At 41.5% G+C, this 63,527-nt stretch overlaps 1 protein-coding gene across 3 annotated transcripts; it reads left to right on the plus strand.

The window, feature by feature from the left end:
• Positions 1–12,827: 12,827 nt before the first annotated feature.
• Positions 12,828–39,099, plus strand: LHX8 (LIM homeobox 8). 3 transcript variants are annotated; one of them, XM_040987212.1, is made up of 9 exons: positions 12,828–12,908; positions 14,849–14,935; positions 15,305–15,466; positions 18,676–18,797; positions 20,733–20,953; positions 21,464–21,567; positions 26,653–26,748; positions 34,846–35,029; positions 38,386–38,417. In XM_040987212.1, exons 1-9 carry the CDS (start codon positions 12,828–12,830, stop codon positions 38,415–38,417), a joined length of 1,089 nt encoding a protein of 362 aa, XP_040843146.1. The 3 variants fall into 3 exon arrangements, with proteins under 3 accessions (XP_040843146.1, XP_040843147.1, XP_040843148.1); XM_040987213.1 differs by having other exon boundaries at positions 12,851–12,908; positions 38,382–39,099; XM_040987214.1 differs by lacking the exon at positions 12,828–12,908 and adding an exon at positions 13,078–13,144 and having other exon boundaries at positions 38,382–39,099.
• The last annotated feature ends 24,428 nt before the right edge of the window (positions 39,100–63,527 follow it).

Below are 63,527 nucleotides of genomic sequence, written 5' to 3' on the forward strand. Positions count from 1 at the left end.
AATGCTTAAAAGAAAATTATACTTTGATCCAAAACTATTAAACATAGTAAGTAATTTAACTTCTCTATAATTATTATAAGTACTAAAAAAAAATCTTACCATCCAGATTTTTGTTCTGAAACACTCAAAACTTCCCATAAATGTAAATTTATGATGCAAATTTGTATTACTCTGCTAAAAACTATATCTGCAATTTTTATATAAAAGATAAACTCATCTTTACGGTTCTGTTATACTTTCCAAATCTAACAAATAAATGCTAGAAAAAATAGCAAGTACTGACTTCAGTCATTAACATCCTTGACTGATTAAATGATCATTTCTGTAGAATTCTTCTCTTCTCTCCTAATTGTCTATAAAAACTTTCAGTGATACAAGTATAAAATAATTTTCCAAAAGAATGGTCAAGAGAAGGTGACAGGAAACAAGCCACTGCAGATTTTCACATTTAACCAAACAAAAATAGGCAAGCCCAGCATCACCCAACCCTTGCTGTTCAAATAGATTATTCAAAGGAAAAGAAGTGATACAATACAAAAAATAAATGAGATATTTCAAATAAAAGAAACTAATCTTATCCCCTACCCACAACTGCAAACATACAGAAAATACAAATTAGATTGAAAGACATACATTAATGTCTGAAAATCTTTCAGGAGCAGCTTGCCTTTGTCTATACAAATAAGAGCCTTCAAACATTAAACACACGCATACACACACACACACACACACACACACATATGAACTGTTATGCCAAAATCATCGGCTACCTTATCAATTCAAAACCCAGAAAAAAGTTAGAGGCCACAAGTTACAATTGGCAAGGATACAACATTGTATATTTGTCAGTCTCCTTAAAGGATAGGGAATTTTCTGAAAGCAAGGATCTCCCATGTCTTACTCTTGTTTCTATCGCTAGCACCTCATACACTTGCTTGAAGAATTGAACTCACAGGCATGTATTGTCATTTCCTCTCAATAATCATTGACACCAATCCTGAAACTCCATTTGTGCTGATATAATTGTAAAAGAGTTTTTAAGAAAGATATAACTAATTAATTATTTTCTCAATTGTAGATTTTGTAACAATGACTAAATATGTTAAGGAAAAGGCATTAAACCTTAAAGGGGAGCATAGAAAATTGGTGTAAAACTCCAGATTGACTAAATCAGGTTTGTTATTTTATCCATTAAATAGTCTAAGCAGATTAATTGGAACCAGACATGTGAAGAACAGCAAGGTTTGTTCTTTAGTAACATTAGTTATTAAAAAAACATATAGCTGACATGTTAACACAACCAAATTAACAATTTAAGGAAATACAGATATGGGTAAATAACTTTTTGAAGTGTTTGTAGGCAGAAATGTTGAGATTCATACCCTTTCCATAACCAGATTTATCTCACAGCACCAGAGTAGTCAATTCCAACTGTCTTGCCTAAATAATGTCAATTACCCGCATTACCATGGGTATATTTTATTTACAAGTTAAATGCACTAAAACAAATATGTGTTTTCCTAAACAAAGAATGACTAAACATTGCTAAGTAGTTCATTGGACACAACTTTAATCACTGCATCTGAGTAAAGATCAGCCAAAGCAGATAACCACTGAAAAAGTACAACAGCCTGATTTTAAGACATTTCATAGAAACCCCTCTCTCAGTTGAAACACATCAATTTCCAGGAATCAGTGCCAGAAATTCACTAAAAGCATGGGTCAAGACACATAGTGCTGGATTTATAGCTAAATATTCCAGGAAATTAGCAACTTTGAATCTGTGGACTGGTGAGCATGTTGGATATAAGCAAAATCCATCAGTGTATCAGAGTGCTGCATTTTACAAAAAAAAATTGATAAAACATAGCAAATATTCACTTTTTTAAGTCAATTCAGCTTTATATTCACTCTACTAGATGATTAGACATCACGTAATAGCCTAGTATTTATTGAATTGTTAAAATTAACTCTACTTTTAAAAGGCAAGCAACGTGACCTCCTAACTTTCATGATCCAGGAGGAAGTTTTTATGAGTTGGAACAAAATAATACTTAAACCAATTATTATTTCTTTGGAATAACGTGCAATTTATGACTTCCTAAGTTTAACATGTATTATTAATACATAAATCATAACTGTATATTAATTCCCAATAGCCACAACCAAATTGTTCCCCTGAGCATATTACTTTTTGTATGGGCGATGATTTAAGTTTGCTTCCAAATATTTCTCTTCTACAACATCTCTACTATTTTAGATTGTTTCCCCCATCCAACACTTTCAGCTCAACTGCTCTTGACCCGATCAAATAAGTTATTTATATCTGTCATCAAACACAAAATTTAAAATTCATTAAAGTGGATTATATATGCTCAGCACCAACAGAACATTATAATATTAAGAAGTTTGGCTAAAGTTCAACTGGGCATCAAATACCACTGGCAAGAATTTTCTTAAACAGATGGTGTAAAATCTTACTAACAAAATGGTGTGTGCTTAACACAGGAAGAATATCAGAAACAGATGTGTTCCAAATGACCAAAGTACCAAACAGAAATAATAAACATGGCATATACATTAAAAATGATGCCACTGCCAACTAGGGGAAAAAAACAACTGAGAAAAAAATGCATGCTGTCAAATAAGAAATGCTACTGATATTTTTCAAGAATAAAATTGACATTCAAGTACTTTCTGTTTGGCTTTCTTTTGTACATTGGTGTTAATTCTTTCATTAGGATGACCGGAATTAAAAATATAATTTTGTAATGTTCTTTGATTTAACCTAAGAAATTCAAGGGATTTCAGTCGGAAAGGAGAACATTCTGCTTAGAACATAAGATTCTCTGTCTCTTCCTCCTTCTCTCTCTCTCTCTATCTCACACACACACACACACACACACAGAGCTGGACTCACGTGTTTCATCGGCTACAACTACTTGCCCAAGCACTACACGTTACTAAACACTAAACATGCCAGCGGGCCGAGGACCGAGGACCGAGGGCCGAGTGAGGGAAGCAGGCCCTCCCTGAGGCCCCGGCCGCCCCTCGGGGTCACGTCCCTCGCGCCTCGCCCGCACCCCGCACCCAGCCGGCGGGCGGCACAGCAGGCGCCCGGAGCCCGCACCCAGCCGGGCGGGCGGCACAGCAGGCGCCCGGAGCCCGCACCCAGCCGGGCGGCCGGCGCAGCAGGCGCCCGCAGCCCGCCGAGGGCCCTCTCCGTTCCGGCCTCCTCCTCGCCTCTGCTTTCCCCTGCCCGTGCACTGCACGAAGCAGCTCGGACACGACGTTGTTCCGATCCAGTCAGACCCTGCTCCGCGGCCCTGAGCTGTCTTGGGCTTTTGGGTTTTCCCTAGTCTCACAGCCCTCGAAATGGGGGACTAGGAAGCGCCCTCCGGGGCTTTGGAACTGTTGGGCAACACGTACCTACCTATTCCGGGCAGACACGGCTGGGGGGGGAAAGGGCGTGGGCCCTGGGTCTCCTCCACGCTCTTTCTCCACAAAGCAAAGCATTAACATCCTCTAGAAGCCAGATCTGATTGCAGGACACGAATGTTTCACATTTGAAATCCAAGCCTCCGCCCTGGGGTCGCCCACGGAAAAGGGCGCGAGGAGGGCGGCGGTCAAGCCCACCAGGGCTACGCGACAAGCCTGACTCAGAGCCTGGCCTGAGGTAGGCGTGCGAGCGCTCACAGCCGCAGCCGCCCTCCTCGGAGAGGAGCTCCCTCCGCCAATTTGGGGGTCACGGAATGCTCTGGGGTGCTCGCACCAGTGGCCCTGCGCACCAGAGGCGCTGCCGCTCTACCTCAGGGCGAGGCCCCGCTGGGGCGAAGGCCCGGGCTCTCTGTACGCGGGCCTGTCAGGCCCAGCACAGTTCTCGCGAGGGTAACCCCAAGGGCGGTGCCGCGGCCTGACGGGCTCCCGGAGCCAGGAAGGGCCTGCACTCCCGCGGGAGGTGGCCTGCAGGCCTCAGGGGTGGGGGTTACCAAGGCAATACAACTGTTTATGACCAAGTGGGAGATGAAAAAGTGTTCTGGTTGCATGCAATCTACCTCTTCCCTGGCAGAGCGCCCTCCATGGAGCCGGCCTTCCCAGGGCTCCAGGAGGACTTCCAAGCTTCCAGGAAGGTGGCCTCGCCCTCCCCCTGAGTCCCAAGGCCCCCAGAATCTCCTAAAAGAATTCCCACTTCTGTGATTCTGGGAGATAGGGAGGAGCCAAAACGCCAACCAGCCGGGGGGGGGGGGGGTTCTCCTTCAAACCTGGAAGGGGTCACCAAAGACTCTGTATATTTAGCTCTAGATTTGAGTCTTAGAGCTTGAGTCATTGAGAGAATTTGGACCTTCAGCTTCAGGTCCACCCTCTCTCTGAATAATGTCTACTTAAGATGTTGTGAAGAATAAATGGGATAGCAAGTGTGAAAATAGAATAACGATAAACATGAGATGGAATTTCTTATGGAAATGTACACCTTTATCTCTAAAAATAGAAAAGTCTTTTAGGAAAAAAAAATAGCCTGAGAACAGAGGCTTTTAAAAGAACTAGAATGATGACTTAGTTTACTAACTGCCAACTTTTCCCATCCTGACCTTTAAAAGAAATTTAAGTGAATTGGTCCAGCTTCTTTTATGTGAAAGATTGTCTTCCCCCTACACTATCCCCAAAATTATTAAAGTATAACAGAAATATTTTGAAATGGGAGAAGAAACTTTAAAGTCATTATATGATAAATTTCAGGAGCAATTTCCACCTATTGTTACCCATAAGTTTGAGACTCAAAAGGAACTAAGAAGGTCAAGTGTAGAGCAGGGCCCAGGTGTCATGCCAAAAGCTGGTATGATGCGAAGACATCCTTTTAAAACACAAAGTCTGACCTAGCCCGTTATGAAGGAGGGACCACTATTTGAAAGGAAGCAGTAGCAGTAGTCATTTCTATAATAAATTTTCCATGTTTGTCGGTCTGTGATTCTGGATGAATTGGTAAATCTTGGTGAGTCAGCCAAGTCTCCAAGAGAGAGCCTTTTACTTCCCTGCTTAGTTGTTGTTGGAATAAATTAAATAAAATGCAGGGGCTGGTGCAACCCTTCAGCTCTCATGACCTCTTCAATCACTTTTCCACACTAGTTGTCAGATCATGTGGTGAGTCTGGAACAAGGAAGGATCTGTTCCCACGCAGGATGAACTGGGTTTGGTAAAGAGACAGAGCTGCACATCTAAGACACCAAAGATACTCAGCTGTGCCCCACCAAGTCAGGGAACCTGTCAGGTTCAATAGCAAAGATTGCATCATCTGCTTCTACCTCTTCTGCACATTTTTCCTTGTTTTTTTTTTTTTAAAGATTTATTTTTATTGGAAAAGCAGATCACATCCATAGAAGAGACAGGGGAAAGTTCTTCCATCTGCTGGTTCACTCCCCAAATAGGTACAACAGCTGGAGCTGAACTGATCTAAAATCAGCAGCGCCCTTGGGGTCTCCCATGCAGGTGCAGGGTCCCAAGGCTTTGGACCATCCTCTGTTGGTGTCACAGATCATAAAAAGGGAGCTGGATGGGAAATAGAGCAACTGGGACACATATGTGATTCTGGTGCTTGCAAAGTGAGGACTTAGCAATTGAGCCATCGCACTGAGCTCTCTTTGTCATTTATGTGTACTGTAAAGGATGGCGTATCTCCTTTCCAAGCCAGGGAGCATTGTATGCTACAGCCTGATTTAGAATGACCTGTGCTCCCATTCTGGCTGTCTGCCTTGAGCGTCCTTCTTAGGATGGAACAAGCTAAAACCTACAGCAAAGTCTGGTCAATACTCAAAGCATTTCCATATGTACAGTCAGAGTGGGTCCCTGGAGACGTATTCAGGCATCTCCCAATCCAGCTCATTTCTACAGATAACTTCTGTGACCTTTACATACAGATGTTTAGAAGAGGACTGTCTCTTAGGCATCCAGAGTAGGTTTCCAATTTAACTGCAAACAGTGAAGTCTTTCAGTTCCTCTTATACGAGGAACTCAAAGGAATCATGACATTAGAGGATTCATTGAAGGTTACAAAACCCTCATCTTACGTGAAAAGTAGTCTGAGAATTCTCTTAAATTGTCAGAATTCCTGCACTCTTCTTTGAAAGGGCTCTTCAAAGGATTAAAAGATGCAGGTCTTGGGGCAAGAAGGTGTTTGCCAAGATGTAGGAAGTCTGAGAACTAAGCAAGCAGAGAAGGGCCCAGAGCCCTCTGTGCCTGCAGCACATATTTTCTTTCTCTCATGAAAATCAAACAAACACAGATACAAACACCTTTATTATCCAGTGTCAAGCATGAATTAGGCTTTAGAGTCAAAACAGCCCTTGGTTCTTGCCTCAAGGAATTTGCAGCTTGGAGCTGCAGGAAGACTGTTGGGGCTAGCAAAACTCCAAAGACTTCTGAGCAGGAACAGAATGTGTGATACAGACAGCTTGTGCAACACAGCCAGAGCCAGACACCACAGTTTCCTTGGACTCCAAAGGTGAACAGAATTTTGGGCAAGGTCAAAAAAGAAAGTTCTATAAGTGAGCTCAGGCCTTCTAGAATCCGAGGTATAGGGATCAAGATGTTGGTAGTTTCAATCTGAATTTTGATCCACTTGATAATTACACAATGAGTTTTGTAATCTGCAAAGAAAAGAAGAAAGACTTTACTGATGATTTAAACATTTCACTTCTTTTTCCTGCTTTGTAGCTGCTTTGTTGGATGGTGTTATCCAAACTTTCCTATTTAGCCTTGGACCTGCTACAGCAGAGGTGGGAAGGCGTGTTTTCCCTCAGATTCTAGACACCCAGCAGCGGCTTGTGGAGTGCAGCTGGGCCAGAAGCTGGTTGGGGCAAGAGGCTGGAACCTGGACCACCTTTGCTAAAGATACAACCTAAGATGACTAGACTGCATGCAGAACCATCTTATAAATACCAGTTATCTGAAAGTATAAATTCCAGAACTCACCGAAAAGCGGATATCACACTGAATGATCAGAGCTCCTGAGTCTGGCATTTCGGTTCAAATCATGACCTGGTATGTTTAAAAGTGGGCTTGTACAAGTTAAAGAAGTAGAGTTTGTGCACCATGGGGTCAATGGAGTATCTGACAGGTGATAAGCAACAGCTCCAATTATCGCCACTATCACAATATTCACAAGGTTGCATGGACTGACATAAGTCAGGCGCTAAGCATTTAAAAGCACCATAGTAATTGTCAAGTAATACAGAAAAGGGAAAGAGTTGTTCATATTGTGTTCTTGGGCAGAGATGCAGCAGAAGCACCTGGCTTGTGTCTGATGCTCTGGAACCACTGCACTTCAACAAGGCGAGTCTGGCCCTAGCAAGTGTGTCTAGGTAACTCCCAGAAATGGTCAACTGGAGTGCAAGTTGGCACTGAAAAGTGTCAGCCAGCCAGAGGTAAGAATTGGTGACACCTTCATGTACTCTCACCTCTTTGAGGAGGCAAAGAAAGATGCAGTAGTGGAAAAGGGTTGTAGTCAGAGGTAGGTTAGTCAGAAAGGTTTTTTTGTTTTGTTTTGGAGGGGGATGGAGCATTTATTTCAACACTGTGACAGGGTCCAAGTGGTGCCACTGTCATTTAGCAGGTGAGAAAAGCAAGATATCAACAAGTTAAATTAGTCCAAATTTCACTAGAGGCTTGCTAGTCAAACCCTGTGCTCTGGAATAATAAATACCTTATTGCCTAGCTCTTAAATCCTGAACAACATGAAGGAAAGGAAAGAAGGAAGGCAAGGAGGGAAGCAGAGAAAGGGGCAAGGATAAAAGGAAGGAAAGAAAGGAAGAAGATTCCTTTGCAGCAACAAAAATCGTGTAGCAGAAATTGATACAAAAAGTTATTTAACTTTTTAAAATGTAGGCTTAAGACTTTTCCGCCAGAGGTTTGTTTTTGTTTTGTTTTGTTTACTTTAAAATCAAAGCATCCTTTTTACAGGTTTTGTGGGATTAGCAACGGCTCACCACGGACACCAAAGTTGCAGGCTTTTAGGTGCCCGTCTGAGCAGCAGGGCTGCCTTATCAAAACCTTCCTGAAGACTACGATTGAGAGGTGCAGGCATGCATTCCCCTGCCTCCACCTCAGCCCAGAAACACCGACTGGCACTCTCCTGTTTTGCATCTCTGGGGGACTGAGGTGGAAGAGCGGGATTGGGGCAGGGTAGGAGAGGAGAAGCCTAGGAGACTTGGGCTCCAGGCAAGAGCCTGCAGGTGCGCTGAGGACAAGCAGAGAAACACGATGCTTGGGGGGGGGGGGGGGGGGGGGGACCGCTAAGAGTTTTGTTTTCTCTCTTCCTTACTCTAGGGCTTAGCCAGTTGTTTGCCGGCAGTTCTGTAGAATCAGGTTAGAGTCAAGTTTTCCCTGGTCCTGCTTTGTCGCTCCTTCTAAACTGTAATGCGCCTATGAAAACGTCGCAGCTCCAAACCGCAGGCGTGCCTAAACCGAGACTGTCGGCTTGGAAATGTCACCAAAGTGTAAAATGGACTTTAGCGTTTCAGGCAGTAACGTTTAGCCCGGGAGGTCCTGCACTGCCCCTAATTTCAGGCTTCACCTGGCTTGTGATTTTCTTTCTCCCCCTCATCTCTGCCGTCGGGCAGAAAACGCTCTCTTTCCTTCACTTCCTCTAAGGTGGACCAGGAGGGTTTCCTTGTTCCCGGAGGGGCTGACAAGAAGCCCCGAGTCCACAAGACCACGCTCTCCGGAGCAGAGCCGGGGTTCAGTGTTTGGATTCCCTAGAACCACGCCAGGCAACTGGCCTTGGCTGGCGCACCAGACTGCAATTAGCGATCCAGACGCCCAGCGTGGCCGCGAGGAGCAGGACTGGTCTGCGCCAGCGAGTTCTGGGTGCTCTTGCCGGAGTGCATTCTCCAGTGGAATAGCCCACCAAACCAGTGGGGCAGAAGCCAGTAGGTCCTGCACGGAGGCCCTGCCGCCTCTAGGTGTCCTCCACTGCTGAGAGGTAAACACGCCCCTCCCTCTATCAGAAAAGAGAAGGCGCCTGGGACTGGTAAGTCCCATGCAAGAGACAGTTAAGTCTCTGAGGGGTGACACGTTTTCTGAGCAGCCGCTTGTCCAAAGAGCTTCTGGAAGCTTCCTCCTTCAGCCGTCTTCAGGAGTCTGAAAAGAGGTTAGAATAGGGTGAGACGCCCTCTCGGAACCCTGAACCTGCATGGTATCGCCCGTCTGAACACCCTGTTGGCTGATTTGGGCTCTAAGAGTCACCATCAAAATCCTCACCTTGCTGGAGCTAATGTCTCCCCACTTTGCTGCCTCTAAGCATTCTAGGAGGGCTGTGCTGGTGGGGCTTATAGTCGGAACCTGGACTAGGGCCCTTCCAGGGGAGCGAGCCTGAGGCCACCAGCCAGCGTTGCTTCTGTGCTGCAGGACAGGGGCTCCTTGGACCAAGTTTTCTCCTGTCCCCCAGCTGTGCTTGGCCCAGGTTTCCGCAAGTCTAACCCGCAGGAGTCCTTGCAGACTGGCAGCCTGAGTAGGCGGCAATTCAGAGAGAGACCGAGTACCTTGCAACTTCCAGGTCAAGTTCCCTGAAATGTGTGGTTACTCTCTGCTAGGAGCTTGTCGGCGAGGGTTCAATAGTCAAGTTGGTGAGGACTTTACTTAAAGTAATAATTTGCTAATTCGGATCTATTGCTTTTAAATATCGAGTTCCAGAGACCTCTGTCAATACAGGCTTAATTTCATCCTACTGATGAAGGATGTTTATAACTGGTGCCTGCAGTGCAAGCCGAGTGTGAAAATATCAGTTGCCTTTTGATAAGAATTACCGAGGTGGAAGTCTTATTAGACGATTACAAATTTCGCAGCTGCTCACAGCCCAATTAGGCAGCTCTTGGAGGTGAGTGGAAGCTGTGGGAGTCGGGGCGGGTTGGTGTTCCCTCTTTGCAGCCCTGGACCTCCAATCAAGGCCCGGTTCAAGGGGAGCCAGACCTCTTTCACTGCGTGCCCGGAGGGATTCAGGGCGGCATTTTTCAGCAAGTTCTAACTGCCATGGGAGCCTTAAGCACAGCCCTGGGAAAGGACATCGGGATATTTTCCTTGCTCTTTTCCAGCAGCTCTCTCCGCAGCGAGCCTTGTGAGCTGAGCATGTCCTTCCCTCCGTGGGCCAATGGCCTCTGATTTTCATTTCAGAAAGGCGGACATGTAGAAATATCAGTTTAGTCCGTAGAAAGCCAACGAAGCTGCAGATGTCTTTCCCAACTGCGGAAAGGACACTAAGATGGTTTTTGGTAGGTCCTGGTCCTTTCAAAATTGGTCTTAATCGAAAAGTTGGAAGAGTTAGGAAGTTAGGAAGATTTAAAAGAAGAAAAAAAAAAAACTGCACTGAGTTTTAATCCCATGCCTAAACCGGGCAGACGTACTACAAAACAGCAAACTTTGCTTTTCTAGAGTGGAGGAGGAGCTGGCTGAGGTGAGAGGTGGGCTGGAGAAAGTGGGACTGGTGCACCAAGCTACACCCCATATGCTCGCTGGGGTCTCTCAAGAGGTCCGGACGGGACTTAGGAGGGCCTGAGACAGGCGGGGCTCCCAGAAAGACCTGTACACCCCCTTCTCCTCCCAACTTCACACCGGATCCCCAGTCCCACCCTCCGGGAAGACGGAATTGACTCACCGCAACAAGGCCTAAGCAGGAAGGTTAGCTGGGTACAGGCAAATACGCAAATACACGGCGGGAAAGGTACTGACTCTACTGTGCTTGGAGTAGATCGGACGCCAGATTCCTCTTTTAGGTCTTCTGCCAAGTGCCGGACCATTCGTTCCCGCGCCCAGCAGCCTAGAAAAATGAATCATTTCCTCCACTTAACGCAGAGATAGGAGCTCTTAGATCAAGATTAGTGTTTTGAAAACCTGATTGAGAGCCGGCTGATTAGGCGAGGGTGGGTGGAAAGAACGCGTCAACGCCAGCGCCCCCCCCCCTCGTTCCCCCAAAACAGCTCTCAAGCTGTAGGGTTTTCTAAATGACCCCGCGATTAATTCTCCTCCTTAGTAGCCAAACTGTGTTCCAGATTCACTTTGCAAACTTCAACACAAAGAAATTACGTCTCCAAACCGGACCTGTACTTTAAATTTCGCTATTAATGGAATACTGACTACTACACGCACTCTGATGGCGCCAGCATTCTGCTTGATTCTTTCCCTTCGGAGGAGTCATCTACTTCGGAGGACTACGCTACTTCAGAGGAACGCATTATGTGGGCCCCCCTCCCCAATAATGATTTTTTGCACTTCATGAAAAGCACAAAGTCATTTTGCACCCCCATGCACAAATTAGCTTTTCAGAAAGTCGATCCATCCGAACTCTCAACTCTTTCCTAGGAATACAGATTAATCTTAGTCCCTTGCCTTCCCCCGCGTGCATTTGGCAGAGATCTCCCAGAGAAGACTCACCCTCGGATGGCTGATATTAATATGTGTGCAGCCAAAGGGGGAAAAAAATCCAATGGCGATAGAAAATGTTTAAGCAGGGTGCTTCTGAGGATACTTCAATGAAAAGAACACTAAATTTACGGTCATTATTCGGCCCTTAACTGTCATACACAGGGTCATTTCCTCCCTGGAAAGTCTGTCCCTTCCACTAGCCTGCTGCTAATCTGACTGACAAGATCATCTAAGCTTCATTTTCTAGATACGAAAGGCAGAGAGATAGGATTATATGTGTGCGAGTGCATATATTTATACATTTATATACATATCTAATTGAACTGACAGTGCAACCTTTTGTTGACTGTCTTAAAACAACTCTCATATATTTTTGCCTTAAACTTGAGAAGTTTTGTTTTGCTTCTTAAAAAGAGAAGCTTGAGAATTATATATGTATGTCTTACCAAATGGCTCATCTTGTACCAAATAACAAGGTTAAATTGATACCATAAAGAAGTTATTTAAGCAAACACTCCCCAGCTTGTGGAGCACCCTGCTGTCTCACACACCCACTTGAGGCACCTCTAGGGCTTCAATTTTGTCCGCTGGGTGATAAAGCAACAATATACTTTCGTCTTTCTTGAAGCCTTGTTTTCAAATCTAGTCGCAATTCCTAAGCTTTTGCGGTGCTGCGAAGTTCCTTCTTAAAGAGCAAACTTTTCACCAAGGACACAAGTGGCTCTGTAAGTCAGCTCTCAGGCTGCCAGGGAGCGCCGCCGCCGGGAGAATGCCACATGAGCGGTAGCTTGCGCCTTTCCAGGGGACGACTGCAACCTTCTAGTCACTCAAAGACCTTCACTTCCCCAGCTGCCTGCTGCAGCTAGAGATGTAACCTGAATCTTTGTTTAGGTTTTGGTGGAGAGTGAGACTCTAAATGCCACTGCACATGCAGACGGCAGATTTTTAAAAAGTCAATTTAATAGGCCATCCCCAATGGTGGTCTTCTTTTCCCCCCCTCTTTAATACTAAACCTGGAATAAGTTGGCGAGTCCAGATAAAGATCTTACCCCGTAGAGAAGGCGGGTTTTCCTCAAGGAGGTGAGGCTATTCCTCCAGGAAGACTTTTCCCCACGACCCCTCCCTTTATGCAAGGTTCCACCCTCTGGAAAACAAAACTTTTTTTTTTTTTTCTTTTCCTGGAGGGACAGACCTCAGTGAAGTTGGGAAGGGCATCTTAAGCACAGCGCTTCAGAGAGCCGCCACGGCTGCAGCGGCCTCTTTGGACGGAAAATCGCGGGCGGACGAACTCCCCCCACCCCTCCGGGCGTCAGCTTTAGGGAGTGCAGTTGGGGCGGGGGCGGGCGAAGCGGCAGACGCGGACAGCCCAGCCCGTGGCCCTGCAGAGCTGGTATGTGACAAACAGCCCTAGCGGTGCCATGTATTGGAAGAGCGATCAGATGTTTGTGTGTCAACTAGAAGAAAAGGACGTGCCGGAGCTGGGCGTTCTCCCCGAGAAGGTGAGCGAGCCGCAGTTTCCCTGAAACGCGGGCGTTGGGGCTCCCAAACGAGGTGCAACGACTACCTGGAACGGCGGCATCTGCAGACCTGGCCATTTTGTTGTTGTTGCCGTTACGTAGTAGCGTTAGTCCGTAATCACTGCCCCCCTCCCCACCCCCCAAGCTCACTTAACCTGGGGCATGGAGACTGTAATTTGGGAGACGAAGCCTCGAGCCTAAGGCGCACTCGGGTCCATGTGAGTCGTGCTTTTGCTCTATTTGCCTCGGTGACCGTGGCGGGTCGGGCAAGTCCGAGTGGGGATGAGGACCGGGCGGCTATCGGGTGGGACCAGAGAAGCGGCTCCGCGCGCTCGCCCACGGGCACCCGCCGGCCTAAGGGCGAGGCGCGCGGCCTCGCGGGCCCCGGAATGAGACGGAGGACGGCGTGACTCTGACAAGGCCTTTGGCATTCCAAGGCGGGTCAGAAGAGTCCTTTCGCTGGAAATGCCGAAAAACAAAAACAAAAATCAAAACAAAACAAAACAAAAAAACGGCACAAGCCCCGGGGCACAAAAGGAGTTCAAGGGTTCGCCGGAGTCAGTGACGGAACGTGACTAGCTTCCACTTCCTTCTGGAGGCACAGCCCGTCGGTCTTGGCTTTTAAAGTCCTCCGCGGCGAGTTTGAGGGCCTCGGCAGAACCCTCCCGGGGCGCCACTGAGGTTGAATTTGCTCCGACGCCGACATGGCGCTGCTGGCTTAAACTCTGTGCTTGAGACGACGCCGCGTCCGGCAGCCGCGTCAGGGTCCCTTCTGCGGAGCGCACGCGAGCGTGTCCCCGAGCGCGACCTCCAGGTCCGGAGGACCCTGGCCTGGTGCGTCCGGAGGGCCGGGGAAAGAAGCGGGGAGACCTAGACTGGGGCAGCTCCAAATGCGGCGGACTGACCCGCCCTCAAGCTAGAGTTCTCCTAAACGAAGCAGACGGACGCCCCAAAAGGATGGGGTTTTCATTTACTCACAAAACTCCGGCAAAGGCTTGGAAACACTTGGGAAATGAGTGTTGTTGCTTTAAAACATTTTGACTGAGGTTGGGTGAGGATTTCTTTTTTTTTTTTTTTTTTTCTTTTTGGTAATGGCACAAATTAAATTCAGCTGGATATTTTCCATTATTCGACCCGCTTTTTGCGCTGGTTAAAAATAATCCTTTAGTGGCTCAAATGTTGACTTACTGAGCAATAAGTGGCAATTTACACCTTAAAGAAACAAGTGTAAATCACTGACGGCTCTAATTGCTGCAAGTTTACGAAAGAGCTGCTGGCTCGGTTTAATCTGTAGCATTTTCATTCAAATTGTCATCGGAACAAACACCAGGCTTCTTAAATCCCGCTGTAATTAGCTTTCAAGTATCCTATTAAACCTCTTCACCTTTCGGGCTATCCTATTCAAACAGCCCCCTTTTAAAAATATATATGTGTCTTACTCTTTTAATTGAGGTTATTAAAGAAATCAAGTTTCTCCCCCCACCCCCTCCTCAGTCTTCTTTTCTTCTCTCCCACTCGACCTCCCCCGTCGCCCCGCACCCCCTTTCGCCCGGTGTTCCCCGCTCCGAGGTGATTGACGTCTAGAAAGAAAATGCTTTGTGCGGGGATGATTGTTATTAACTTGTTATCCCCGGCGGGGCGGGCGGGGAGCCGACCCGCTCCGGCGAGCGCTGGGGACCCGGAATCCCGGGAGGACCGCAGCGCGCCGCCTGGCAAGCCCTTGGTGCTCGGGTGGCGGTCGCCGGCGGCGGCGAGGGAGGCTGCGCGCCCTGCCCGCCCGTGGCCCGCGGGCTCCGAGCGGGGTCGGCTGCACGAGCACCGCGCGCCGGGTCCTTCATAAGCTCGTCCCGCGTGCCAGCTCCGAACTTCTCACCTCTCTCTCTCTCTCTCGCCCCTTCCCGCCCCCCGCTCCCACCGCGCAGTGCCGAGGGCTCATGTCGGACGACTGCGGGCGGACCTCAGCCCTCGCGGCTGGAAGGGCTCGGAAAGGCGCCCGGGAAGAAGGATTGGTGAGTGAGGAGGGCTCGGTCCCCGAGCTACAAGGATTTGCCGTGGGGGAGGTGGTGCTGCGTGGCCGGCTCGTGTCCCGTGCTCCTTCCGAGGTCCGACTGGCCCCTCTGGGAGCCGGTAGAGAGATGGAGTGAACAGCTTTGCTAGTCCGCGCCGATGGCAGGGTCGCCAGACCAGGGGTCCTCGAGGATAGGAGTGGGGCAGCCCTGGAGGGTGCGTGGCCAGATCTTAAAGCTGTGGGAAAGGGCAAGAAATGGGGGTGGGGGTGGTCTGGGGAGTAGAGGAGGTGGAGGGGGTGCCCGGTGGGTAGGTGGGGGTACGAAGAGGAGGAGGGGTCTAGAACCTTCTGCACGCACGACTTCTTGCAGGTGAGCCCTGAGGGAGCAGGGGACGAGGACTCGTGCTCCTCCTCGGCCCCGCTGTCCCCGTCTTCCTCGCCCCGGTCCATGGCCTCAGGCTCCGGCTGCCCTCCAGGCAAGTGTGTGTGCAACAGCTGCGGCCTGGAGATCGTGGACAAATACCTGCTCAAGGTAGGATTGGGCCGTGGCGAGCCAGCCCGAAGCTCTGAGACGAAAGAAAAGTTCGCTGCTTAAATTTTGCTGGTTTGATCAGTCCTGTCCAGCGGGACTTGGACAGTCGGGGAAAGGGTTGAAAGAAATCTTAAAATCTTCCATGTTGTTGCAAAACACATTACATGTGACATATCGTGGTCTAGAGATGTTTCTATCTCCGAGCTGGATGTGCTGGAGGCAGCCGCTTGTGGGAGGAAAACCTTTACCTATCCTGGGACAGGAACCTGTCCTGGATCCTGTCTTAAAGACCGTTGTTACCTTCTCAATTACTGTAGTCTTTGCACTGTGGTGAAAGGCGCTCAGAGGAGTTTCCAGGTGGGAAACATGTGAACTGATTTAGTAGAGGAGATCCACTCTAAACTACTTAATAAGTCTTTCCTGGGTTATCTCTTTAAACGTGTAAGTTTGTGATGCAGTCACCTGAGGCTCTTCCAACCTAAAAGTTCACAGGAGCATTGAGGTAAAACGCATTTCCACGTCTTCCAGCTCTTAGTAAAGTTTAGTACTTCAAGGCCACTCGATGTTGCTCTTAGTGTCCTCTGCAGTGCTGGGGAATAAAATGGAAATAGATGTAAAGATAGATACACACATGCCTGAGTTGAAGTGCTTTAAGTGGTAGTTGGAGAGGTGACTGTCTGCCTTAATTTGTTTTACTTTTCTCTTAACATGTTGTGGAGGAATTTTGGAGTAGAAATTTTGGCAGGTCACAGTTACCCATGCCTTTGTAAGCAGGAACACAATCCATGTGCAGTAATCCAATTCCATGCTGTTTTCCTGGGGTTTTTTGTTTGTTTGTTTTTAGTCCCAATGGCTTTTTAAACCTCTACATGAAATGATCGTTTCTTCTCCACCTATTTTTGTAGCAAACTGTTTCTCTTTCTCTTCCTTCCCCATCTTGGTTTCCAAAAGTTTCCAAAAGTCTACTTAAGGAGAGAGTACGAACTTAAAGGAAGGAGTTAATAGGTTTCTTTAAATTTTGACTTCTGTACAAAACTGCTTCATCTGTAGAATGGGAATGATGTGCTATGGAAAAAACCCGCATGAGACAGCAAAAGATGGTTTAGCAAATCTTACTTAGTGGTTAATTCTTTAAAGCTGGCAAATTAACATGGCTTTCTCTTTAAGATTCCATTTCTGTTAAGATTATGTTTTTTTCAATGTTGATAATTCTAAGCCATGGGGATATTTCAAGATCTTTTCAGTCAAAACCAGCTTATTTTTTTAATAAGTCCTCTCAATAATTACCATAATATGTGGGAATATTTTGGAAATTAGTCAATGAAAGCTTTAACACTTTGATACAGAAAGATATAAAGAAAGGCTATGGTGAAGTTATACTTAGACAATAATTAGAAATAGTTTCTGCAGTCCACTTTATGTAGTGTATCGTGTAAAATACCTGTTTTTTAATTGACTTGTATAAAACTCCTTTTGGATAACAACAAGAATTTTTCCAAGTGAAATCGTGTAGACAGTCTTGTTCTACCACCTCATGTACATATTTATATATTTCAAGCAAAGTTGGGAACTAGCTGATAGCATAAAAATCCTAGGTTCTTGTGTCTCTATTTTGAATATGTGTTTCTTCAGGTAGCTTTTTTCAACTTGTCACATGTAAACAAGAGAAAAAGAGACTTCGTATTTGCTAGTGTAATAAAGCACCATCGTATGAGATAACTAAAATGGAATCTGAACAGATAAGTACAAGACAGATGTATAAGTGTGCATTGATTGGATCTTTGTGATAGGGAAGGCTGAGGTCTGCAGAATTTTCTGTCTTCACCTTTCTTTCTAGCAAAGAAATGGAAGACTAAGGAACTATATTTTCTTATTTTAGAATGCAAATTTTAGGAGGAAAGGTGACAAAGATGGCATTTTAGATTTGGCTTAGGTAGAGTTAGGCCACAACACTTTCTTTAAGCACTTTGTTTTAAAAACAAAGCAAAAACATGAATATGATGGAAATCAGAAGGCCCTTAAACAGAGAACTCATCAAGGAAGTCTGCACTTCTGAACTACCTGACAATTCGGACTATTTTAATGAATAATAATAGAAAGGAAATATACATCTTAATTTCCAGGATAGTATTCACAGCTGTTAATTCTGTTTTTACCCTGGCTTTCACTGATGTACTTTGTTATTTTAGAGGTTTTCCATGGTGAACATGCAGTTCTTTTAGATCAAAACCTAAAGTTTGAAAAAAAAAAGAGGCTCAAATATTTTGGGAACATAATTCTTGTCTTTATTTAACAAGAACAAACTTTAGGAGCCTACAATACATGCCAGATTATTCCATTTACATATTCATTCTTGAAGGCTAAAGTAGTGATGCTTATTGCGTGATGGCAACAGTTTTAAAAGAGAATAGTTAGGCTTGTTCCTTAAATTGACACTTTGTCATGTTCTGTTCAGGAAGCATAAGATCCTGTGTTAAATAGCATGCTATGTCTTACAAACTACAAGTGGGAAACACCACATTGGGTGCCTTTTGAGAACCACTTCTAATCAGATTTGTTTTTTTCTTCGGTAGCCAGATCATTAAGTGTGTTTACCAATACTTTACTCCTTGATTCTGTTTTCTGTACAGCTGTTTAATGTTAGAAGGAAGCCAGGACTTGTACCGTATCAACGTTTAAATTTATCTTTAGCAGTTTCTGTTTTGTAAGGGGCATTCATTGCCTAGCTTCTTTCTAAGGGTAAGGTTCCTACAAAGCTGCTTTCTTTTACTTTCTTTTTTGCTTTCTTTAATACGTGCACAGTTTATAATTGTTTGGCCACAAAATAGAATGTCAAGGGTCGTGTCTGACTTCCTTAACAATTGAGTTTCATAGTAGGAAGATTTTGGTAAAAGAGGAAAAAAAAATTACAACGTAAAGTGACCAACATTTTCCTGGTATTCAGAAAGGTTTGATTTAACAAAGAAATAACTTCCACTACCTGAATTCTTCAAAGAAAAAAAAATGTAATTGCAAAATGTGGCATATGCTAAAGTGACTTTCTGGTTGGAATAAAAAAGATGCACGTTTGTATAATTGATCAGGTGAAAACAGAAAATGTATTGAACTATTAACGGGGCAGTTTCTATTGCCTCACACACAACCCAATTAATGTCATCCTTAGGTGTGGTGGTAGGATAGCTTCTCACCTTGCCTTCTGCTCTTCACAGGTGAATGATCTGTGCTGGCATGTCCGCTGTCTTTCCTGCAGCGTCTGCAGAACCTCCTTGGGAAGGCACACCAGCTGTTATATCAAAGACAAAGACATTTTCTGCAAACTTGATTATTTCAGGTAGATTGTGAAATTTTGTCTTAGTAGATAATTCCACAAATTATTATGTAAAATATGTTGCGATGTGCTTTAGCTATCCATTTTTATTTGATGCCTCATTTGTTTTATGCAAAAGATTTCAAAGAATGCTTTTATATTTTTGAGGTTATTTTATACTAAATAAATCTATCTGCTTTCCTTAGAAATTCAGTATACAAAATTAATTTTAAGTAATAGTCCTATTTGGGGAATAAAAGTTTGAGGTATTGAAAGAAGAATTGTCTTTTCTGTGCATAGCTGTAAAAGTATGAAATATGAGACCACTTACTACAACAAAGCTCCTTGTTTGGGGAGAATAATAGGATGAAGTCATTTAGAAGAAAAACAATGTTCTATTAAATTTTTACCAGTTCACTGTAGAATGACCTCCAAGTTTTACACCTGAAAGATTCAGGAGTTTGGAGACTATGATAAGAAGAACTGGTTAATCCAATATAATAATATGCCAAATCTACTTCTGCCTAGAATTCTGGGAATTTTTTTTTGTCCTTTGAATTTCAGCTTGTTAGACGATATTTGTGTATTATATTGGTCACTGTGACTCTTCATAATCCTGTAAAGTGTTCTCCAGACTCTAGGTCAGTTGTTTTTGACAGCTGTCTAGAGATTGAAATCATTCTTAATCCTGGCTTTCGCACATTTTTATTGTGTGGTTTCTTTATTTGCATTTTCAAATGAAGAATAAAATTCATTCAGAAGCTAATGCTACATAATAAAGTTTGTAATATAAATTTTATTGTTTATGTTGTATTTCAAAAATTGATTTCAGAAAATTTAAAATTACATTCTAATCACAAGTAATTGAAACCCAGAATCTTTTATTTTATGAAGTCTTACATTTTCTAATTACCTAAAACAGTTCTCATTGGCTTTCTTGTCCATTTATTTAATAACAATTTAAAGAATGGTTTATAACGAATTTGTAACTATTATTTTCCTCTCACACAGGATGTGCTAATCTTAGTTTTTATTTAAAACCCTTTGGAAGATATGATGTTAAAGTCTTATTGAAAGTCTACTTAGGTTTTTTTTTTCAATACTTTGTTGTTTTCTGAAATTTATTTGTGGAGTTTAACGTTTCCAGATAACTTTTAAAAATGAAGTGGTAATAACTTTGAAGATGCATTAGTTAACTGACAGAGACACATTCTAGTGGAGTGTGACTTGGCGTGCCTGGCCATGACTATCCCTTTGATAGCCAGTGAACAGTTTGTCATCTTTCCTCAGATTTGGAGACAAAAATATTTACCCCTAGCTTTGGCATTTTGTTAACAATGACCTACGATATCCTATGTGTCTCTCAGAATTTTAGGTAAATATTTCTTCCCTCCTGTGAATAACAACGCCATAGCTTTTCCATTAAAGGAAACATTGTGAAACTTTCCTTTCTCCAACTCCAGAGTGAAGAATTTCTGTTTTTTGTGGCTCTGTGATAATTTGTACTTTAAATGTGTGAAACTTTTAAAAGATATTCAGATTGTTTCCTGATTATCTCAACTGGGCTTTAAGAAGCCACTATTTGTGCAATTGATATGCTTTTATACTTTATTGTTTTCGATCTACAGAGTGTATATGTGTGTCTTGAGTGTCTAGTAAATTTATAAATGCACTGATATTTAAAATAGAGGGATGTTGAAAGTCATGTTTCATTTATTTAACAATCAAGTTTTAAAGCAATAATAAGATTTAAAAAAATTTTTATAAGCAAGTTCAAATTGTGAACTTACCTCAAATTTTCATTGCCTTATTATGTAAAATTTTTGAAAAGTAATACCCATTTTTCAAAATATTTAATTGCTTAAGTTATGCCAATGGTGTCACAAAATATGTTAGCGTTAGACTGATCGATGTCCTGCCAAGCAGTGAAGTCTGATATCTGCCTTTTCCTCCCTGTAGAAGGTACGGCACTCGCTGCTCTCGCTGTGGAAGGCACATCCACTCTACTGACTGGGTGCGGAGGGCCAAGGGGAATGTCTATCACTTGGCGTGCTTTGCCTGTTTCTCCTGCAAAAGACAACTTTCCACTGGAGAGGAATTTGCTTTGGTAGAGGAGAAAGTACTGTGCAGAGTGCATTATGACTGCATGCTGGATAATTTAAAAAGAGAAGTAGAAAATGGTAAATATGCACTTCAATGTTTTTGAGTCTTTGAGGGTAGTGAATACAGGGATCAAAATATGATTTTTTTCCTAGGGTCGTCTTAATGCATTATTTTGTGCAAAGTGTAATTGTGGTAGAACTCATCAAGCACTCTAGAGTTAGCAATGGTCTCCATCTGCTTATTTTCAGGCAGAGACATGGTGTATGTGTTAGTTGTGTGCCGTACTCTCATGCAGCAGCCCTAAGTTAAAATTCAGCTTTCTTTTTGTAAGCAGTTATTTCCCTGCCTAATGAATGGGCCATAAATATGCTCTTCTAACTTACTACACTTCTGACTAAATATACAAGTCTATCAATGGGATAATATGTGTACAGTATATTTGAGTCAAGTTTTGAAAGTTAATTTACAGCTTTGCAATCTAGATTATTTATACTCTTTTGCAACAAGTCAAGGAATGCAAGAAATCTTTTATGTCATGATGTATAGAACTGCTTGCATTATCAACATGTGTATGTTTTAAAATGCAGGTAATGGGATTAGTGTGGAAGGTGCCCTCCTCACAGAGCAAGATGTTAATCATCCAAAGCCAGCAAAAAGAGCTCGGACCAGCTTTACAGCAGATCAGCTCCAGGTAGGTTTGGCAATAAAACTATGATTTTTTTAAGCCCCACCCATCCACCGAAAATAATAATAAAAACCCATCTGTGATGATATGCTTAAAGACATTTTTGTAATTTTTAAAAGATTAACCCATACTTTTGTGAAAATCAATTTAGTGAGTATATGACAGTGAATATATGAAACCCTACAATGTTTATCATATTTCCAGTGTCACAACATCATATGATCTAGTCATCTAAGCTTTGTTCCCATAGGATATATTGGTAGCAATATCAAGGTTCCTGATGGCGTTGATCTAACCTCAGTATTTATATCATAAAAAATAATTCCAATAAAGGACAAAAGATCTTGGGACTCAGCAGAAAGAGATAAAATAGCTTGTGAGTCTGTAGAACACAAATGTGTGGATCTTTTTTTAACAAACTGTAATAGAGCTTTTAAAGCACAGTATTGTATGTAGTAAAATCTATTGACTGACTCTACTCAGTACAAATCCCTTTGTGTTTTGGGGAATAGAGGGAGCAATTTTGTAATTTAAGCGCTAGGTGTCTCCTGAAAAGGGAAATTTATTTTCTGCTTAGTTTCCCTAAATACAGTAGTTCTAAATTTGAGCTAGACAAATTATCAAGAAAAGAATTCAATAATTATTCCTTGCTTTATGTTTAATGCTGTACATAGGAGTATCATGATTCTTTCTGGCATTTTTTCAGATAAGAAAAACACGTTTTCTAAAAGATAAGTGTTTGATGTGTTTGTTTTGTATTAAATCAAAGTAAAAGTCATAGAGTAACTACTATATTTTTCTGGATAAATTACATATAGTATCCATTTTAACTGACTTAGAAGACTCTTATGTAATACTAACAAATGAATGAAAAGTCATGTTTTAAATATTCAGCTGTAGTGTTCCAGGATCTGCTGGTATTTTAGATAGATATAGTAAAAATGTTTTTAGGGAGAATCTTTATTCTGAGAATGATTAGGAAAGAAACCTTAACATGACATGGATATTCCAAGGGAAACTGATGTTGGAAAATACTGTAGTGTTAAAATCTGGATCTACTTGAAAGAGATTTCCAAAATGTTTCGTTGTTTTGAATATATTAACTTAGGTGCAAAGTTCCTCATCAATAAGTTGTAAATGAAAGATAAGATAATGGAAAAAAATTTTGTTTGAGCTTATCTGAATGCTTCACTGGGTTAAAATGAAGATCTCATAACACCCTAATTTAACAGCTGGTAGTATGTGTGGGAACCCCTGGAAAAACTACCCAGATACGGAAAGGAATCTTGGTTAAAACGCAGTCTTTAATGTAAATATTTTCTGTGTTTATAAAAATATTCCATGTTTAAAATGGACTATACCCATGAAGACTGGCTACAATTTTGTTAATTATAAGGTTAAATTTAATTTGATATAAAATTTATATTAAAATTTTGGCTGTGAAAATTTGAAACCATTGTAGATGACTGTGCAATCTATAGGCTAATAAATATATATGCTAATTAAATAGCAAAGGAGTAACACTTGTAGAGGTTTGTCTGTCCCAAGTCCTGTTCCAGGTGTTTGATCTATTTTATCTTTTATAATAATTGCTTGGCTTAGGTAGCTTTATCCAAAAAGTTCAGGAACTCCTCTGAAGGCTGAAAACTAGTGGAATTCCAGAGAAGAAATTCACACTCTGATTCCCTTTTGCTTGGCTCTCAGGAGTTTTTAGGTGGAACTTTGGTTAATGAGAGTCCATTCAGTGACAACAACAGTTGCTAAAGCAAGAGTGAGATTCTAAATCTTGTAGACTAAATATTTCATACCACACATGTGCATAGAGTACTGAAACCAATGCCTTGTTGAATGAAAACGTGATCCAAATCAAAGTTTTACAAATGTGTATTAGAACCATGTATTTACAAAAAAGAATAAGAGAGACGATTTCAAGGCATGTGCTCATTTATTCAGAATTTATTAGTGTGTGTTTTATGTCTCAAATAGGTAAAATGAACTTTGTGACAGTTCCTCAGTTGGGCTGTGTAAGTTCACTGTTAAATTGCCTAGTTTTCAGAAAGCTTAGTATAGTTGAGTATTTCTTGCAGCAAAATAATAAAACACCCATACTGGGAGTGACAATAAGTAAAGCAAAACTATTCATATGGTACCAGCTTGGGACAGAATAACATTAATTTGGGAGTAATAAATAAGGTCATTTTCAGAAATCTTTGTTTAGGCACTTATGGGAAGAAAATATAGTTTTGTTTCAAAGGACATAACAGTGTACATCTCAAATATTGTCTCATTTATAGAAATAATGAATTCCTGACAGTATTATGACTTGGTTACTATATACATGGGAAATCTTACTCAGCGATTATTTATATAGAAAATGCCATGGGTATTGTCAGCTTTAAACTTAGCAAATCGTGTTGATCAGCTGCTGCTTTATAGACTGCTAACGTTAAAATGAGTGTCTCCAAAGGCTCACTCGTTGACCGCTATAAAGGAGCTTACAGTAAGAGTAACTTGGGTTCCAGCAGCATTAGTTGAGTGCAGAGTGATGAAACTATAAATTAGTTGAGTCTTTGTGTATTTGTGAGGATGATAATTGATACCATCAAGAAACTGGAAGATCAGTGAACACTTTTCCTACTGATTCTTTAGGGTCTCTTAATTCTGCACAATGCTGACCTCTATGATTTGATGAGAAATTGCATTAAAAAATGTAATTTGGCTCCAGTATTAAACTTATACACTGGAAACATGTTTGTAAATGTGTTTTTATTTCACAAAACCATTAGTAATAACTTTACAAACAAATTTCAAATATCTGTTCAGGTTTTCAGTATAGAAAACATAATTAACTTGTTCATCGTTTTTGTTGATGTTATATGCTAAACTGTGTAAGAACATAGTTCTGTTTGCACTTGAAGATTAAGGAAATAAGTTTGGAGTAGGAAAGTGAATAATAAAGTGAATAAACCAAGGGAGATTATAAACTTATGGGCCATTGTCTATTTCTAAAAAAGCAAAAACCCACGTATTATTTATAGTAGATTTGAGATAGTTGGATGGGAAGCCAGGAAAGATAAATTATTGAAGTCACTAATCAGAATGATCTTAACTGAAATTAGTGAACCTCCTGAGTTCTCCTGGAACAACACTGGCTGTTCTGCCCCACTGGACATTGTCTTTAGATTTTCTGCACATTGTCACGTTACATTCTGTCATAAATGTGTATGTGCATATTATGTGACAAGAAAAGAGTTAAACTCCTGGGAGCTTGAGAAATAAGACATTCCTCTTATATATTCAAGGCACTTACATCCTGTTACAAGGAGCAGACTTTGATTTCACTGCCCTGTAACAAGTGTGGTGGCCGAAGGGCATAGTCTGTGAGGACTTTGGTGGAGAAGGCAGTTTAGTTTGCCTATATGTAAGCCTGCACGGATCAGTGATGCTTTATGTCTTTGTGTAGCTTGGTGACCACCATCTGTGCTTGTGCACCTGTAGCATCCTGTTGCAGGCCAAAGTCCCCTTCTTCATTCTTCATTACACATTCTTTTGTTTTGTAATTGTCCTAGAATTGATTGAGTTTTAGTAAGAAAAATCCCAAATATCTCATTTGGTTCTTAGAAAGAATCAAAAGCCCTTGGCGTGTGTTTTTATTCTGGTACTTCGTCCTCCTCTTTACTATTTTCGCACTAAGTTTTAGTGTAGTTAGCCATTGATATGTCAGTCAGTATTTTCCTTCCAGGAAATTAAAATCAGGAACAGTTTTGTTTTTCTTGTTGCTGTTGTTTTGGTTATTGTTTTTCTTTTTTCTTCTCATGTTTTGCTATCTCATAGCAACTTGGCATGGTGATTCTGCTCCAGAGCTTCATGTCAGAATCATCTGAGTGTTTTCAATAGACATTTACACTCTAGTAAATTCTTATTCAATGGACTGATGTCTTGCTTTAAATCCCTGTTATTCCCAAACCACATGTGTCTAAAACAATGGTAGGGCCTTTTTAGTTAACTAGTATATAGTTAACTAACTATATACTATGTTGAGAAGTGTGCCACTTTCAAACCAATGAAAATTGTATTGGGCATTAAGCCCATTTTGCTCAGTAAAGGTTGTAGATAAATGATATTTTCCCCATTTTATTCTATGATGCTGGAAATTTTACAAAATGAAAAAGCCAGTCAAACTGCCTATGTGGATTTTAACAATGCAAAAAAGAAAAACACTTTTTTAAAATTTATTTTTATAGGCAAATTTACAGAGAGAAGGAGATAGAAAGATCTGTCCACTGGTATTCTCCCTAAGTAGACACGATGGCCAGAGCTGAGTTGATCAGAAACCGGGAGCCAGGAGCTTCTTCCGGGTCTCTCACTTGGAAGCAGGGTCTCAAGGCTTTGGGCTGTCCTTGACTGCTTTCCTAGGCTACAAGCAGGGAGCTGGATGTGAAATGGAGCATCCAGGATGTGAACCAGGCCCATATGTGATCCCAGTGTGTTCAAGGCCCTTGCCTTTAACCCATTTAGCCATCACACCAGGCCCAAATATATTTATTCTAACAGAACTGAAATGCAATATTTTATGTTGAAATGGGTTGTTTTTCTAAAATCTGGACATATGGGAGGGCATTTGGCTAGGATATCCTTATTCCATGTCAGAGCGCCTGAGGTCCAGTCCTGGCTGTGCTCTAGGTTCCAGTTAACTGCCAGTGCAGACCTGAGGAGACCTCAAGTGATGGTTCAAGTCATTAGATCTGTGTCTTGGGTAGACCCGGTTTGAATTCTTGGCTTCTGACATTTCCTGGGTACTGGAGGCACCTGAGGGTGAACTGGCTGCTCATACTTTGTGGACAGTGAATTATAGAGGACCTGATGGACAGAATGGAGAAAAGTTATTTTTAAGAATTTCGATATAATGATTTACATATAAACTTTTAAAATTTGTGTTCCTTTTCAATTTTACATCCTTGTCCATATTGATTTTCAAGTACTAAAATACAAATATTGCATTTTATGCATGCATGTGTTAACCTCTCATGATTAAAATGCAGACGACTCAATTGTCTATTTTTAGTACTTACTGTCTGTGTCTTTTTTCAGGTTATGCAAGCACAATTTGCTCAGGACAACAACCCAGATGCACAGACTCTCCAGAAACTGGCAGAAAGGACAGGATTGAGCAGACGTGTGATACAGGTGATTATTCAAAAGTTAAAAGAGACTAAACATTGCAGTTCTAGGCCTTTATGGGTGTACGTTGTTTTTGTAGAAAAAAATGTCAAAATATAAGCTTCCCATTTTAGGTTTCCACTTGTCAAATGAGTGTGAACATTTTACTTTATTCAATGCTCTCAGCAATCCTAAGCTCCTCAGACTAAAACAGAAACTGAAGTTCCAAGTTACGTCTGCTTCCATGTAATTTTCTGCTTTTTCTGTGATTATGTCTGTATGTGTAGGGGATGCTAATGGTCTTTGCCAAAGTAGAGTGGAGGTAGTGATGAGGGGACAAAGCTAAGACGCATGAGTTAGAGCAAGTTTATTGTAATGTAGAATTTATATTTGGAAACTGGAAAATAACATTGTTGAAGTCGAAGCTAGAAGGGTCTATCATGCACAGTTCTCTGCTGAGAAGACACGACTCCTGATTTTAGGAAGAAAGGCCCATGACAGTACAGGGGAAGAATTCGACTTTGGAGTGGGTTGAGGTAGATCATTCAGTTGAGATACACAGCAAAGTCATGATTTTTCAAAGACTTAAATAGGTTAGCAACCTGGAATTTATTTCAGGAACATTTTATGTTTTATCTATTGCACACTAATGGCAGATTCTTGATGGTATAGAGAGAAGAAAAGGACTTGCAGTTTATACTGGAGAAACCGAGAAGATGACTCTTAAGTTTGAAGTCAGAGTATCCATAGGACTGGTGCTGTTGGCAGGAATATTGTCAAAAGAAAGCGGGGAGGGAGATGGAGTTCATTTTAGTTGTGCCAGGCATGTAACGATGATAGCAGTTGGGTAAGTAAACAGAAATTTGAAAGCATAAATAGGATTCAGATAAAGAGATCTATGCCATGAGATTGAATGAGATCCTTTAGAAATAGGTAATGGAGTGTAAGAAGTGAAGCATGGAATGCAGAGAGGTAGGAAGTGCTGTGTGAATGAGACTTGAGAGTCTGAGCCAATCGGCGGACCTGATGAAAAGCAGTAATCGGCTCTGGAAAAATAGGATAGATTCAAGCAGGGGGTGGCCAGCTGTGTCAGGTTGTTACAGAGAGATAAAGGAAAATACGAACTAGTTCTAAGTATTTAAGTTTAAAAAAGTCTGAAAAATTAAAGCAAAGGACTATAATCAGCAAGATGAAATTTACTGTTAGGGAAGAAGTAAATAGCTTTGTTTTATGTATGCTTTAGGTTGGCCGGCTGAAACACAGGTGTTTATTGTTCGGTAAACCTGAAGTGTTTTATAATGAACAAATCAGCACATGTACATAGAAGCAGATGAGAAAGACCTGTAAGTTCTCTGGAGACCTGGATTCTTGGTCGGTTGCCATGTAATGAGGCATTGCAGGCAGATCCAGCCACCTTTATGTTGTTCAGATGTCCCGAGTATGGCTTTCTGTTTTGGAGTGCAAAATTCTGAAAAGGCCACCAGGGAACATGTCTAAACTAGTGCTGCCTTTAAAGAACGCCTGCCCAAGCTAAAAAAGATTTAGAAATCATGGCCTTTTATTAAAGGCAACAGGGTTGCTTGTTTGGAGATAAGGAGGTCTGGAGGTGGTAAAGAAAGAAACAGTATGTACAGAGCAGCTGTCTTTGTGGGAGAGGTGAGGGGATATAGGAAGGGTGAATTTCTCAGCGTGAACAGCTATGAAAATGGGGAAACTACCTCTGGAGACTCAAGTTTCCTTTATGACCTGGTTTCAGATTCAATGGGTTAATTATTCCTTCTTATTAAAGACTATACATTCATATCAAAGACAGCTGTGGTCAGATGCATGACTGCTTCGAAGTTGAAAGCAGAGCATCTTTTCTTCTTGCTTCAAGGAGTAAACACCCCAGTTATCAGTTGTGTAGTTTTTATGTGTTTAAGTCACCAGAATTGCAGTCATATTAATTTGGTCCCAAGTGCTAAAACTTGGAAAATATACTTTTTGATGTTTGATTTTTACTATGTAGAGACTGAGTATTGAATAGTTTTAATAAAGTGGAAGCAAAAAGAGTACTAACATCACAAAAATGCATTAAAAGTTATTCAAAATACTCATAGAAGGACTGTGACTGTGGCATAGCTGGTTCAGGCCACTGCCTGTGATACTGGCATCCCATTTGGACATTGCTTTGATTCCCAGCTGCTCCACTTCTCATCCAGATCCCTACTAATGTGCCTGAAAAAGCAGTAGGTCTTGGACCAAGTACTTGAGCCCCTGACGTGTGTAGGAGACCTGGATGATATTTCTGAATTCACCGTGGCCCAAGCTGGGCAGTTGTGATCATTTGGGGAGTGAAGCATCAGACAGCACATTTCTTCTCTGTAATTCTGCCTTTCAAATAAATCAATAGATACTTTTTAAAAAGTGAATAGAAAAATGAAATTGTTTGGTGCAAAACCAAAAACAAAAAAACCTTAAGTCCATGCATTGTTGTTCCATAAAATAATTTCTGTGACATTTTTGAAGAGTCTTGATATATATAATTTCATTTTTTCACACAAAAAGGAACTGCTATTTCTGTTTTATAAAAACATTTAAAGATACGTTGTTGGTGCATGTGTGTAGGTATTTTAAACACACAACATTTTGCTAGTCTTAGCAATTAAATGCTGTGGTCTCAAGCAGTAAACACAATCTCCTGTCCCAGCATCCTTCCTAGCAAGAGGCACAGCACTCAGCTGGAAGGAAAGTTTTGATTGCTCTGATCGAATCAACATGCATAGTAGCATCAACTAAAAATAAGAAATAATGATCTGTGTGAATGTTCCCCCGTTTATTCATAATGCAAAGTCTACGTAGTGAGACATTAATAGGGTGCATTGTCATGCTGCAATAATAGACGCATGCTTTACGGTAACAGTCTGAACTGAGACACAGGTGCTCTGCACGTCATCTTTCAGATAGGGAAATTATGAGTTGTGGATCTTACAGACTCACGGGAAAGCATTTCTACTTCTTCCAGTTAATTCTGGGAATATTCTTCCATATTAGGATCTATATTAAACACAGCACAGCTTATTTTCAAAGATGCTGCTGTGAACAATGTTGTGTATACCTTGCAATCTCAGGATAGATTTTGCTGGAAATGACATTGTTATTTCAAAAAGTAAAGCACTTTAAGGTCTTTTTTTTTTTTAAGATTTATTTTTATTGGAAAGGCAGAAAAAGAGAGGAGAGGCAGAGAGGAAGATCTTACATCCAATGGTTCACTCCCCAAGTGGCCACAATGTCTGGAGCTGAAGCAATCCTAAGCGAGGAGCCAGGAGCTTCTTCTGGGTCTCCCACACGGGTGGAGAGTCCCAAAACTTTGGGCTGTCCTTGACTGCTTTCCCAGGCCACAAGCAGGGGGCCGGATGGGAAGTAGAGTTGCCGGAACTAGAACCACCGCCCAATATGGGATCCCAGTGCGTTCAAGGCTAGGACTTCAACTACTATGCTATGGCACTGGGCCCTAAGGTCTTCATTAAAAAGATAGAATTGACTTTCAGGGGCTGATGGTATGAGTCAGCAGATTAAACCACCATTTTTGATGCTAACTGACCATATTAGAGTGCCAGTACAATTCCAGGAAACTGCTTTTAATCCGTCTTCTTACATTCCTGGGAAGGCAGATGAAGATAGCTCAAAGCTTGGGCCCTTAAGGCAGACTAGGCTGGAGCATCTGCCTTGGGCCTGGCCTGGACTTTGCCATTGTAGCCATTTAGGGAGTGAACCAGCAGAAGGAATTTCATACTATATTTCCATTTTTCTATCACCCTGTGTTTCAAATAAATACATATTTTTAAAAATTTCATGGAAAACAATTTAAAAAGTAGTTTTTATTTTTTAGATTGCTTTCCAGAAAGTTCACATTAATTTATTCTGCCAGGATCGTATGCAAGACTATTTTTTCCTCTCATGGTAACACTGGGTACCAAATTCTTCCAATTTGATGATCAGGGGAAAAAAAAGCTCATTGCTTCTTTTTCTTTTCTTTCTTTTTTTTTAAGTGAATGTGAACACATTTATTTGCTTGTTTTTAATTTAAAATATTTACATTTTTAGACTTCTTTCATATTAATTCACTGCCTTTCTCCATATGTTACTGTTTTACATATTTATATTCTTTGAAAGTCAGAGAGACAGATACAGAAAACCTCCCTTGGCTGCCTTGCTACCCGCAGGCACACAGCATCTAGGGCTGGGCCAGGCTAAGCTAGGATTTGGAATCTCAGCCTGGGTCTCCTGCATGGGTTTGAGGGATCCGGCTGCTTTAACCCTCACCGCTGTCCCCTAAAATGTGCATTATCTGGGGGTTCTGAATTAGGAGCAGACCTCATAATACAATCCCAGGCATTTATCTGGGTTCCGTGCCTGCTCCAGGGATTTTTTTGTTAGTTCTATCATGTTAAACTTTAATGGTTCATCAGTTTCCTTTTAATTTTTTCCACAAAGAACTTTTACGTTTTCATGCATTCAAATCTCTCAACTTGGCAGATTTGGCTCTTGTTATCTCTATCTAGAAAGTGTATCCGTGTTGATTTTTATTTTCTTAACCGTTTATGACTTCAGTTGTTTATACCTGGACTTTAGATTACCTGGATTGGTTGTATGTGAGATTTGGATTTATCCTATGTTTTTTTCTTCCCTAGTGATTAACCAGTTTTCCCCTCAACAGCAAGTCAGACTTTCCTAGTAAGTTAAAATTCCACATTCCTTCATACATTAAATTCCTCTGCCCCCCCTTTTTTTCTTGGGCATTCTAAAGGGGTCAAGTGTTTAGTTTGTTCTCTGCAGTATGTCCATGAGGGCTGTTTTCAGCTTATGTAATCCTATGTTTTAGAGCACATTTACAGTGTGTTGCTCAGGAAAATTTTAACTGTTGGTAGATGTTTGCAGTGCAGAAGGAGGTTGTATGCTGGCTAGGGGATTTGTATTTGGACTTCTGAAACTGGGTAGCATTTATTTCAAAAGTTAATTTTCTGAAGGCTAGAATCCTGGACTATATTTTCACCCTGCAAGTAATGGGACACTTGTGTTTACAAACCCCTCTCTCTGCTTAATTGCCTACAAATAATGTTTATGTCTTCCCTTCTCCCCCAAGATTTATGTGCTTGAAAAAGTGACAGAGGAGGGGACCGAGAAAGAGGTCCACTGGTTTACTCGCTAGGTGGCCCAAGCAGTCAAGGCTGGACCAGGCTGACCCCAGAAAACCTGATTCCCATCTGGGTTTCCCATGTGAGTGGCAGTGAACCAAGTTCTTGAGCAGTCCTACGTCGTTTTCCCAGTTAAATTAGCGGGAAGCTGGATGGGAAACAGAGAAGCCTGGATGTAAACTGCCAGTCTCAGGCAAGCAGCTGTATTTGCTGTGCTACAGGTCCCGCCTCTAGATAATCTTTTAAAAAAGCTATGTTAATCAGTATCAAGGTAGTTGCTCTCCTGTAAAAAACACCTTCAAATTCTGGAATTTTGTTTCAGTCAAAGGGTAGTATCTGATTTTTGATTTTCTTTTGTTTCCCCCCTTTTTCTAAAAAAACCAAATAAATCCTAGCCAATGTATCGAAGACAAGAAGATACCTTGATGAAACTCTGGGAAAAATAAGGTGTAAATGTTTTGTGTGGCTCTGTAGGATGTACCAAGATAACAATCTTGGTACTGTAAAGGGAGAGAGAGTACTAGGAGGTAGCTGTGCTAGGTTACAGGTTGGAGAATGTTGGAGAATCTCTGAGAGGAGTTGGTCATACAAGTGGTGGCTATTTTTTTTACCGAGCTTGTGGAATTGTGATCAAAGGTGTTAATAAGATCTTTATGCAGGCATTTGTCTCGGGCTCTAACAGTGCAGAGGATTAAGGAGGAGGGAGAGGCTGTGCCTCTCAAATGCTATGCTGGTGTGGCAAGTGACAACTGAACCCACTGCACTTCGGCACTAGCGCCATTCCTTTCTTTTTAGTCCCTTAAGTTTCTACTTTCCAGTCCTCTAATTCTGAGTCACAAGGCCTGGATGTGTCTTTGAAATCAGTCCAACATCTTCTTATGAATGTCAAGCTTATTTCTGTTCTGCATCAATCAGTCATGGCTTCCGTGTACCAATAAGTTCGTACCCACCAGCTCTGAATTAATACTTATGCCCCTCACCTTTCCCTGGCCTTTCATTCTGCTTTCACATGTTTATGTCCTAATTTACTTAAACTTTTAATCACCTCTCTCTTACAATGAATTGTTCAGATGGATGGCAAGTAAGTGCTAGAATGTTTAGAGTAACAGTCTATGGTCAAGTGTTGTCTTACAGTGGGGAATCCAAGCACGAACAGCCTGGAAGTATTCTAGGCAGTCAGCTCCTACTTACCTCGATCTAGATGTAAAACTTCAGTTGCTCTGAAATTGCTGTCTTTATTTCTGCAGTGGAGCAGGCAACAGGGTGGTTAACGCTTTGCAGGTTGTGAACTCTTTCACCAGTGCTTATGTTTGTATTTAATTCTACTTAAATATTACCAGTATTTTTTTTATTATACACCTGACCTTAAAGAACAGCCTATGTATTCACTAAGAGAAATTAAACTCAGCAGGTTAAAATGCAACTGGAATAACTGAATCAAGAGGTTGTGGAAAGCTTTAAGTTCTCACTAGGGATTTTAGTCATTTCAACAAGGATTTAAAAGAAGTCCAGCAGGTGTCTAAGAATACATTTAACAGTGTTTTTAAAAGGTTCTGATTATGGCTTTTTTAGAAACTCAAATACCAATAGTAAAAGAACCAAGGAGATGTGTCTGGAATTCACGTCTCCCACCATACCCCTTGCCCACCTTCCCACCACAACTATAAGGTGCTGCTTTAGTGTAGACTTAGAATTATTACTTAATAAAATACTCATTTGAAAGGCAAAGTGACAAAGACAGATCTTCTGCTTGCTGGTTCACTTTCTAAATTGCCAAAGTAGCCTGTTCTGGACCAGGCTGAAGTCAGGAGCCGGGAAAACCATCCGTGTGTTCTGTGTGGGTGGCAGGAGCCCAAGTGGTTGGGACATCATTATCTACTGCTTTCCCAAGCACATTAACAGCTAGAATGAAAGTGGGTGAGCCAAAATACTAACTGGCATTCTAATATGGGAGGCCAGCATCATAAATGTCATATTTACATATTGTGCCACAATGCTGGTCCCTAGAATTGTCTTATCAAGTAAATCACCAGATGGGGTCATTGCAATGCCTCTATTGGTTAATCATCTGCCTGCAAGCCTTGGCATTCCATGTGGGCACTGGTTCATCTCCCATCTGCTCTGCTTTTGATCCAGCTCCCTGCTTATGGCCTAGGAAAGCACTGGAGGATGGCTGAAGTCCTTGGGCCACTGAATGGGAGACCCAGAAGAGGCTCTGGCTCTTGGCAGCCATTTGGGGAGTGAACCAGCAGATGGAAGATCTTTCTGTTTCTCCTCTATAAATCTGTCTTGCCAATAAATATAAATAAATCTTTGAAAAACTCCTTTCTTCTTTAAAAATAAAAACAAAACAAAAAAAGTCACCAATGAATTATCCCCTTGGAAAGAATGATTCTTATTCTTTAGGCTAAAATGTTTCTCTTCTCACTACAGAACTTTTTTTTTTTTTAAGATTTATTTTTTATTATTTTTTCATTGGAAAGGCAGATATACAGAGAGGAGAGACAGAGAGGAAGATCTTCCATCCGATGATTCACTCCCCAAGTGAGCGCAACGGGCCGATACTATGCTGATCTGAGGCCAGGAGCCTCTTCCGGGTCTCCCACGCGGGTGCAGGTTCCCAAAGCTTTGGGCCGTCCTCGACTGTTTTCCCAGGCCACAGGCAGGGAGCTGGAAGGGAAGCGGGGCTGCCGGGATTAGAACCGGCGCCCATATGGGATCCCAGGCGTGCAAGGCGAGGACCTAACCACTTGCGCCACCGCGCTGGGCCCTCACTACAGAACTTTTAACAGCTATATATATGTCTACACACATACCTATATGTATACTGTGTTTACACAATAAAGTATCTATTGAGATTGCATTCAAAATTGACTTGGTGATATACCAAAAACTGATGTATGACCTAGTTTCCTGTCTTTTTCCCCCCATCCGCTTGCCAACCCAGGTCTGGTTTCAGAATTGTAGAGCTCGCCACAAGAAACATGTCAGTCCTAATCACTCATCCTCTGCCCCAGTCACAGCAGTCCCGCCCTCCAGGCTGTCTCCACCCATGCTAGAAGAAATGGCTTATTCTGCCTACGTGCCCCAAGACGGGACAATGCTGACTGCGCTGCATAGTTATATGGATGGTAGGTATCCCAACATTTAACTGCTGTCTCCCAAACAATTACTGTTCAGTAACGTCAATAGTAGATTATTGCCACAATTCACATTTTCAGATATTGCTTTCATAGTAACTGAGAAATATTGTAGGGGGTACAGGAGGCAGCAAAACTAAGTATTTTTATTTCTATGATTACACATCAAGGAACAAGTTAGGCAACCGTGTCACTGCTAAAATGCAAATATTGTTAATGGTAATTCTTAGTGCTAGATTTTTAAAAATTTTCACCTGATTGATATATGTTTAAATAATTTATTTTCCCAAGATTAGATAAAGTATTCATACTTGAATCTTTAGCTTGGAGTTTACTGAGTTTTGTGAAACAAGCAGTTTTTAGTTGAAATATATGTGTATAGTGTAAATAAGTACACAGCTTGATTAATGAATAAGCATAATCTATGAATGTTACCCAGAAGTGGGACACAACACCCCAGGAGCTTCTCTTCTGCCTTCTCCTGGTTATCTTTTTCTTCCATACTAACACAGCTGATTCCTAAAACTCAGCTTTATTTTTGCCTTTCCTAGAGTTATATTTTAATTATACCGTATAGAATGTATTCTTGAGTCTCACTTCATTATTGCATTATTCATGAGATTTCATCTGCATTGTTGCAAGAATTATGAAATTCTGTAGGAGTTTGCCACACGGTGTTTTATTGTTTATAGACATTTACTTTTCATCCAGTTTGGGCTTCTTATGAACATGCTGCTACACTTTATTGTACATGTCTTTTGATGGACATTAGTTCACAATTGTATTTGTTATGTGGAGAGGGGTGTACAAGTCAACACAATGCTCACTTTAGTCAGTTCTGCAAGACTGTTTTCCTTAGTGATTGACCAGTTTGCATTTTCCAAAGCAGCATATGAGTTCCAGGAGCGTGCATCCTCACCAACACTTAATGCAGTGACTTATTTTGCCCAATTTGGTGATTGCTGGGTGCTTCTCATTATAACATGCTTTTCTTTCATGAGTGAGGAGATAGAGAAGCATTTGTATTGGGTGTTTTTTAATATTCTCTTTTATAAAGAGCCTGTGCATATCTCTTACCTGCTTGTTGGTTTCTTTGACCTACTTTGCTTCTTGATATAATCTGAGTATGTAGCTCTTGGCTAATTGTGTCAAATTATCTTCTACTCAGTGGCTTAGCTTTTCCTACTCTTAATGGGATGTTTTGTGGAGCATCGGTTTCTATTAATGCAGTTCATCAGCTTTATGGCAGGGCTTTTTTTGTTGACCTGTTCAAGAAATTGTTCCTATGCAAAGATAGGGAATTTAGACTTATGTTATCTTAACAAAATTAAACGTGATGTCTGTTGGGAACTAAATTTGGTAAGTGGTATGACATGTGAAAGTCATACTTTTTTGCTTTATTGATGAAAATATAGACTTCCCAGCTCCCTTGCAAAACTACCCTTTTTATAAGCGTTTATCTATATATCATATACCAATTTTGTACCATCTATTCTTAGCTTCTTTTTATTAGCCATTTTAATTGTGCTTGCCCTATATCTGATGCCTGATACTACAAGTTTTCCATTTTTATTATTCTAAGTTACATTGTCTATTCCTGACCGTGTGCATTTTCCGTAAGTTTTACCAGCTTATCAATTTCCATTCAAGAAAGGAAGAACAATTTAAGATTGTTCAAGTTGCTTTTTGCATGTTAGAATTCTGTATTTATTAAACTTACACATCTTCTGCTAAGTTGATTATTTGTTTTGATGTAGTCATAATATTTCTACTTTATGTAGAAAGATGCCTTGGAAGGTTTTTTTTTTTGTCCCTGCATTTTGAAGATATGATTAAATTGTTTTCTGATTTGTTTCTTTGATTCACTTATAGTTAGCTAATTGGCCTGACACCATATATTGTTAATATAAGCTGTTGAGTTTCTTGCTTTTTAGAAAATGAATTGTCTTTTTTTTTCTTTTCTGAGATTTTTGTGTGTGTTTTGGACATTTTATTATAATGTGCCTAGTTATGTTTCTGGACTATATAGTTGAATGTGTTTCATTATGGAATATTCTCAGCTTTTTTCACTTCAAATATTGTTTCTTCCCCATGAAGAAATTTCATACTTTCTGGACTTTTGGCTTTCCATGCTGCAGTCTTTGTCTTTGCTTCTGGCCTACCTCTTGGCTCACTAAATCTGAGACTATAGAATTCATTCATTGAGAGCTTGTGTTAGTTATTGTGTTTTTTGAATTTACAAATTTTATTTCTGTGCTAAAAGCATCTATTTTGTTGCTGCATTCCTTAAACTACAGTTCTGTTAATAGTTACACTAACATTGGTGTTAGTCTTGAACTTAGTGGGGAACTGGACAAGAGGGAGATCGGCTCCAGTCCTCAAAGAGCTGGCATTATCTTTTTCACTACTCCTTGGATTTCATCTTTTGGTTATTCCAAAGGAAAACCTGTTATTTGTTTGGTTTTCTTTCTTTTGTATTTATTTATTTATTTTTAGCTAGTTTCTTCTCATTAAGCTTTAATCTCTAATTTTTGTTTCCCGCCACCTAGTTGAAGCCTAGCTTCCGAGTGCTCCAGTGCACTTCTCAGCCTATGAGATGTTCCTTTTGTTTTAAAATTGTCCCTGTTCTTGGTGGGGTATGCTGGAGTGGGGATAGAATTATTTTCATTTCCTCCTTGCTGTGTTGTGGAAGTACCCATCAATACGGTGTTTTTCAGATACCTTCTAACAGATTTCTAAAAATGTTGTCACAACTTTTTGTTTCTCTGAACAGGACACTTAATTTGAAACAGCATAGCCCTTCCTGGAAGCTGGAACTTAATTGTAAAATTTTTGTTAAAAAAAATTAGAGGCTGTACCATCTTTGCCAGTTACTTACACTAGCGTTAAAATATGAATGTTCTCCTGAAAGACTGTGGTTATTGCTTGAATTGAATATTTTGAGGAAGGAGGTATTTAATCATTAAAAAGGCAACTTGAGAGATCATCCTATAGAGAGACACTTTCATGATAAAGCTAATCTCTGCAGACAAAGGTGTGTCTTTATAGCTGCAGAATAAAGTGCAGTGAATGGGGTATGGATGGAGGACGTTAAGGTGACATAAGTGTGTGTCCCCAAAGATTTGGGAAGTAAAACTGTTTCCGACTTCCTGGTTAATATTGTACTTACTATGCTAAGCAAGTGAATGCTCCCACTGAAATCAGTGCAGTGAGTGTAGCTTAGTGCCTTCAGCACTAATGAAAAGAAAGTATATTGCCTTGAATTGTTTGTTTGTTTTTAAAACAATTTTATTCACCCTAGAAAGCAAAACTGATCCACAAATTTTGTTTTTCTATTTTATAGCTCATTCACCAACAACTCTTGGACTCCAGCCCTTGATACCCCATTCAGTGACACAACTGCCAATAAGTCATACCTAATTCCTTTTTTTTCAGGGATAGAAACAAATGATTAAGGATATAAACATGTCATTTATTATGTATAAAGTATCATTAAAAAGATATTAATGTTAATTTTTTATTTAACACCCAAAGCATTTCCAACATCACTTTGCTGCCCAGGTATGTATCTATAGTTGGCCTGCAAGACACTTTTCTCAATTACTCTTCTTTTTTTGTAAAGCTCATGTTTACAAGAAAAAAAATCAAACCCTTTTCTTTTGTATTGTCTGGAAATAGTTCACTCTAGTATGTATCTGTTAATTTATTTGTCATCAAAAGAGCACTTTGCCTAAGAGAAAGGACTGACAAGTGTGCAAAATGTTTACAAACTTTTGTGAAATTGTAGTTTATCATTAGTTTGTATCTGTAAGTTATTGTTATAAATATTACCTGTATTTTTTGTTATATACAACTTTATACTTTGAAGCTTGTATCTGTGAATTTGCAATCGAAATTTATTTTGCCAATGTTTTCTGAATGAATAAAACTTCTGTTGTAGCATGCCATGCAAACACATTATTGTGTTTGTCATTGATGTATTATGGCTGTAAATAACACTATAGTTTAATAAACCCACCATTCTAAGTTTATTAAACATTTCTGTTCTTGTGAAAGTTTCAGCAAACTTGTCTTCTGTGTGTATGTGGGTGTGTGCGTCCCTGTGTGTGTGTTGGTGATAAGTTGCTTCAAGTCTCTTTAAGGTCTAATAACTCTTAGTTTACTTTTATTTATTTGAAAGATAGCATGGTAGAGAAATATCTCCACAGATTCCTACAACAGCCAAGTCTGGCCAGGTACAAGCCAAGAGCCACAAACTCTACCCTAGTCTTCCACACGGGTAGCAGGGGTCTGAGTACTTGGTCATCACCTGTCTTCTCTCATGAGGTGCACTGGCAGAAAGCTGGATCACAGATGGAGGCAGGACTGAATGTGGTAGTGCAACCCACCTGTCACAACACTCACTCCTAATTCTTAATTTTTCTGTTTTAAACTACTTTCCTTTTTTAAAAAAAAATTATTTATTTTTATGGGAAAGTCAGATTTTATAGAGAAGGAGAGGAAGATCTTCTATCCGCTGATTTATTCCCCAAGTGGCCACAATGGCCAAAGCTGAGCCAATCTGAAACCAGGAGCCAGGAGTCCCCTCGGGGTCTCCCACATAGATGCAGGGTCCCAAGACTTTGGGCCATCCTTGACTGCTTTCCCAGGCCACCAGTAGGGAACAGGAATGGGAAGTGGTGGGGCAGCTGGGACATAAACCGATACCAATATGGAATCCCAGTGCATGTTAGGCCAGGTCTTTTGCCACTAGGCTACCATGCCGGATCCGTAATTCTGAATTTTAAAAAGTCATTTTGTTTTGAGCTGTTTGACAAGTACGTATTTTTTTAACAGATGTATTTATTTGAAAGGCAGACTGTTAACGGAAGTAGATAGAGAGCGAGCAAGCTTTTTTCCTGTGTTCCATGCCCCATATGGCCCTCATAGCTTTAACTGGCACAGGCTGAAGCCAGCAGTCAGGGGCCAGAAGTCCCACTGGGTCAAAGACCAAAATGTTTGCTTCATCATTTGCTGCTTTCCTTAAGTGGTATTGGTAGGGGCCTGGATTGCAAGTGGAACAGCAGATACTTGAATTCAAACACCAGCACCTCAACTGGTAGATTATTTAGATATACCACAATGCCGGCGCTCTGAGTTACACTTTAGCAGAAAACTTATTTGTATGTGATTAATGTAACAAACCCTTGAGAACATCTAATTTGGCAAGTGAGCTCTTTTAAGCTTGTTGATGAATTCATATAAGGGAAAATAATACTTTTCAAAAATTACCTTTGGGGGGCCCGGTGCGATAGTGTAGTGGTTAAAGTCCTCGCCTTGCACGTGCCAGGATCCCATACGGTCGCTGGTTCTAATCCGGGTGGCCCCACTTCCCATCCAGCTCCCTGTTTGTGGCCGGGGAAAGCAGTGGAGGACAGCCCAAAGCCTTGGGACCCTGCAGCCTCATGGGAGACCCTAAGGAGCTCCTGGCTCCTGGCTTCAGGTTGGCTCAGCCCCAGCCATTGTGGCCGCTTGGGGAGTGAACCATCAGAGAGGAAGATCTTCCTCTTTGTCTCTCTTTCTCTACGTATATCAACCTTTCCAATAAAATAAATAAATCTTTTTAAAAAATGACCTTTAGGGTATTCCAAACCAGAAATTAAATAGGGACCATAGGGTTTATTTTTTTAAGGGTAAAGAAAAGCTGCAGATACTTGGGATTTCAAAGAGGTTTCTGTAGAAAACCCTTCAAGTTTTTTTTCTGATTCTGAATGCTAAAAAGCTGAGCTTCAGAACTTATCCTTCATGGTAGTGGACACCTCTGTATTACAAAAGGAAGTTGTGCCACCGTTAATACATTTTGAACTTAAACAATTTAAATTTACTTTTCTTATCTTTCAAATCCTAATCAGTGGAAAGAAAAGTGGCGAGAAATTTTGAGAACCTATACAAGTTTAAGGTTTTAAATTTGCATCTGGCTGAAGACTGGAAATAATAGCGAAGTATGTGTGATTCTGTTCTTGTAATCATAAATGCAAACAGAAAGCAAATCATGTGGGCGGAAGTAGCCAACTGCATGCCTCAAGCCAGAGCAACAAACATAAGCTTCACTGTAAGAGGAAGGAAGGAAACATCGTGTTTTTTTTAAACCTGCTACTCTAGTTAGATTCCTTTTGGTCAAAAGTCTATCTGATAGACTAACTTGAAAAGTTGCTCTTAATCTGAGGTTTTGGTCTACCTTTCTGAGGCATGAAGTGATGAGGTCAGCTTTGCCTTTAGCGGATGTCGAAGAAAACTCTCGAGTCTAGCCAAACTCTGCACTGTTAGCAGCTTCTGGCTCCCCCCAGCTGGATAGAATTGGCATCCTTTAGCTGGGGAGGTGCCTGTGGTGCATATTCTTCCTCTCTGCTGCGTTTTTCCTGTGCTCATCATCCTCTGACCCTGCTCAGAAACCACATCACTGCCCCCTCTGATTCCAAAAATGAATGCCAAAGTTGGAGGGGAATTTTCACAACAGAGGTTCAAAGCTATCAAAATTAATGAGATGTCTGTATCCTGCACATAAAACTGTTAATATTAAAAATGGAAAGATGAAAGTATAAATGTGAAGTACTGAAAGTGATAGGGATTTAAGTACATGACCATGTTCTCATCTCTTTTGGAAATCAGAGATCCTAATTTTAGAACTTAAGAATTTGGAAAAAAAAAATGGAAATAGATCCATGCTAGCCATATTTAGTGTGACCATGCATGTACAATACTTGTTTGAAATTGAGGGTGATCACATAGATTTTGGGAGAATTGGGTAAAATTTTATTGCTGGAGTAGAAAGACCTGAAAAAAAGTTAATGTCTCTTAGATTTTAATAGGCTGTGGGCCATCACCAACATATCACAAATACTCTTCAAGGTGGGAATTTACCCTAGCAGGTAGCTCAGGACACTGCGGTTTGCTTCTGAGTTCTTACTCCTGACTCCAGCTTCCTGCCAGTGCAGACTCAGGCAGTGCTGATGGTGCTCGTTACTGAGTTCCTGTTACGCATGTCAGACACCTGACTTGAGCCTGTCCCCATCCTTGCTCTTGCTAGCACTGGGGAGTGAACTAACATGGAGGGGCATGCTCTGTCTGTATCTGAATATCAATTTCTGCCTCTCAAATAATTAATCGTTTTTTTTAATCCCTTTGAAGAATTGAAACTAAATCTGCTGATACTCCTTTAGGTGATTCCTGTTATTGGACAAGGTAGCATTTACCTTTAACAGCAATGTTTTTGTCCTTAGAATTTTGTATTACAATAAGTACATCTGTTTTGAGTATCCAATAATGAATATTCTTAGAATTATAATTCATGCTTTTAAAAATTGTTACAGGCATTTGAAAGTTGATAGCTGTATTTATTCTGGACTTGGCCTATTTTATATATACATATACATATATTTAATTATTTTAGTAGCATTTTGAGACTAGATGGGAGTCTTAAGACTTCTGTTGCAGCATTAAAAAATTTACCAGTTAATGAAAGGAATACTTCTATTTATAATAAATTATTTATGTTGCCATATGCTGAGTGTTAACAGTATGAGGAGTCCTCAGAAAATTCATGAAAAATATGTATTGAGAAAAATTATGCATGAATTTCAAAGTTTTTTGCATGCTAATGCATATCTTTTAATTCTGTTTTCCCACAGACTTTACGAAGTACTTCTATATATTAGAAAAAAAATCAATGACACTCACCCCAGGAAGTAAAGGAAATGAATTTAGCACCATTTAATTTTTGCTGTTTTGAAATATGACTAAATCTTGAGAGAAATAGATCTGCATCCAAAATAAATATACTGGATGGCATCAAATAAACATCTATTTAAATCCAATCATTTAAATACTGTTTTATAGCCTACTTTTTCCTTTCAATCTAATAAACTTCTCTTCAGATCAAATATTCATCTGTAATATAATTTTAATTAAGATACAGTGCTAAAGTCTGAATATGTCCCCTCTAAATTTCATCTGTTAAAATATCTGAAATGCCATGATATTAAGAGTTAGGGCTTTGGGAAAGTGACCAAGTGAGCAGGCAGAAACTCTGAGTGGATTAGTGCCCTCAATAAAAGATGTCTATTTATCCCTTTGCCCCTTTGCCAGAAAAAAACCCACAGCAGGAGTCATCTGTGAGGTGTAGGCTTTCCCTAGACACTGAATGTGCCTGTGCCTTCATTTTGGACTCCCTAGCCTTTATGACTATGATCAATAAATGAATGTAGTTCATAATCTACCCAGCCTAAAATATTTTATTATAGCAGCCCACATAAACTAAGGTATATACTATTATACTGCTTTAGCAAGGTCATATTTTAGATATATGGGTGGCTTCAAATTTTCCATTATGGTGGATATGGTATGTACTTTTTCTTTCCTGAATGCCTTAAATATATTGTTAGATATTCACATTATGAGATAAATTCTGGTATTGTTACTCTTATTTTACAATTGTGGATGTTAAAGAGTTGACATGGCCAGTATCTCACTGAGAGCTGCAAAGCCAAGATTTGAATCTAGTGGCTCAGTAACTCCAGATACAGTGAATGCTCCACCCTACATTTTAAATAACCCTCTGAGGAACATCTTCATAGATACCTTTTAATTAATTTCCTTTTTTCTTCAGTATGCATTTTTAGAAATGGAATGAAAATATATGTAAAGCTGTAAGATTTTTGTTTGAGTTTACAGAGAGGAGAGAAAGGAAGAACAAACTGAGACATTCCCTTAGTTCATTCTCCAAGCAGATCCAATGGGCAGGGCTTGAACTGGCCTGAAGTCACAAGCCTGCCCCTCCATCCAGGTCTCCCAATTCTATACTAGGGGCCTACATCCTTTGCGTGGGGTCTTAGCAGGCAGCTGGGTCAGAGTGGAACAGACAGGAGTTGAAGTGGTATTCTTGAGGGATGCTGGCAGTAAAACCCACAACTTTCCCTCTGCCACACCATAACAGTGGCTCCAGTTTTAAGATTCTTGGGGTACACCAATTGCCCCGAGAATACAATTGTACTAAATTATATCTTAATCAGAAGTGTTTGAGACTGTTTCTAGGACTCTGGTCTCTCTTGCCTGCCCATGAGATTACTTTTTTGTCATTTTAAAGCTGAGATGTTAAAATTTCACTTATTGATAATGCAATTTTAATTTGTATTTCAGGTAACTAGTTGTTTTGTGAAGTATAAATTTAAGGACAAGTTTCTGTTTCTGTTGCTTTCTTCCTTTCAGTTATTCTTTTTAGATGCTTAAAATGAAAATTCTTTAGGAATTATTCAGCAGAACTTCATTCACTTGATTCCAAATATTTTACTTTAGCACTCAGCACTCTTTTAAAATTGGGATTTGTGTATTTGAGATGCCAAGGTACAGAGACAGAAGGAGAGACAGACAGAGATAAAGGAATCTGTGGTTCACATCTTCTATGGCCACAACAGCCAGTGCTGAACCAGGCCGAGGCCAGGAGCCTGGAGCCCTACCCAAGAGCTCCAAACGCTTGCGGTCCATTGTATGCTGCTTTCCTAGGCACACTAGCAATGTACTGGATCAGAAGTAGAGAAGCTAGCACTCAGAACCCAACGAGGGACTTATGTGGGATGTTACCATTGTGTGCATCAGCTTAACACTCTGTGCCACAACATAAGCCTTGCCCCGCACTCTTTATACTATCATTTGGTTGGTTTTCTTGATGATTATGGATGTAGTTTCATCATATAATTTTTTGAAGCCAGACTGGAACAGATATTTTATAGACTATTTTTATTTGAGAGGCAGATGTTTACAGAAACAAGGAGACAGAGAAGTTCTTCCATCTGCTGGTTCAGTTCTCAAATGGCTGCAATGGCCAGAACTAAGCTGATCGAAAGCTGGAAGCTAGGTCTGTCACAGAGGCACAGGGTCCCATGCAGTTAGGCCATTCTTCATTGCTTTCTCAGACTACAAGCAGACAGCAGGAGTGGAAGTGGAGCAACCAGGCCCAGAACTGATGCCCATATAAAATGTTGGTACCACACAGCAGAGTACTAGGCGGCTGTGCCACTGTGCCAGCCCATTTTATTTTCATTTTAAAAATTGATTTGTTTTTATTTGAAGGATAGATTTTTACAGAAAGAGAAGGAGGTTAGAAAAAGAAGACAGATTTTCCTTCTACTAGTTGACTCCCAACATGTCTACAACAGCAAGGGCTGGTCCAGGGTGAAACTAGGGGCCTAGAACTCAATCTGGTCTCCCATGTGGGTTGCAGAAACCCAAATACTTAAGCTATCATCTGCTGCCTCCCAGGATGTGTAAGCAGAGCTGGGTCTCAAACCCAAGCACTAAGTGATATGTTCATTCTAAGCTCAACTGTTAACACCAAATGCCTGACTCTTCCTTCATGTGTTTCGAATCCTTTTACATTATGATGCCCCTATTCAACATATGAAGGAATTAGAATTTAGTGAACTTTAACAAAATTATGCTTTTATTTTTAGTAGGCAAGAGTTCTCTAGCACACCAGATTATTTTTATTAATGTATAAAATCTTAAGCTCAGAGCTTCTGAAAACCCTTCTCCTTGGCCTGGTGCAATAGTTCAGTGGTTAAATCTTTGCATCCGCCAGGATCCTATACAGGTGCTGGTTCATGTCCTGGCCACTCCATGTCCCATCCAGCTCCATGTTTGTGGCGTGGGAAAGCAGTAGAGGATAGTCCAAAGCCTTTATACCCTGTGCTAGCATGGAAGATGAAGAAGAAGCTCCTGGCTTCAGATCAGCTCAGCTCCCACCATATGGCTACTTGGGCAGCAAACCAGTAGATGAAAGATTTTTTTCTCTGTATCTCCTTTTCCCTGTAAAAACTGCCTTTCCTATAAAAATAAAATCTTAAAAAAAAGAAAACCCTTCTCCCATCCTAAATTGTATCAAAAAGAACAGTATTTGCAAGGACCTGAATTCAGTGATGAAATTAGTGGAATTTAGGGATTGATTGTGTGTGTGGGGGGGTGGCTATCAGAAGAAAGTAAACAAAGAAGAAATCAGCTGTGGAAAGGTAGAAGAAATGTCTTGCTTTCCATTGGCTAACTCAGAATAGACACAAGGTATGTGGTCAGTTGAATGAAGGTGGTAGCAAAACCATCAAAATCAGACTATACATAGGCATCTTGAAATTCTGGAAGAATTCTTAAAATTATCAAAATCTTAAAACATTCTCCATCAGTTCCTTCAAGCAAACATACCTGCAACAATTTGTATTCGTTTATACCATTTAACAATTTATACCGCTATACAATTATACCATTTAACATGGGATGTGAGATGACTCAATTTTAGTGCATTTCTCTGACACCAAGTAACTATACTAAGGACACACCCTCCTTCCATGGAAGTTTCCTCAACAGTTAATGAAGTATTTTTGTAGCCATTGTGAGATGATGAATGGGAAAGACATGGTAAAAGAGTGATATATTAATTCTGAAGGGTGGAGTAAAAGTCAAGTGGTCAGGCAAACCGAGGCAGAGCTGTGAGAAGATGCAAAGCTTGGCAGGCACTGTCCCCCCCACAGACTCAGGCAGCACAGCGCTTCATCCCTTTCTTTAAAAAGTCAGAGGTGGAGCATCAATGCCAGTAATGAGTTCCATGTTCTCAAATGAAATTCCTTTATTCCAGTCTCAGTACAAATGGAAAACATTGATTCATTCTATATGTAAACTGCCTTCTGAATCCTAAAGTGCTATCCAGTCAAGTGAAGGAGTCACCTTGTGTGATTTGGGTGTAAAAAGTATATAATTTAGCCAGCAGAGATGATTTGAATGTTTGCAGAACTTTCTTTTTTAAACCCAAAGGAATTATGATGCCATATTTGAAGATGGAAACCATTGTTACAAATTCAATTTCAAAATATTTACTTCCCGGAACCAGGGTGAAGTCTCCAGAGAACCACTACTAGTTATTAGCTCATTTCTTTCAGATGTACTGGAATGAGTCCGCTACTTTGCCAGCATAGTTCTGAACCACAAATTTCATCTTTGGTTGAAACTCCTCCAAGCGAGACCATGTGCATTTCTCCTAGTTCATCATTTATCTTCCAGAACACAGTCTGTTGCATTTATGACAGTGGTAAAAACATGTCTCCGGAGTTTTGAAGGCAAAATTAGTTTCCCAGGCTCCTCAGCATAGCCTGAGACTAGCAGGTCAGTGACAGAAGCAAGTAGAATAGGTAAGAGGGAAGTTTCAACAAGGACATGGATCAAAACCTGTGGTGGGTTTCCACTCCTCTTGCAATGGAAGCAGAAACTGATGAATCTAAGCTGAGGTAGTTGGGACCTGTATGGGGTACCCATGCTCTGAAGAGCATATGCAGCTCAGTAGGTGCAGGGGACAAGATGGTGTTGAACTGGTGCAGGAACCAGCCCTTCACAGGCAGAGCTGTGGCTCCTGCATGTCTTTTGCCTGCTGGGGTTCAACTCTGACAATAGGCTTGTGGTCTCTGTGAAACATGAATTTATTCTCATCTGTCATAAACATCAACAGAAACCACACAGCAGCACTCAGGCTTGAAGCTGCACTACAGATGAAGACCACGATGGGAAGAAGCTTCCCAGAGACTCAAGACACACAGACTGGGGCTCTGGTGTTGTCTTATATCCGGGTGAAAGTGTGAGCAAGTAATGAACTGTTGTGTGCCTCTATTTTCTCTTGCACAAAAGAGAATGATAATAATAACACCTTTCCTGGATGAACATGTGACTATATAACGAGACAGTACATTTAAGTGCTTAGAAGCATGTCTGGTCCACAAAAAGCCATGGATGATAGTTACTGTTTTTCTTCAGCAAACTAATTCTTACCACCAGAGTTGGAGATGGATTGAAGGCGCCAGCTTTCCACTTCTCACCGTAGCTTGTCGTGCCTAATGAGTCCTCATCATCTAGGCTATAGCTATAGTCCCTTTTCAGGAAATCCTCCCTGATTGTTTCCAATTCTGGTGTGGATTAGTTACAGTTTTGGTGTTCCCATTATTTCTTTTTTAAAGATTTATTCATTTTATTGCAAAGTCAGCTATATAGAGAGAGGAGGAGAGACAGAGAGGGAGATATTTTGGCCAGTGATTCACTCTCCAAGTGACCACAATGACCAGAGCTGAGATAATCCGAAGCCAGGAGCTTCTTCTGGGTCTCCCACATGGGCGCAGGGTCCCAAGGCTTTGGCTCGTCCTGCTTTTCCATGCCAAAAACGCAGACCTGGAAGGGAAGTAGGGACACCGGGTTTAGAACCATCGCCCACATGGGATCCTGGCACTTTCAAGGCGAGTAAGCTACTGTGCTGGGCTCTGTTCCCATTATTTCTTTAAAGATTTCATTATACGTGTTTCATTGATTATAGATTTCCTCTCTAAAATTTGTTTCAAGACAAGATTTTTGAGAAACAGCAGAAGAGGCACTATTTATCAGAGAGTGTCTAGGATCTAGCCTGAGACACTGGCAGAGCTGACTGGCACGTCTGCTACTCAATGCCAGCCTGAAAGCAGGCTCCTCATCCCGGACTGTATTATTGCCTATGGAAGGTTTCTGTCCTGGGTGAACCCATTTATTCTTCTCTTCAAGAAAGCAAAACAGACAGTTGGACCATTATGGAGTAATTCAAGCAAGAGAAGCAGCCAAAGCACATGTTTTTATCTGAGTTACCCAAATTGGCTGACTCTCTAGCCTGCAGTTACTGGGTAATTGCTCAATCTTCCACTTGGCTTTTGCTGTGTAAATGTGGCCACAGAGTCTTTTCATTTCTGTTGACTGCTCCTCCCTTCCTCAATTGCATGCAGCTTAAATCAGAAAATCTACCTTTCACCATGTCCCGGTAGCTATCTAGATCATCAGCTCACCTTGCTCCAATGGTCTTCAAAGTGGGCCAAAACATTTAGGTCAGAGGATAGATAATTGTTTTTATTATCTGGGTTCTGGATATTCTTATGTCAACTTCTATCTGAATGTGAAAGGATCATAGTTATACAGCAAACACTTGTGACTCCATCATAAATTTTGCATGATGGGGACTTTTTGTATTTGCGTACAGGATATGGCATTTCTTTCTTAATAACCTATGACTATGGCTCATTGTCATCAGTGATTACAGAGTGTTGTGTCAGGCAGTTAGGCTCTTGTTCCAGTTACAATTTGCCTTTTGCTATTATAAGTCAGGCATATCACTTACCTATTTATCACACACTGTTTTAGCTTGAGCCACCTCTAAACTCAACTCATTTCACTATATTTTACTTAATATAAGTGATGCTCTTCTGTGTACTACTAAAATGATTGTACAGCTATTTTCCTGCCTTCCAACCCCTCTCAAATATATGGTCCACATGGACCTATTGAAAACCTATCTCACAGTTGCTTGATCAAAACACGCTCAGTGGAAATGGACCTTTAAGTACAGCAGCTGCTTGGGGCACCCACCTCCCTTATCAACATGCCTGGGTTTGACTCTTGCTCATAATTCCAGCTTCCTGCTAATGTGCATCCTGGGAGGCAGCAGGTGAGGACTTAAGTTGATGAGTCCCTATATGGGACACTGAGACTGAGTTTCTAGTTCCTGGCTTTGGTCTGGGGCAGCCTTCGCTGTTGTGGGCATTTATGCAATTAACCAGTAGATATAGGAATTGTATCTCCTTGCCTATCAAATAACTTTAATTTTCATGATTAAAAAATAAAAGATAATGCCTTCATGGATTCCCTTCATTTCAGACAATAACACAATAGCTCGCATGGCCTTGAAAGGTTGCCTATTATTGGCTGGCCACTTCACCTCTACCGTATTATTACCTGATCTCTTCTCCTAACCTTTTCCCTGCTCACTCAATTCTCTGCTAACTTTGCTCCTAGCCACACTGGCACCCTAGGCTGCAGATAAATGAGCAAAGTAAAGTATTTTGGAGATTTGAAATTAGATGGTTCAGATCTGTCATCTTCTGGCTTTCTGACCTTATTTAATCTTACCACTATCCACCTTGCAAGGCTACCCTAAAAATTAAATGAGATGTTAAATATACAGCAGCTGTTATGGTGCCTGGTGTATTGTCAGCCCAAGTCCAAGAAATAAGACACCCAGGGAGAAGGCAAGAAGCAGGGTGACGTAGAAGGGGATTGAAGGGTGGGTAACTGGGTGCTCTAAAGTGGAAAGCAGCTTTGGAGATTTCCCTAAAACAGAACAACCCACTCCTTCACAATGAGGTCTTCAATTTCAAGCCCAATTTCTGCTGAAGCTCAGCCCAAACCTTTTATTTTGATGCTGTTAGTAGAAATATTTAGACTCCTAACTATCACTTAGCCATCTAAATGCACTGTTAATCTCTCCTGCACTCCCAGCCTCCCAGCCCACAACTCTATTGCTCTAGTCTAAAGGAGGCCAATCGCTGGCAGGATTCAGTCCTCTGGATGCTTGATTGATCTTGATTGCCTTCCGTGGCTCCTCTCCAAGTTCTCTGTGTCACTGCGAGCCTGTTTAATACAGCCTCCCTTCCTGCTGAGGGGGGAGCTCCAAGTCTTTGCCAGGGAAATTGGCTCACTTGCTTTTCGGACTTCATGATGTTTCCCCAGATTTACTGCTAGATGAACACTCCAGTAGCCTGATAGCTTTGCCAAGTCCATTTTTGCCTTTTCAGTAGACACCCCAGGGCTTAATTGTCAAAGAAATGGCTAGCATCTGCTGTTTGGATTCTCACCTCTGTGTTAGCATGTATCCACACCAATGCAGTATGTCAGCCCTGCTTAATAATTTTTCTCTACTCAACAAAAACCTCAAGATCTCTGCTCCTGGGTCGAATTTCTTTTAGACTATCAAGTACAAGAATAAGTGGATTTTGGACCAGACACTTTCTATGGCAATTGAGATTTTATTAAAGCTAAATGAGTAAATAATATAAAATTCTATTTAATAGTCCAGAGAATTGGGTAAGTGCTGCCCATTTGGCCTAAGTAATAGCACAAAATTACTCAGTTGGCCAGCAAGTCAAGCAGAAAAACAAACAAACAACAAAACACAGACTAATTTTGAATTACCTTGAGGAGTTTTACAAAATTCCCTAAACTGAAAGTATCATCGAATAGTTCATAAGCTCTGTAGCCCTCAGGAACTTCATAGCATGTGCACAATTCACTGAGACGTATGGCTCAGCCATTTATTTACAAATTAGCAGCTAGGATTGTAAGTGTTAAATAGTGCTCTGTTTCAAAGGTTCTCAAATTTTAAGATACTTAAGAGACACCTTAAACTGGGGAGAGGTTGGAAATGGTGACTTTGAGAGATTCTCATTTGTCATTTGTCATCCATGACAGGAAGTTTGAGTCTTGTAAGCCCACTACAAGGATTCTGAGGTGAATGACCTGAGATTGCAATTTAAGAAATCCTAGGGCATTAGCATGCAGTATAAACAGAAACTTTGTGATGAATATCCCTTTTTTCAAGATTTATTTAGTTTTTCTCTGTAACTATACAGAGAGGAGGAGAGACTGAGGAGAGAGAATGATCTGTCTACTGGTTCACTGCTCAAGTGGCTGCGACAGCCAAAGCTTAGTTGATCCAAAGCCAGGAGCCAGGAGCTTCCTCTGGGTCTCCTGCATGGGTGCAGACTCCCAAGGCCTTGGGGCCATCCTCAATTGCTTTCTCAGGTGACAAGCAGGGAACTGGATGGACAGTGCAGCAGGTAGGACAAGAATCAATGCCCATGTGGCATCCTGGTATATCCAAGGTGAGGACGTTAGTCACTAGGCTTCTATGTCCAGCCCAGTGATGAATATTCTAAGCTACCCAGTTTCTTCAGGTGCTAATTTGCACTGTGTTTATCTCATTAATCTGCTCATCAAGATTCTGCTGTGAGCTGGGAATTTCAAGTACAGATGGGATTCAATTTTTGATGTCTCAGTTAAGCCATTGTGCATGGACAACACCCCAAGCCACTGTTGCCTTGAAGCCCCCTAACCAACTGAATATCATACCTTAGCAAAACTGTCCATTGTTGATGGCATCTGTTCATAGCCGACTGGAAGCTGCAGCTCAGTGATACTCTACTGCAACCAGCCTGGGAAAAGATCAAAGCTAAAAGTATACTTTACACAAAATACCTGATGTTTTTTGACCATCATAAAGTTGATAAATATAACTATGATAGATTTGGGACAACGTGCATGCTACATTCACTCCTCAAATCGATGCCAGAGTAAGTTATACTTTTCCGTCTTACAGATAACACAATTGAGCCTTATGGCCAAATGACTTTTCTATTGGGTGGGAATTTGAATGTAGGTTCTTTCCTTTTTTCTTTTTTTTAATTGCATATGTAACAGTAAAGGCTAAAAAAGAATGAGGGCAAGTGACCTGGGGTTAAATCAGCTAACACACACTAAAAACTTGACCAGTCCCAGGGTTTCAAAAAGTTGAAACAAACAATTGGGTCTGTTTTGTTTACACCAAAATTTATTTGGCTTTTTTTCTTTCTTTAGGAAATATTTGACTGAAATGCTATTTGGCATTATACAGTTGCCAAAATGTGAGTCAGTCATTTGGATGAGTGTACTTGGTACCCAACATCCACACATTTTCAAATATTTAGACATTTTGTCTCATCATAGAAACGTTATCCTGAGTCTAAATTTGTAATTTTCAGGTAGGAAATCTGAGTCACTGAGGGCAGAAGAGATGGAACCAACTTGGGTTTTTGGTTTTGTTTTTGGCCTATATTCTCAATTAGATGCATTAATCTACACGATTGCACCTACTTTTTCCAAAATGGGAAGGATCTAATTCACTTGGTAGCACTGGAGATCCTTCTCATATAAGAATCTCTTTCCTAAAAAGGATGACAGGTTGGGATATTGGGAAACAATGCTGACAGATATGTCCTTCTGCCACAGAGAAGATTGCCCAAGCCTTAACACAAACGCTACTGCCTTGTCCTGTGCTATGATGTTGTGAGCAGGAAAGGAGTACCAGGGAAAGACTTGATTTCAATTGCCTTCCAACATTTCTGTTATCTTCCTTTTGCTTTCTGCCAAAGGAGGGATGATTAGCAGGATAGCAAACACCACCCTGGACACTGAGCAATGAAGAGAGAAGGAGCCTGGTGAGACTGAGGTTTCACTGATGGACAGAATAGACCAGCATCCTATACTGAGTGGTGAGCCAACATCTTGGCAGAATGATTGGTGTTTGTGTAGGGCAACGGATTCTGACTAGGAAACTTCTGAGATGTTCTGGAAGAATAATAAGGAAGAGATTCATACAACAGATGCTTTTCTCACCTCTGGCTTGGCCAGATATTCCTCCATCTTACATTCATTGAAGCACAAGAATACCTCTTTTTCAACAATTTTTAGCCTATTTTAAGATTCTTACCCATTATATAAAGTTCTACAGCCTAATTTCATGATCCTATAGCACACAAATACTAATGCATATCACAACTGTTTGGGCTGATATTTAGAGATCTGTGATTGCATAATACTGGTTATGAGGACTTTAGAGAATCACACTTAATTATAATTTGTGAATTGTTTTGCTCTTGTAGGTCCTGGTCTCATAACAATTGCTCACTTAGGAGATTGCAAAACAAAATAAGGATGAGTGGTGAGAACCACTGTTGAACTTGTTCATGTAATTTTTTTGAAACTTTGACAACATACATCTAAGAATGGTGCAATGAGGAGTGACTGGATAAAGTAACTTATATATCTGCTAGTGTAAGATTTTCCCACAACTTTATATGCTTTATTTTATTTTCCATAATTTCAAGCATGAAATTCACATCATGTCACTTACCAGGATTTTCTGAGTTTCGGCAAGAATTTGGTTGGACATATTTTCCCGAACATCTGCCTGAATTATCCTGACTTGAATATATTTTAATCTCCCTTCTCAGTCATGCTCACAAACTTAGTGTTTTGCAGAATGCTGGAACAGTCATTAAGAGATCATCTCATCCAACCCCTTCATTCTATTCTCTGGATCCAAATACCCCTCCCTCTTCTAGCTTAGAAATGGAAACACAAGTGACTGAATCTCTGAGGAACACCCTGGGCTCTGGGACCACAAGCGCTTGCCAGCAGAGTTTGCAGGATCCCTAAGATACTCCCAATTCTTCGTGACACCACCTGATTGTTTCCTGAAATAACTCTCAGCTGGAAACCATAGCATTAGACTCTGAATTCTGGTATTCTGTTTCTTGTCAACTTAAATCTCTTTTCTTTTGAAGTAAGGGCTCTGTCATGGAGTACTGATTGTGAGCATGCTTAGCCTGTTCTGGGAGCTTTTTGGAAACCGCCCCCCCCCCCAACCACAGGGGAGGCAAGATCTCCAGGAAAAAGGCCTGAGGCAGTATTAGTACAATACCTGACATTTAGTGAACGCTTAGTATGGCTGGCACTGTGCCAAGGACTTATATATGTTCACGCCCTTTAATCCTCCCTGCCTCCCCTGAGTCAGTTACTGTCATCTCCATTTCACATTTGAGGAGACTGAAGCATAGGTCACAAAGCTTGTAAGTAGTAGAGCCAGGATTTAAATCCAGACACTTAAAGCTCCAGAATATAAACTCTTAGTTATGCTTTCCGAGCTCCAAAAACTTAAGGTGTAAGCAAAAAACCATGTTAATCTGCCAACTTGGAATAGAAAAAGATGCACTTTGAAAAATTCCAGTGAGATAACTCTGAGACCACATGGGAGCTAGAACAAGCCTGTTAGTATTCCTCTGTATGCCTGTGTGTTGCATAAAGATTGGTAGGGTCCAGGCCGTGTAGTCTAAGGAGTAGATATTTATCACTGTGACCCCAAAGAGAGAGAGTACTTTCTGCACAGCTGGAGTTTTTTTTTCTGGCTCCTGCATCACGTGTCATTGAAGTGTTGGCAGCCTAGTGACTTGATGGTGTACTCTCACCCCTGCCCCCAGCCTGGCAGTCCTTGATACAATTCCGCTCTGCTGAAGAAGAGTCCTGGTAATATCAGCAATCTGTTCTGCCCTATTCCAGCTGAAGACTTGCTGGATATAAAGAAGTAGAGAAAAAACAAAACAACAAAAAAAAAACATGAACAATGAAAAACCCCCAAAACTGGATGGGGGCAACTGCAGCTCCCTGCAGTGTGGCAGCTGTGGGAGGTGCTCCTGCCGGGTTGGACCCAATGCTGGGGACTCAAGCCGAAGACACTGCGAGAAGGCAGTGAACGAGTCCTCAGCCTTGTGTGGCCAGTGCACCAAGTGGTGCTAGGCTTTGCCTGCTGGCCGCCCAGTGGCAAACTCTGGGGTTTTTAAGATATGTAATTGCTGCCTGGGGACACCCATGACTAAGGCCAGTTTTAGTGTAGCTGAGAGGTGAATTTTGGGTGATTCCCAGTGACAGTGTCATGAAAATTTCAGGCATACATGGGGACTGAGACCTGGTGGTTTGGAGGGAAGTATCCAGAAGATAATTTGGGTCAGACAGATTCACCAGCCCAATTAGAAATCCAGAGATGGGCTGTTAGCATAGAACATCACTGATCACCATACACCAGTCCACAGCATGGATGGGGGCCTCTTTGGCAGGGTTAGGTACCATTACCCGACTGGGTGGTGCCATTACCCGACTGGTAGAGTGGTCACATTTGACAGGATCAAGACACTATCCAGCACATGAGAGAACTTTGTCTGGGGGTAGACTCTGTAGGGTTGTGGGGGCCCAGCCCTGTGGAAATACAAGTCCCCCTGGTTACCTTGCAAGCTGGGATTGCGATGGATTAAGCTAGGTGTGACCATGGCACCTGCCATCACTCATGGGTAAAGGAACCCACAACAGTCAGGACAGGCCAAGGCAGCAGCACCTGAATGTGCATCCTAAAACAGGATGTGGGGTGGGCCAGGCTGCCACTGGAACGGGGCAGAATGGGCAGGGCCGAACAAACCTTAACTCACAAGAAACAACAGAAACCAGGAAGGAGCACAGGTCATGCCAAGTAGGCCTTTGCACCTACTCATCTGTGTGAGCCATGGACGCTGAGCCACAGCATCTAAGGCAGGGGCCAGGACAAGTGAGGGGCTCTGCCAAGCTGAGTCACAGCAACCACTGGCCTGCATGTGATCTAAGGCTGGGAATAGGCCCAGTTGAGGAGCTAAGGGGACACCCTAGTTGGGTTGAGTTTCCTACTAAGGAGCACATGGGCTGGAACGGGGGCCGTGTTCTGATCAGGGTACAGTTCTAATCTCACTTAGCACAAGTGTAGACTGGGACTGGAAGCACCAAGCCGGGCCAGACTCCAACACCATCTGGTGCTCTGGAAGACAAGGGTAGATGTGGGACGTACTAGGCTAGGTCTCAGCCCTTACTGAACTACGTGTGAGCTGTATGTGGGTATGGAAGAGCCCTGGCTGGATTGAAACATCCAACAGTAAGAACCAGATTGGCTTGAAGACCAGTCAGGAAAAGCCACTGTTCATGCTAGCACAGGACGTGAACTGAGTAGGGCTGGCTCATGGATCTACTGGTATGTGCAAAATCTGGCATTGGGAGAGATTCTGATGGAGGAGCCTGGGAAACTCCTCTGACAGGACACAGTCCCTGCAGGTAAGCACAAGAAGCATAATAGGAAACAGCCCAAAGCAGGCAATGGAAATTATCCTACTGGCATAGACTTAGCATGGGTTGGGGGCAGACCAGGCTGAACCAGCTCACATCATCAACTGGTGAATCCGAGCACCAGAACAGAGTGTGGGTCGAGTCAGGTTCTGTTGTGACACATACCAGTACAGAATAAGGAATGCCAAGGTGAGATGAGCAATACCAGATGTGGATGCAGTGTTCAAACAGCACATGTGAAAATTGGGGGGGAGGAGGCAAAGCTGACAGGGGAATGTGGGTTCCCTGCTGGACAACTACTTCCATTGGAAAGCGTGATTTGGGATGGGGGCAGGTCAGACTAGGCAGAGCTATGACACCTGTGGGTCTCATGTGAGCTAGTAAGAGAGGGGCCAGGGGGGCTGACTGTTCCGACTGGTGCAAGCAAAAATTAGAGTTGGTGAGGGTTGGTTGGGCTTAGCTGCAGCATTAGCTGGCAGAGGCTGGCACTGAGAGCTAATTCTGTCAAGTCAAATGCCAGAACCACCTGGAGAGTACATAATCTGGGGGTGGGAGTGGCCTAGTAGGGAGATAGTAGGGAGATAGTGGTAACCTCCCTCGGGGTTACCACTCTCACTGGACAGCACGAAAATCAGGACAGGGACAGGGGCAGGGGTGGCTAGGCTGAAAGGCACCTGCTAGTATGTGTGTGGGCTTGATAGCAGGTTGGTTTGGTTCAACCAGGCTTCAATGCCCATTGGCATGTACTATAGCTAATGGTGTGTGGGACAGACTGGACAAGCCTGTGGTACATACTGGCAAGCATGGGAACCAGGGTAGGGGGCAGAACTGGTGGGGGTAATGGGGAGTCACCCCAACTAGGCTGCAGCTCCCACTGTTTTGCATGAGGACAGAGTATGAAGTGGGTAGGATCGAGCTGGACAATAACACCGTTGGTTCAAGTGGAAGACAGGGCTGGAAACAGAACTGACCCAGCAATAGCAACTGCCAGCATGTGCATAAGCTGATTGGTGCGACAGACGGTGTTGGACCCTGTACTAGCAAACTCACTCAAGAATCCGGTCTGGGATCATCTCAGATGAAGTTTCTTTGGAGATCCCTCCAACTGAACTGCTGATCTATGAAGAGACTGTCAGCCAGTGGACTTTGAATAGGTTTCATTGCGACTGGAACAGCGAGACTGGCAGCAATCCAGAACTGTTGAACTATCAAAACCATTTGAGCAGGACCCTCAGAGCACGCCTCCTTTTGGGGATCTGGTATGGGTAGGAGGCTGGGTGGGGTTTCTCCCTTTGTTTCTCTCCTGACCCCAGATCCAGAGAAAAATGATAATATTAGTGTGAAAACAATGGTATTACCCACTTTCACCCTGTAGCTCTTGACCCTTTGTACCCTAATCAACTAAATAAGATTATTAAAAAATAATTTAAAAAAAAGAAAAGAAAAACCCCAAAAACTAAAAGAAAAAAAAGCGACCATCCTCATCAGCTGCCCCCTATCTTGACTATACTTGCCTATAATCCCTCCATAACCCTTAGCCCAGGTTCTCAATAATTTCATGTGTTTAGTTGTATAATGCTCCCCTCTCCCTCAGTCATTTTCCAAAGACATATGTGCAATGGCCCTGGAGCCTACAGCAGTCTCCTTCCTCCAGTTCTTTTATTTGACCCTGAACTTCAGACTTACAAGCCATTCTATATCCTGTTTGCAATAAATAACTCCAGTGTGGATCCTCCCCAACACCCACCCCAACAATGGCTGCTCAAGAAAAAGCATGACAAAGTGCTACAGTGCATGGTGTAGACAGACTCTGTGTTTGCCACTCTTGATTTTCATAAGAACAAATTCTCATTAAATATGTCTGGTTGACTATTTCACCTTTTACTCCTCCTTACAGAAACGGAAACGACAGAAGCACTGGATGAAGAGGGTTAGGAAGAAAACTGAAATTGTTTGCTGTTCACTCCTCTTTATTTTTGGATCCCACTGCCCTTGAGGAATAGGCTCCTACCTTGCTGCTATTTGAGAATCTGGCTTGCAAATACAATAGCAAAATGTGTCCTAGAATAAGACTGAGCCACTTTATCACAGTCAGTATTGGAAAGCTCTAGTTTCTCCATCAAGGAGAAACTGCCTGTCACATTTCCTGCCTGGGGGAGTAGCAGTACTAACTATCAATGATCAAAAGCTAGCCTAAAGCTTTTCTGTGTGCTATCTCATTTAATTCTCAAGATGGCATCCTGCCAAAAGTGCTGTTACATTTTCTGTATTTGCAGTGTGGAAGTTGGAACTGAGGTTGGTTACATCAATAAGCTTGACATAGCTCAGGTTCTTATAAAAATCAAGCTTGGGGAAAGGGCATCTGGTGCAGTGCCACTTGTGATGCCTGCATCTCACATCAGAGTTCCTGACTTTGAATTCCAGCTCTCCTGGGTCCAGTATCCTGCTGAAGCGATTTTGGGGATGCAGCAGGTGATGTTTCAAATATTTGACTTGGACTGAGTTCTAGGCTCTTGGCTATTGCAGACATGTTGGGAGTGAAATAGCCTATGGAAGATATCTTCTCACTATCTGACTGACCCTGTCTCTATGGCTTTCAAATAAAATAAAGTAATATTTTCCTATTTATTTATTTTATTTGGAAGGCAGAGGTACAGACAGGGAAAGATGGAAAGGCAGGGAAAGATGTTACATTGGCTTGTCCACAGAACTGGGAGTGGAGCAGCTGGGACCCAAACCTAATGCCTGTATGGGATGATAGTGCCATGAGTGAAGACTTCATGTATGTACTATGTTACAGTGCTGGTCCCAACAAATATTTTCCATAAGAAAACAAAACTTAGACAAAACTTATGAACTAGCATCTTATTGGGTGACATGATTCTAGGGAATCAGAAACGAAGGAAAAGTGTAAGTGAAGCAAGGGGAAGAAATTAAACTTCAAGTTGGGCTTTGCTGAGATACAGCTGTCTCCTTGGTCATCTTGGCTATCCTTGAAGAGTCCGGACATGCAGCTAGAACACCGCATTAGAACAACCTTTCCCAGGAAAGGAGATTAAGCAGTAAATCTGCCAACTTCTTCCTGCCGCTTTTCTTTTTTAATAATAAGTATTTTAACTTCTTCATTGATTTATTTGAAAGCAGAGAATCAGGAAGAGAGAGGGAATGGCACAAGGAGAGAAATCCTCCATCAATTGGTTTATGCCCAAATGGCTGAGACAATCAGGTCTGTTTAGCTGAAAACAAAAAACCAGGAACTTTGTCCATTCACTTCTCGTAGGTAGCAGTTAGTCATTTTGGAAACACAGCTACCCTATCATTCGGTTCCAATTTTGGGCTGGAATCATTGTGATTTCTGCCACTGAGAAAGTTGGGATCAGGTGAAGCTGAACATAATATTATACTTCTTAGCTGCTCAAACAAAGAGGTGAGCGTACAGCAGAGAGGGCAGGTAGAACTGTGCAGATTTTTGAGCGTCACAGAAGAGCAAGTTGCAGAGCATATCCAGGAAAGATTGAATTTTTTTTTTTTTACAGATACAGATCAAACTTTTCCCCTCTTAAGCTCTATTTCACATCTAAAGAACAACCAACCCTACTCCAGAAAAAGTGATTCAGTCCTGTGATGTGGAATACCAAGATGGGATGTACTTTGTAAAGAGTGCTTCTCATGGGGCCAGCACCATAGCTCAATAGTCTAATCCTCCCTCCTCAAGTGTCGGCACCCCATATGGGTGCCAGTTGATGTTCCAGCTGCTCCACCTCCAATCCAGCTCTATGTTGATGGCCTGGGAAGGCAGTGAAGATAGCCCAAGTTCTTGGGACTCTACATTCACATGAGAGACCTGGAAGAAGCTCGTGACTCCTGGTTTTGGATTGGCTCAGCTTTAACCATTGTGGCCATTTGGGGAGTGAACCAGTAGATGGAAAGATCTTTCCATCTCTGTTTGTCCTTCTCTCTGTAAATCTCACTTTCAAATAAAAATAAATAATTTTTAAAAAGGAGTAGTTCTTACTATGAGCAAGAAATACATGCTTTAAAATTTCATTTATTTTATTTATTTGAAAAGAGAGAGGGACAGAGAGAGAGAGGGAGAGAGAGAGAGAGAGAGAGACAGAGAGAGAGAGAGAGATGGAGGGAAGGAGAAGAAGGAATTTGAGAGATATGAGAGATAGATGTTTGGTTTCCCAGGTATCTACTGCAGCCTAGCCTGGACCAGGCTGAAGTCAGGAGCAAGGAAAAGTCCTGGATAGGTCTCCCTTATGAGTGGGACCCAAGGACATAGACCATCTCTTGCTGCCTTCTGGCTGCATTATTACGATGCTAAATAAGAGGCATAACAGTAAGACTCGACTCAATCCTTGGAGCATCCGTGTGAATAGCAGACATCTGAAGCAGCATCCTAATTTGCTATGACACAATACTCATCCTCCAAGGTGAGATACCTTGGACAGTTTTGTTCTCCGAGAAATAGAACTAACATGATATCTGTTGCCTTTCAACTGATTGGATTAGGGCCACTCACATTATGAAAGGTGCAGATTAAAGATTAACCCAAGTAAGTGTATAAACCAGTGGCAAGCAACTAGAGCACTGTGCCCTAGCCAAGTTAACACATAAAATGAAACATTAACACTTCTATGCTTCACCTGGTAATTACTCTCTGCTGGCACTGAAACATGCTGAAAATTGGTAGAATTAATGTGATTGCAATTTCTTTTTTTTTTAGGTTTTTTAATTTTTTGCTTGAAAGAGTTACAGTAACAGAAGGACACACATACACACACACACACACACACACACACACACACACACACACACACAATCTTCCATCCATTGGTTCACCCTTCAAATAGCTGTAACACATAGAGCTGTGCTGGTCTGAAGCCATGAGCATGGAGTTTTTTCTGGGTCTCCTCTGTGGTTGCAGGGACCCAAGTATTTGAGTGATCTTGCACGGCTTTCCTAGGTGCCTTAGCAGTGATCTGGGTTAGAAGGCCTTGAGCCAATGCCCATATGGGATGCTGGCACTGCAGGTAGAAGCTTGATCTGCTGTCACAGACCAGGTCCCTGATTTGGCTACAGTTTTCCAGCAGAGTCTGTGGGAATTGATGCTTTAATCTTCATCCAAGCTTATTCTGATTCCATAAATTCATCTTCACTCAGGCTGATGAGGCCATTTCTTTGTTATCCATAGTAAACTGCCCAGATTCCTGGTTATAAACTGCTGCCTTGCTGAGCCTGTTGTCCCCTGTGCCCATAAGAACAAGCTCTGAGGAAACTGATTTAATCCCTTATCTAGGAAGTTGTGGAAGAAATGGTTTGTGAGGACATGATGGTGCCTTGTTTCCAGTGTCAGCTGAGCAAAGTCGGAATGGAGAATGGTGTCTGGGAACTTCACTTCTTCAATTCTGAGGCATCAATGGAAGGCCAAATAATGTGATTTCTTGAGTGCCCATAATGATTACAGTCCCATGGTAGGGACTTGAGGTACCTGATTCAAAACATTATCACCAGATATTTATTTAATAGATGAGAAAACCGTGATACAGAGAATTTCACTGATTCCCCCAGTCTTCTTCTGTGAGGAAGTATCTGATCTACCCAGAGCCTTTTGTTTTTGTTTTCGTTTTGCCATAGTGGGAAAGTTCTGACTAGCTGTATTTTTCAAATTTTGGGATCAATGGTATCTTCCTCAGAGTAGACAGAAGTGTTTATTGAAACAAATGAAACAAAATGGTTTATTGGATAAGCAGCTTTTTTCCCCCAAAACAAACACCCTCCAAATGAAATCTTAAGCAAAAATTTAGCAAACAAAAAAGTAAGATCAGAGCTGTTACAGTTGAGGAGAAGGTGTGAGAGCCACAAGACTATTTGGGAGTTCCCACTTGTCCCCACCTGCAACCACTAAAGGTACTGCCACATTGTTCTGAAACTTGGCCATATTGAAGTTTGAAAACCACCAAGTAAGTCCAACCCTGAACTCATCATGATAAATAGTATGCTATTTATCTGAAAAAGTCCTCCCTTGGGTAACAGGGTGTTAACATGCAACTTGCCTTACTTCAGTTTCTGTTGACAATACATGCCACATTCCAAAACTGAACTTTGAGACCACTATCACTGAAAAATTGTTACAAGACTTGCTGCAACATAGAGGGTAAAAAAGCTCAACTTGATGGAAATTGGAAAGGAACTCATGGGGGAAAACGTTGGAGGTCCTTTCTTCCCATTGTTGCAATAAAAAAAAAAAAATTGGACTCCCATGGGCCCACTTTCTCTAGTTGGCAGCCATAATGGATGATTTGAGGAAGAGAATAGAAAACTACTTGCTAGTGGACCAGAGGAAAGATGCTCTACATTGAGAAGGGCCTGCACTTCCAGACTTTGCAAGTGTAAAAGCAAGCCAGCCTGGATGTTTTGTTTCCTAGATCACATTCAGTGGGGCCTCTGAAGAGAAGATGGAAGAAGTTTCTATGAACAGAGAGAAAAGGTGTTAAGTGCTAGTTTAGAATGCATTCACCCAGGTCAAGGGAACTATGGAGCTGAAAACAGCAGGAATAGCGAAAGACCTCTGAAATGCTCATGGATAAAGTTAGCTTAAACACCTGTCAGATCTAGGGATCATCATAGCATAGCATATATGTATCCTGCTCCCAACCCCATTCCTTTCCTTCTTACCAGGCAGGTTAAAAGTCAGTGGACACGTTATGAAAGGAGAAAAAGCACAAGAGAAACAAAGGAGTGTCATGCCTCTCTGGACAGTTTTTACTACTTATTTGGGACTTTTTTTTAACCTTAAGTGACTGCAAAAGTTTCTTTTACCTAAAGGGAACGGTCTTGAGCTTGGCCCAAGTGTTCCTCTTGGGCAGGGAAAGCCCTCAGGCTTAAAAATGTAGTG

This window comes from Ochotona curzoniae, unplaced genomic scaffold (assembly GCF_017591425.1).
Source record: "Ochotona curzoniae isolate NIBS_2020 unplaced genomic scaffold, NIBS_Ocur_1.0 contig_4612, whole genome shotgun sequence".
Classification (NCBI taxonomy): Eukaryota; Metazoa; Chordata; class Mammalia; order Lagomorpha; family Ochotonidae; genus Ochotona; species Ochotona curzoniae.

What these genes read in the sequence shown, in the direction of transcription:
- LHX8 (XM_040987212.1), top strand. Translation starts at nt 12,828, where the DNA reads ATGTATTGGAAGAGCGATCAGATGTTTGTGTGTCAACTAGAAGAAAAG. An exon ending in TGCAAACTTGATTATTTCAG is followed by an intron (nt 18,798 to 20,732) that starts GTAGATTGTGAA and finishes TCCTCCCTGTAG; the next exon opens with AAGGTACGGCACTCGCTGCT. An exon ending in AAAAAGAGAAGTAGAAAATG is followed by an intron (nt 20,954 to 21,463) that starts GTAAATATGCAC and finishes TTTAAAATGCAG; the next exon opens with GTAATGGGATTAGTGTGGAA.